General features: G+C 40.7%; 3 protein-coding genes across 7 annotated transcripts; 1 reads left to right on the top strand and 2 right to left on the bottom strand.

Annotated features, from left to right (window-relative positions):
- Positions 1–906: 906 nt before the first annotated feature.
- TMEM106A (transmembrane protein 106A) lies at positions 907–6,711 on the bottom strand. The gene is made up of 7 exons (XM_009947138.2): positions 6,498–6,711; positions 5,991–6,054; positions 5,431–5,590; positions 4,971–5,111; positions 4,363–4,406; positions 3,674–3,727; positions 907–1,751 (listed from the first exon to the last, which is right to left on the bottom strand). The coding sequence occupies exons 1-7, from the start codon at positions 6,709–6,711 to the stop codon at positions 1,631–1,633; spliced, it is 798 nt and encodes a 265-aa protein (XP_009945440.1). The 3' UTR covers positions 907–1,630.
- Positions 6,712–8,803: 2,092 nt separating this feature from the next.
- Positions 8,804–28,200, bottom strand: NBR1 (NBR1 autophagy cargo receptor). Of its 4 annotated transcripts, none has more exons than XM_086477845.1 (21): positions 28,073–28,200; positions 25,655–25,717; positions 24,470–24,488; positions 24,086–24,108; positions 23,024–23,242; positions 22,379–22,453; positions 21,028–21,245; positions 19,767–19,931; positions 19,080–19,286; positions 17,661–17,826; positions 16,891–17,178; positions 16,310–16,453; positions 15,767–15,842; positions 15,339–15,449; positions 14,677–14,865; positions 14,417–14,551; positions 13,441–13,804; positions 13,051–13,145; positions 12,423–12,501; positions 11,558–11,663; positions 8,804–11,168 (listed from the first exon to the last, which is right to left on the bottom strand). In XM_086477845.1, the coding sequence occupies exons 1-21, from the start codon at positions 28,172–28,174 to the stop codon at positions 10,992–10,994; spliced, it is 3,021 nt and encodes a 1,006-aa protein (XP_086333971.1). In that variant the 5' UTR covers positions 28,175–28,200; the 3' UTR covers positions 8,804–10,991. The 4 variants fall into 4 exon arrangements, with proteins under 4 accessions (XP_086333971.1, XP_086333972.1, XP_086333973.1 ...); XM_086477846.1 differs by having other exon boundaries at positions 8,804–11,165; XM_086477847.1 differs by lacking the exon at positions 14,417–14,551.
- A 1,178-nt stretch (positions 28,201–29,378) lies between these two features.
- BRCA1 (BRCA1 DNA repair associated) lies at positions 29,379–52,085 on the top strand. 2 transcript variants are annotated; one of them, XM_086477838.1, is made up of 21 exons: positions 29,379–29,458; positions 31,383–31,436; positions 31,751–31,831; positions 32,339–32,427; positions 33,258–33,403; positions 34,113–34,218; positions 35,170–35,215; positions 35,680–35,822; positions 36,330–39,674; positions 40,323–40,408; positions 42,031–42,202; positions 43,274–43,456; positions 43,924–44,249; positions 44,920–45,007; positions 46,532–46,609; positions 47,124–47,164; positions 48,487–48,570; positions 48,991–49,045; positions 50,237–50,310; positions 50,824–50,884; positions 51,982–52,085. In XM_086477838.1, exons 1-21 carry the CDS (start codon positions 29,379–29,381, stop codon positions 52,083–52,085), a joined length of 5,442 nt encoding a protein of 1,813 aa, XP_086333964.1. The 2 variants fall into 2 exon arrangements, with proteins under 2 accessions (XP_086333964.1, XP_086333965.1); XM_086477839.1 differs by lacking the exon at positions 43,274–43,456 and having other exon boundaries at positions 40,329–40,408.
- The last annotated feature ends 5,866 nt before the right edge of the window (positions 52,086–57,951 follow it).

Raw genomic sequence — 57,951 nt, 5'->3', positions numbered from 1 at the left:
GGCAAGCGCACGGCTGGGCCCGGCTGCGCGCCAGCCCCGGTGCCTTCCGGGAACGGCGGGCCCCGGCCCTGCGGCTTTCTCCCCCATAGCCGCCCGACGAGCTGCGGTAAGGCGGGAGCTGGACAGCGGCCGCAGGGAGGGCAGAGACCCGCCGGACCAAGCCCAGTCGCCCACGGCCCGCCCTTCTGAAGGGAGGGGAGCGGCACGACCAGGGAACAGCCGCACAGAGGCAGAGCTGGAACCGGGAGCAGGGAGGGAAGGGCGCAGCAGAATGAACAACGTGACAAATACAAAGAGGACCGTAGAGATTCCAGAATGGGACATGGAGCTTCTCCGTCCCTGCTTCAGGGAGGAAGCTGCCTCGTTATCCTTTCGTGGGATCGCAATGGATGATACAGTGAGGAGCGACACTCCGTACCAGGGGCTGGTTTAGGAAGCACATTTTGAGGACAGGCCAGAGACTTTCTCCAATAGTCTTTGACTCTTCTGATGCTTTAATTCTAACGTTCAGTGGGATAGATGCAGGAAGATACTGAACCTCTGAGTAAAAATTTTAGTCCAGCAACTCCCAGGCTCCTATTTTACCATCTAGAATGCAACAGCAGCATCTAAACTAGAACCTAAGGAACAATATTTTAACTCCACTGTTTTGGGGGATAAAACTGCCAGCCCTGGGAGGAGAGAAGGGTAGCAAGGTTGTCCCTCCCCATAAGTCTGTTAGGTAGTTTTTCAACTTAGATTAAAAAAAAAAAAAAAAAAAAATCACCCATCACACCCCAAAACCAGCTGTTTCCTGATACTTCTGCAAACTAAGCTTTTCCAGGCAGAGACGAACGAACTCCTGTCTGTTCAAGTTGAAAGCATTAAACACCAAAGCATGTAAGAAAACAATAAAACAAACAGCACTGGGGGGAAAGCAGCAATCTTTTTGGTTCATGATATGAAATACATCATCTTCTCACTGAAATGGATGCCGTTAAGAAAGAGACAGCAGATGAGCTTGTTTTAAAAATACATATACACAAAAACACGTCTTCTCACAAGCTATACTGAACAGCTTAAAAGGTGTCTCACAAGGTGTTTTGGCATGACATACAGTAGTTCTTCTTAACTCAGAGACATCAAGTCCTGTTTCTCACTCTTCTTGTGCAGGTTGTGCAAGTGTCATTAGATTCTATGATGCTCACAATCCAGCCAGGAAGTTCCAGTGTACTCCTCCTTTTTCAGGTTATGAAATACTTAAATTCAGGACAGAAGTGCAAAATTATGCAAGGAGGAAACAACTAGAGTTAGTCTGACTAATATGGCACTGCCTGCAAAGTAGCAGTGAAACACAGAAGGTGGCCCACTCTGATCATTCATACAAAGACACGCCATGCACTGGTCACTGCTGAAGTGTCAACCATGGCAAGGCACTGAAAAAAGCACGCTGCAATCCGAGGGCAGCAGAGTCCACATTCACAAGGCCAAGTACGTTACCATCTTTCCCTGAGAGATGAAGTCTTATCCAAGAAACACAGAGCCTCCCGTTTAAGGCATAGATTGAGAGAAGCCCCAGAAGTTTGTCTCCCTATGACTTGCCTTTGGGGTGGAATATGCTGCACCCAAAAGCTCTGCCACCCTGGCCCTGTCATGGCAAGCGGTGGTACAATGAGTGAGGTAGTGTGGCATTTCCCCGGCAGTCCACGTACTGGTAGTCTTCAAAAGCCAGCTGCTCTGAGTGACACATGTACGTGCAGGTCAGGGTACCCCTGCAAGGCAAAAGCAGACCAGAACTGCACTTGCAATTGTCCTAGGTGAGACTCCTCATAACATAAAGCTCTCACTCCATCCTGTTCCATTACATATTCACGGAACACAACAGTCAAAATAACCTCAGCTTAATTTCAGGTGTTTTCCCTCTCCAACACCTTTCAGACTGCATTAAAGAGAGCCTCTACAAGATCACTACCACCACAACAGATGCTTTGGCCATTCTAGAAGCCCATTAAGACTTCCTACCCCAGTATAATACTCCTGTGCCATTTCACCATTTACCTGCTCCTAAACTGCCAGTGCAAGTCACAGTGGATGACTGTTTTATAGTTTGCTGAACAAAAACATCTATCTTTCAATCACTATAATTCTGTGCCACCCCAAGAGCTGTTTGTACCATGTAGGTCCTCCTAACACTAGGCAATCCGTCTGTGGGTAATATCGGCAGGAGATGTGGTGGTGCAGAAAAGAGTAAAACCACCTGGAATCATCTTCAGCCTCTGGCTATTGGAGAGCTTGGAAGTAGAGAGAGCAAAGGTCCTGTCAGCCCATAGCATCAGCTAAGAGGGACAAAGTTGCCTTAACAGCCAGAGCCATTCTCCATGCTGTCCAAAATGCACCATTTTTACTGTGCTTCTGAGTAGCACAGCGCTTCTCTGTGTGTTTAAACTTCACATCACTCAGCACCGATTACAGTTAAAACCTGCATTAAGACCCATAAAACAAGAAACTTGACAATACAGCCCTTCAAATTGCAACAGAAAACCAAGATTTAAACACCTATGTTTTGGGAGACTGCCAGTGACATTTCTTTAGTGACTGGGGAGAATTCCAGCCTGACATGCCTCCAAGAGATTCAACACACTTTTGCCAATCAAATGCTTTTCCTAATATTCACAGTCCATTTCCAGCTACAGCACGTGAAGCCCTGGCTTTAGATTAGCATAAAAGACCATGACACAAAAGCAGTTCCTCCTCCCTGAAGAAATCATGGACTCAGTGACAGCAGTCTGCGGACGGTGACCCTAGAGGTCCACCTTCCAAGAGTGGGCTCCAACCTGGAGTCCATCACCACAGATGTGCAGGGAGATCCCTCCAGTGGACACAGGCTACACAAGCAGACAGTTTCTGCTGCAGTTTTTCAAAGTGGCTTAAACTCAGCTAATGAAGACTACTCTTCATAGAGGCGTTCTAGCACTGCTATACCTTGTAAGAGCTTCGCTGTCTCACACACCACGTTTAGCTCTACCTCAGACCAGAACAGCAGCAGCAATCTGTCCCAACAGGAGCTGTATTACAAAACTGTAGTTGTGCACCTTCCCCCCTGGCAGGGAGGAACAGCCAACCTGCATTTGCTTTCCCAGCAGGGCCTGTCATACTCTAAAACACAGACAAGCTGAGCATGGTCCTCTGGTCCATCCCCTGAACAGGAGCCACCTCAGGCAACAGAACTTGCAGAAAAAGCCTGCTTTGTCCTGCCTTGCTCTCAGCAGCTGCTGTCAGAACACTTGGAGGTAAATCACAAAGTTCAGGCTGGATGAGTCTGCCCCCAACACCAGGAGGCAAGCAGGCATAACCAAACCAGCCAGTACTTCTCTAGGGCTGGACCAAAGAATTACTTCCCAACACCTGCAGTCAGTATTCCAGAAGGAAGTTTTGCCAGGCCATCTTGCCTTAAGCAATGGTGATGGCTTGAGCTGTCAGTAAGCCTGAATCCAGGAGACTTCTCAGGGCAGCAATAGCTTTGGAGAATTATGTCCTCTTCAAGCCTCAGCACACCTATCTGGGTAACAGCACACTCACGCTGTAGGCAGCCCTAGTCTTGAAGAATAAGGACTGCAGACCTTCTTGAAGGGAGGTGAGAAACAATGTAGGTGACACGGATGTTATTTAAAGCTCTGAACCAGGCATCACTTACTGTATGTGCAGCAAAACATTGTGAACTTTGACTTTTGTCCAGGTGCAAATGTTACTACGAGAGAAAAGAGAGGGTTAACTTCACAGGAGCTGCCTGCACCGTGAGTCTCCTGTCCTCAGCTACTCCACTGCTTCTCTGAAAAGGTCTGTCTTTGCCTGAATAACTGTGGTCAGGATATTGCGAAGTTCTTAAAAGCACAGCAGTATCCATGTGAGTAAAACATGTTTTTCCTGTTGTAACTCCGTAACCGTGGATCTAGTAAGCAAGGGCCTCGCAAATAGGCAATGCACTACCGTGTCTGCACAGAAGCTTTGGTTGCTATGAACTTCACGTAGTTTGCTGGTCACTTGCGGTTTGTACAAGATACCTTTTGCTGCTCACAAATGGAGCATTTAAAGTTGACAAGGCAGACATCAAATTGATATCATCACGTGTTCATCAGAAGGTATGCAAAACAACATTGTTGAGCCCACGCTAAGCAGAGAATACCAATAAATAGAAGAAATAAGTTTAAAAATGGATGTGCCAGATTTATACCCAGATCAGCTCCAAGCATTAAACAGAAAAGGACTCACTCACTCAAGCTTTACTCTACAGACAGGACCAGCACAAGAAATCTAGTCATGAAAAGCCTATAAGCATTAATGTTAGTAAGTAATCAAGGGGAAAAATCTTCAAGAATCACTCACTAGGTGTTGTCGTCCAATATCCTGCTGGCCACCATGTAATAGATCTGCAGACATGAACAGAAGAGAAAGCAGGAAGTACACAAGAACTACAGTTACATTTGTAGACAATTCAGAGAGCTGAAGTAGGGAGAATTGGACTCTCATCAGGTACCTGAACCTGTATTTCAAGATCTAGCCTAACAATTGCTTTTCAGGTAAGAAAACAGAATCAGAAATTAGATCTAAAGAGACCTTAAGAAGGTCATCTAGGCCACACACCTGACCTTTACACCAAGAATGGATCAGCTGTGCTCAAACTGTCCCCACCAGGGTTTTGTCTAACCTGTCTTTCAGCTTGCCATCATTTTAAGGCAAGCACACAACCCAGGCCACTACCCGAAGAGCAGACAGATGTTCTTTGCCCAGGAATGTATTAGCTTCAAACTCAGCAACACGTAAACTCTTACAACACCCCTTCCCTACGTGCGATATGGGAAGCTGCATGCGGAAGGGCTTTGAGTATTTGGCAGGCAGACAACAAAGGAGTGGGTCGAGCATACAATAAGCAGCTCCCTGTCCAGGACATCCAGGTTAGTTTAGGAGAAAACGCAAGAAACAGCAGAGCTCACCTGGCTGCTCTGCAAAGGGCTCATATTCAGCAGGGTTCTCATCATGGACTTCCCTACTACTAGGGACTGGTGCAAAACCTCTATGTCTAGCTGCACAACAGTGACCACGTAGAAGTTGTTATTAGTTATGTTCAGGACATTCTAGGAAGAGAAACAAAGAAAAAACCCCAAACACAAATCACCTTGCAGCAGGACCATATGTTACTGTTGCAAAGCTACTTTAAATATATCCCTGCTACGACCTTCCAGCAACACGGGGCCACATTGTCCCTTTCAAATCCTCAGACAACGTCCATCCTGGCCACAAAGGCCTGTATGATGCAGTGTCTCCCATGACAGTCAAAGGGAATGGCAAGACTAACTTTAGACAGTGAACAGTCAGCCTGGAGTCACGTGGAGTGGCATGGAAGATAAGCAGGCAGCCCTTCAGATCCACTCTGACTGAGAACTGAGCACTTACTGTCATGTTGAGGTATATACTGGTGGTGGTGGCATTAAAGCCAATGGAGGAGGCATTCAGCCCTGCAGGCTGCACGGTAATGGAGCGAGGAAACAGGAAGAAAATACTGAGAGATGTTGTCAACAAGCAGATTGTCACAGCAAGACATACATAGAGTTTCCTGCAAAACAACACCAGGGTCACAGACATTCTCTTGGTTTGTCAGCTGCAAGCACCTGCAGTTCTGCCCCAGCTCAAAGGGAGGACACAATAAAAGCTTGGGTGCTAGAAAACTGGCATGGGTTTGTGCAGAACTATTTGCCAGTTACCAAATCACAGCAGAAGCAGGGTAGACTCCCCCACACTGACATGGTGCATTACGGTACAAATTGCTGGACATCCTCAACAACTGCACACAGAAAACTGTCTAACATCTGCTACTGCTGAAGACACAGCAAACACCAAACTTACTGCAAGACATATTACAAAGAGCAAAAAACCCAAAGGACTGAGGCCTTTGCCTTCACATGCAGAAGAAACATTCAACAGACAAGTAAAGGTGAAAATTTAACAGGACTTGCGTTCGTCTAGGCTTCAGCCTCTGGTCATCATAAGGAATCAGAGCCACCAGCTGCTCCTCTTGCCCTGGAAGAGATGGCAGCAGATCAGAGACCACACTAAGCACACAAGTAAATAAAGCAAATTGCATTGAAGGACACTGCACAGCAGCCTAGTGTCCATCGGCACTTGCTTTACAGGTGATGCTGTCCAATTAGAAGGCAAGTGTGATGCAACTCAGATTTCAGTTTCAGCATTCCCACCTCTAGGCAGAAACAACTCCCCTGGGGCTCCAGGGTGTGCTTTCAGTAATCGCCTAGAAACAGCACTACCTGCCTTCCCACCCCATCCTCCCTCAACAGAGGCAGCCCACAGAAGTCACAAGTGAGTTGAAGGTACCAAGACAGGACATTCCTAGACTAGATATAATAAAGACAAACTGGTTCAGCCAAAGTCTTTACACAGAGACACACGTACCAACCTTAGAAGGTTCAAAAAGCACCAACGCAGCACACAGAAGAATCACCTACCCCTGGGGATCCTTCCTGTTCCCTGACATGTTGGACAGGTGACATAGCTTCGATGTGCAATGCCCACACAGGGCCCACAGGATGTAGCAAGGTCATTGATACTAGCATAATTGGCGATTGCATCTTCAGCATCCAGTTGTCTGGGTAAGATCAGTTTGCCTTCACTCTCCTTTTGGTCAGATGTTTTCCAGAACAATGAAAACTTTCCACCCATGGTTGAAATTCTCACTAGGTACCCAACACAACAATGCATTAAGAAAATTGCCTCTGAAGCAACCTCCAAGAGCAGCACCATCAGCATTTGCAGTAGATCACAAGTATTCTAGCATTTAGCAAGTTTCTTAAAGCACAGCTCTGAAGTTGCTTTAAAAGCTGAGTTACTGTAAGCAACTCTTTCAAACATTCAATCTTCTACGCACACTGGTTGCAGGAAAAAGTGACTGAGAATGTCACCCTGCAGAATAGCATATCAGATTCTTATTTCATAGTATTTGGTAAGAGAGGGGAATGCTGACTCAGAGCTCCTCAAGTTTTCAAGATGACTACGTAGTCCAGAAGAACTGCCAAGTTCTTCACCGGTCATTTACTCATCTACATCCAACAGGGAACTTACCTGAACATCAAGGACTTGGCATTCCCAATCAAGCACAGCATTACTAACAGTTAACAGTAGCCAGACTAAAATCAAACAGTATGCAAACAGAATTTAAAAATAGCTAAATAATAGAATCTAAAGACAGTCCATTTTTAAAAGTTAAAAATACAGTTGAACTCACATTCCCAGGCTTCTGGCAACCCAAACCTTTTGCATCAGCTCCTAGTAATCCTCCCGAAAGCATTAATGATACCAAGCTGAGGAAAAGCAACGACTTTTTCATCACAAAGACATCAGTTGAATGCAGTTTCCTACCTGTGCCAGTCTTTCCTCTAGGCAGTCTTGTTTCAGCAACTGGGATATAGGTAGGACGTTTAGCTTTGATAATAGCAGCTTCTACGTTCACCCAGATGATTCGAAGGCTTTGCGTGAATAAGCCTTCAGGGCTCTCTTATAAAACACTGGGGATGAAAATCACCATCTGACAGTGGAGAACCGCTATGAGAGTTGCAGACCATAGGGCTCATTCCACAGCCCACAAACCTGTGTCACAACGGCAGAAAGTGCTGGATCCAGGGGCAGCTGCTGTTTTCCTTGCTGACAAGGGAAGAACCAGATCTCCATTAACTAGCAGAGGCAGACATGGCTGCAGCATGGTGCATTCAGTCCCAGAAGGCCACAGAGGGACCTTTCAACAGCTCTGTACCCCCGATTATGAAATTCTGCAAGACACTGCTTGGAAGCTCAAGGTAACTCACCCTCTTTGCAGCACGCAGGGGAAGGGAAGGACAAACATACCTTAAGAATATGGGCTTTCCTAACATGGGAAGGGCCTCATTATATTGTACTGCGAGTCCCTGTCTCTGCAGTGTCTTGAGGGCCCTAGGCAGTGAAGCTGCAGCTTTACCTACACCCTCAGTTAATGTTTACTAGCTTTTCAGGAACAAGCAGCGAGGAGTGGCAGCCTCTTCACAGAACTGGGACAAACTCCACAAAAGCTGGGAAAGTCACGAGTGGGTGCCAGAGACACCAAGCCAAAGGCACCGTGGGTGGAGAAGTTTCACCCCTCCATGTACTGCCCTGAGGCAGCCTTCCGGGGTCACCATAACCCCCACCACCTCCCCCTCACGCACCGGGGCGAGCCCCGAGGTCTCCAAGGGGAAGCAGAACGCAAGGGCAGTAACCACCGCGACCGTCGGGAAGGACCGGCGCCCCCCCGCCACGAAGCATGGGCACGGCAGGCGCCAGGGGCGCCACCAGTGGTCGCAGGCCCGGCTCGACGCCGCCGCTCGCCGGGACTTGCCCAGTCCCGCCGGTCCCGGCAGATCCCGCCCGCCCCGCACCCGCTTACCGGTTGCCCGCCGCGGGCAGCGGCCGAGCCCAGCGAAGCGGAACCGAAAGCGCTGCGGGGCGGCGGCCGAGGGCACGTGCTGCCGGCGGAAGCGGGGCGGCCCCGGCGGTGAAGAGCCGACCCGACACAGCCCGGGGGGGGACGACGACGACGAGCCGACCCGACACAGCCCGGGGGGGGACGACGACGACGAGCCGACCCGACACAGCCCGGGGACACACACACGACCCGACACAGCCCGGGGACGGGGGGGGGGGGAAATGATACACAACACAGCCCGTTTTATTAGACGGACGGAGGAAGAGCGGCCCCCCCGGCACTGTCGACTTTAAAGCGCTCGCCCTAAAAAAGATACAGCAGTCACATCGGCACTACTGAATATATTATAAATTACACCATGCATCCATTAACAAAATATACAAAGCCAACAGAAATATATCGATCTTAAGCCTGAGCACACATTACCTAAACCCTAGTGAAAAGTAACCGAAAGAAAACAGCATTTCACACTTCCCATTTCAGTCGGCAATGAAGTGTTCCTCCTCAAACCTCTTAGTGTTTTGTTAGGTTATAGGACACGTTGACACCAAGTATGAAGGTACACACAGAAAGAACACACGTCCTGCTGGGCATTCCAGATCAAAATAGATAACCACACTAAGCTTAGAAACTTCACCAGCTACTGCACTTCATCCCTGTCCCTTCCTCCTCCTCATGCTAGAGCAGGCATAAGCCAAAAGGTACTTAAAACAGCATGCATAAGTTAAGGTAGGAAAAAACCCAGGGGTTTCAAGTTACAGAAAGATCCTTATCTGGTCCACAGCAGGCAGTTGTACTGGTGTACACAGAGATGGGAAACACTGCAAAGTAGTTCTACTGTATTTCAAAATAAACATTCAAGAGTGTATCTTCCACAATCTATAAAAATAGGTTTAAAACAAAAATGGTATGATACACTTTTTTCTTCAATTATTTTAATGGTATCTTACCTCTAAGTGTATTATGTCTTTTAAAAAATTACTACTACTGATCACCTGGTCAGTCCCAACACTGACACAGCTTCAGCTACATTGTGACAATGCAGGAACTCCTTAGCTTGAAGCAGCAGTAGCAGAAAACATTTTAGGATCAATGGTCTCTTACCGCAGCAAGGAAAAACATTTGCTTGGAAATAAGAACGTAGTCAATACTGCTGCCACCTTCAGAGGGACTGGACTCTGAAAAGTTATCTATGGATGCACCACTGCACAGCAGTGGGCAATGCTCATTTCTTGTGATTCTTCAGAATCAAATCCCTCAGCACATTTAGAAGGGAATTCTTATATTTCCAAAGTAAATATGGGCATCTAAAGCTAGATCTTGTGAGAAAAATTAAGCCTACAGATGTGTCTATGGAAACACAGGAGCAGCTAGAAGCATCACAGGAGACTGTACACTTAAAACTGCTTAAGTTAAAGCATTTTTCAAACTATAAGGTAAGTCTCACAATCCCTACCTCAAGCACTCTTCCCATTCCTAAACACTACCAGAATTTGTACTCCAGTTCAGGTCTGGATTTCTACATAGTCTTGAATTCTTCTATGTGGTAGTAACAGAATAAGAGGTTTGCACTATACTAAAAAAAAAAAAAAAAAACAGACAGTCGTCAAATTTGTAACATTTCTACAAAGAGCCTGTAAAGATTCTTAGAAAGGCCTTTCCTACCCTCACACTCCATTTTTAACAAAATACTTCATGTAGGCTATATTCTTCTGTTAGAGATACATTTTGCACTATCATTACTAGAGCTGGTTCAATTGTCACTGGTAAATTCACTCTCCTGATTCATTCTGCTACAAGAAACAAATTTCCTGGTATTCATCAGTTTAACAATAGTTACACTTTCAGACTTTTCAGAAGTTGTTTGATGGTTCAAAATGGCTTTTTGTGTATGAGCAACCTTTTTCTTCCAAGAACCATTTGTAAGGTTTAAGCCTGTTACATTACTACCATGCATTGGACAAATCAATTACTGAATCAAATCAGAAGAAACAACTTGCTAGTTGTGGGCATCTCTCAAATTAGGCAAGACTGCATTTTACAGCAGCATTTTACATTGGTTCCTCAAGACTACACTTTACAGCAGCATTTCACATTGGTTCCTATTCCAAAGCTTGTTAAAAGTCAACAGAACAAGTTTCCAGCTGCCTAAAAAAAAAAAAAAAAAAAAATTGTTACACACAATAAAGGGGAAGTTCTTATCTGGGTGGAAGTTTAAGTAATTCTACAGGATTCCCTGATAAAAGGATTCAGTATGAAATTAGAGACTTAACGACTACTCATTTAACTATGAGGTCCAAATAACAGTTGAAATTCTGGTCTCCAATTCTAAGATGCTGTGACAAGCACTGTTTGACATTTCCATGAAAAAAGAAGTCAAAAGTTCAAAGAAAAGCCAAAGTTCTAGTCACACCTCCAAACAGAAAGCAGCTGAGGAGCAGCCTGCTACTGTTACAGTGTTTAACGAGCATTTACTCAATGAAGACGATTCCTCCTCCACCAGGAAGGTTCAGCATCTACTGCTGTACCAGTCACTGTTATTGATCTGAAGCAATTCAGTTACCACTTGAACCATATTATTGTTGTGTTTCTTCAGCAGTCGCAGGTTTAACTGCCTGTCACAGAATCCCATCTCACACAGACTGGATAAAAGAGTGGCAGTGTGCTCTTCTGTAGCTGCAGGCTGCTGAAAACAAAAGGTAGTAAGGTAAGTTATAAAAAGAAAAACTTATTTTTGCCATTTGAAGCAGTGGTCCTGCATTATACCAGAATATAATTAAGGCACAGAGGCCCTTTTGTCCACAATCAACCTGTTTATATTCCCTTTCACTGTTCACTTACAAAGGTGAATTACTACTCTGACTGGACACTATAGGACACACGCTTCTATCCCCATGGTATGAATTTCCCTATCTGCTGGTGGAGCAGCACACTTCAAAGGGATGCTATCAGGCTTAACGTTTTACTGTTGCATGAAGTCCTATACAGAGTATCGACACATTTATAAAACATACATCTGTAATTTTAAGGTTGGCATTCTGTGAAACTCATACAGCGTACAGGAAAGACATTTACCTGTTCTATAATGGGTGGTCCAGCAAATAATGCTTTGTAAGCAGAAGCAGCAACTGACAGAGCTCCTTTAACTAGTTCTCCTGCAATGCTGCTTCCTTGAGGGTATCTGCAGAGAAGTCAAGTATTATTTTAGGGTCAGTAAAGCCAACTGTTTGTTTCACGTGAAATGGAAGTCTCCCCTGTTGATGTGCCAACTGAGATTTAGTTCTTGTTGAAGAGAACAACCTGTGATCCAAAGCAATCATTGCTGTTTGGGAATGGAGCTATGCAGGAAGCTAATTCCTTCTTTCTTGATACCTTCTATTAATTGTGGTTTTACGCTGAAGTACATCAGTCTGCTTTCCATAACATGACCTTCTGTAAAGAACTAAGTAGTCTCACCCAGAAGAGTACAGCTATACATGAAGGCTGTACCCGGTGACACATCCATTCAGGTCAGAGTAACTTCCGTTTGTTTTCCATCAATTCTTATGTCACTTAATATTCTGCTCAATGTTTTGTCTTATTCCTACAGTCTCAGTATCTTAAGATGCTTAACTTTGCAGATAACTGAAAAAAAAAAAAATCCCTATTTTAAGAATCCTGATATTTTGCAGAAAACCACAGAATTTTAGAAGGATCCGGCTTGAGTTCTTCATACATTTTTGCTTGCCGATCCTGTATCCTTCATATTCCTGTCCAAGTAGAAATCAAGCTTATGAAAATATAGTATAATATAATTCAGCATGTTTCCTTTAAGAAGGGGTGCCTTTATTCAAAATATTAACTACATGAGATCTGTAAGATGTGCTTTTTCCTAGGTACCTAATTTAGCAGTTCTCGGTTTAAAGCAGCGTTTGTGAAGTCACAGCTTCAGTTTCATTACCTTGGGTATTCTGAGCACTTCTGTTTACTAGTTAGAAATCCAGAAGATCCTGGTCCATGACTGTCTTCGCCACTGGGTTCTGGAAAAGGAAGAAAAAACATCGTATCAACATGTCCAGCTAAATAGATGCTGAAGAGAAGCAACATGTACATAAATGGAGTGTGATTCACACCAAAATAAATACTTTTAAGTAAAACCAGACACAAACTAGGTATACAGGATTCTCACTGCAGCCAAAACAATCAAAAGAATTTCAGAAGTCATTTGGATGATCAGTCAGTGGGTGTTTACTTCAACATCAGATGAATTGCTGTCTGAGCTCCCAGTGACTGTAACAACAGCTTACGTGCATAGCTCATTAATTCCAGAGCAAGGCAATCTTCCAGATGTCTGCAAATACTTCCGAGTACCCTCCTACCATTTCTAATTAATAGATGCTCTTAAGTGATCCACAAAGACTATTATTTCTTTATTCAAATCTTCTAGATAGTAAAATTTCAACACCCAGAGGAAGAAAACATTACTTGGTAGATTTCTGCTCTCCTCAAGAATAAGTATCAAATCCAATACTAGGCATAAAGAATAGGCAATAGCAACAGATGTACCCTTCATTAACTACTGTCAGTACCTTCTCTTATTTGATTATGAGGAACAGAAGAGAGATTCTCTGAAGCAGATACAGTTGGTTCTTGGAAGATACAATTCTGAAGAGATGCAAGATTCCTGAGAACGTAATGCAATAAAGTTACTTTTACTACTTTCATTCTACACATACACATATAGGTAAGTCAAGATCAAGAGACAAAGCACACGCTCCATTCTTTCCCTTTCTTGCACTCATCTCATCAGCAAGTACAGGCTTTAAAAAAAGTTGCAGGATTTAGGACATTAACTCCAGCACATAACAAAACTTTTGTTGCAACAATTTCTGTTTGGACACGGAACTTAAAAGCACAACACCATGCAGACTCCACAGCAACAGTAACATAATCGTTCTGTTCTTGTCCAAGAAGCATACCTTTCTGTCTTGGGTAAGGTGTCCTCAATCTCTGGGGTTAGTGGTACTACAGCCAGCGTTTTTGAAGTTGTCAGAATATGAGTGACACTGTCAATCTGTGACTGGCTTCCCCCTTCCGGATTCTCTGCTTCTGTTTGAGGTTCTCCTGTCTTTTCCAAACTCGGCTGAGAAAGAGCTGAACTATACAGAGACTCCCCTAAAGGACGACTGGTGTCAAAGCACTCAGGGAGAATAATGATATAATCCTCCGACGAAGCAGAGGAGCCTTGACTTTGAACATCATCTTTATCACCATCTTCCTCCGCATCAGAATTGCCAGTATTACTACAGGGGCTTGCTCTCTCATCAGACAGTGGAAGGTCCCCTAACAGAAGGGGGGGGGGAAAAAAAGGATTGAAAATTGTCCATTTTGTATGGGTAACAGCAAAGACAGTGTTTTCCCAGATACGAGGCAAGTATTCAGAAACAACTGTAAACTTTTGCTGCCAGTATTAATGGTATAATTTTGTCTATTATGGACAGGGTGGGGGCGTAGTGTGAAACACTAACAGATCTTACTGTTAAGCCTATGCAGATACGCTGCCGATAGATAGATATATGCACGCCATGTAATAAAAACAGGAGTAAGAGGTACACAGAGAACTTAGTTTTCAGCTCCTAGATTACACGCATCAGGAACGGTTCAAAGCACTGACTTCAAGCTACATGTACAAAATATGGAAGCACCAGCCACGCTTAACATACGAGCACTTATTTGAATACCTGATTGGAACCTTTATGTCTCAATTTAACTCTGAACGAGCAGGTAGTATAACAGCTGTTTTAGAGTAGTGACACCAATTTTCTAATGTAATAACAATTTCTCTTGATCTAATGAGGATCAATTTCCTAGCACAGTGTCAGATCTTTTTACACCTGATTTTTTTTGGTAGCCCTTATTATAGCTTTTTCTTAAATTCAAACCTATTTTACTCACCACAGTCATTTTCTGTCACTGCCTCTGTCTGATGAATCTTTGCTTCCTTTTTGGAAGCAGAACTAGTTCTTATCCTAGGAGACTCTTCATTTAGCATATTGCAACTGAAGGCATCTTGCAATGTTTGTAAAGAATCTAATAAAACAATTGGTGAAAAACAATTAAAGCGGTATCAGCACCTGCAGTGCAGGGCAATTTGTGGCCAAGGTCTGACTGCAAAAAAAGTAAAGCCACAGAAGCCAGCTAAAGACAGTACTTACTCTGTAGGACTTTCTTTTTTTGGGGGGGCTTATGGTCAGGTGCAGCATCCAGCGTTAAAGAGCGAATCACAGTTTCACAGACAAACTGAGTCCCACTCATATCTTCCTCCCCTTCCTCCTGGTTCAACGGATGTTCAGTCTTCACTTTCACTACGCAAGTATCTGCAGGAAAGCAGGCTTCCGTCATTCCTTTGAAAGGGAAACGTAGCAGATTATTTTACCACCACCACAAGGAAATGGAAGCATAAGTACAACTTTCTAGGCTAGCCAAGGCTAACATCGACTCCATATGTTAATTCTTTTTAAAAATTGAAAGACTCTTGAATTCAGTTCAAGTTGAATGTGAAAGTGATTTATGGGGGCCACACTTGGAGTGTTTGAGTATAATCTAGTCTACAAAGGGCAAACTGTTAATTCTCCCAACTATTCTAGTGGTTGGACAAATCAAGAGAAGCATTTTTACTTCTGAATTCTACATGTATTATGCTCCAGCCTCTACAATCCGAAAGCAGCATCAGACTACAGGTTTGAACCAAACAACTGTTTGTTTTTCCACAGAAGAGAAAGACAGGAGTTAGAATTCCTCTTAGACATCAAGTCTGATGACCGCACAGAATATCCTCCCTCCCCTGACCCCCAAGCTCCCCATGACTACTGCTTACCAGGCACTGGTTTAAATCCACTCCCCTCGTTCTCCTCCTCTATCTGACCTAAACCAGGTTTCTCCAGCAAGGGGCTATCATGTGGCAAAGGGGACATGCATGGAGTCATGTCTGAAAAACAAAGGTAGCAAAGGTAATTGACACTAAGGGAGTAGGAACCTTCCTTCCTCAAGGAGGCAATCTTTTAAGAAGTTACCCTTTTTAAAGGGATATTCTTCCAAGACCGAAGAAATCCAGTTATCTTACAAGATAATTTGGCAAAATAAACAACTAGCTTTGCATTACACTGGCACTGGTCGAGCAAAGAAAATGGCAGTTTTCTTCAATGTCTGTAATCTTATGGTCCTGCTTAAAAGGAGCCAAGACTGTAAAATAAAAAAGGACAGCTGTCTGTGTTACAGACAGCACACAGAATACAAGAATCTTACCAACAGGAGTATTGTGTGGCACTCGCTCCAACTCCTGCACAATATTAATGTCCAACAGCTCAAACGACAGCAAATCCTACAGAAAGAACACCACAGTTTTCATCAGCAAACCCTGAAATGGAATCCTATGCTGTACTTCCCAGCATCAGATCCCATTAATTTATAAATGACTCTGTTAGTTACTCAGCATGATCTCAGAGAGGGAAGTTTTCCTGTAACATACATCCACATCATAGTGCATGGTACACAAATTAGGGCAGCAAGAGGCAAAGCTAAGTACTCCCTTGTTAGGAGCCAGAGAGAGACCCAGCTCTGTGACTTTTTTGAGAATCTTAGTCCCTCCTCACATACCTTCCACATAGTGACAATTCCTGATACCAATTCAAGAAAATAGTTCTGCTACACAAAATGCAATACATTCTTCCTGAAAATACAGTTGCTATTTTAGAGCTCAGAAGTTTTTTATTCTTATGGATGTCTATGTACCTAGACATCAAACCCAAGGTGGTTCATCTTATATCTACCTGAATTTTAGCACTTTACCTGTGCAGTGAGGAGATCAACAGACGGGATGTAAAATTCTCTCTCACTTGGCAGATTTTTGATCTTTAAAGGCACAGGTATTTCAGCCTGCTCCATGATTTCACCCATCAGTTGAGCATCTGCTTCTGTCTTTAAGGAAGCATCCTGCAAAAGCAAAAAAATAACATCCCAGAAGCCCCTTAGGTCAGGCAGCAAATAAACCAATTACACGAAATGTCAAGCCTGAATTTTGTGCATAACACAAGTAACTTGAAAGAGATTGAATTCAACTCATTTTAGAGCCAAAAGGACCTAACAGAGAAATCCTGCAGTGTTTCAGTTCAATCAAGGATAACTAGACAAACAGCTGCAACAGACTGATAACTAATCCCATGCCTGTCAAAACGATTGAATCATTTTAGAACTAATAAATGCAGTAAAAGTTGTGTTTCCTTTCTATTAAAAATAACAATTAGAAGCAAACTAAAAGAATCCCCTAGAAATCGATACAGTTAGGGACACTCCACCATTGCACCGAGTAATACAGTCCTCTTTCTATTATGCAATTCAGAACTGCCCCAAATACCAGATGAGTTACTTGCCTGTTTGGTGCTGGAAGCTTCACCCTTCTGACAGGAGTCAGAATCCTTCCAATTGCTTTCTGGATAGTCAGTTGCTGGAGAAGGATCCACAACAATACTGCACCAGATTCTGGGCCCAAACTGTTCCCCTCTGTGCGACAGTCTCCAGTGAGATGTGTAAGTTCCTTCTATATTAGGAGCTACAAACTCAACTGAAACAGTTCCTACATGTCCTGATGGAAGGGACGGCACTAACACATCTTTTTTTTCAGAAGATGCCAAGGTCAGATTTCCCCACATAAGTTTCAGCTGAAATATACAATAGAAAAAGCAAAAGTTAATTTCACAAGCTTCTCCGCAAACTGCAGGCAGTAAGGAGCACTTAAAAGTTCCTCTATTGAAAGGCCTCCTCCTGTAGGCATAGAGAAGAAAGGCTGCTAGTAAACATTCTCACATTAGCCACTGCCATCACAAAGACAGAAGATAATCCCATCTTTCAACATGAACACAGTCAGTCACAGGAGAAAAGCTTTTGCAACACACCTGCTGTACACGAGGTTGAACTGTAACATAGCAGCACTGGAAGACACGTTCAGTGACGTTAATCTTGACTGCTTTCCTCCTACAGGAGTACCTAGACAGCTAACTGCCCCAGAACTCCCAACTTGTAAATTAGAAGGCCAAATGAAATCCTAAATTGGTTCTGATAGAGAATTCACATTCCTAATGCATACAAATATTATCTTCCAGAACTATTTTAGTGTGTAAAACTAATAGCAAACGCAAGATACCTTTGTGTCTGAGCTCCATTCCACATTGCCAGTATTTTTCATTCGCCAGTGTTTGATAAACTTTGTTCCTGGTTGCAAGTGAGTCCCATCTGGCAAATTCTCATCCACAAATGCTGCACTTAGTGTTGGGACAATTGCTTCGAAGGGTTGACTAGGACTCCTGGGACTGGGGGGAAAAATACAAACAAATACACCAAAACCCACCAAAACTGAGCAAGTTGTTTGGCTGCTATTTTACTGGGTAAAAACAGAGGAGGCCATTTAGTTCGTTTTCTTCTTCCATTTCTACAAGTATTTCAAATTTCTAATGCTTTAGCTACTGTTTTCACCTGAAGTCTATACACCGCAAAGCAGTTTGCTTTTCTTTGCTTAAAGAAAAAAGAAACACGTCAAAACAAGATTTGCTTATTTGGAAGAATAATTACAGAACTCAGCTTTAACAGAGAAAAGTTCACTGTTTTTCAGATTTGATTTAGTCTGACAGCACTACAGGCTATGCTATTCTGCCAAGTCAATGAAGTCATTATAATGCTGAATCAAAAAGACTGTGCTATAGTCTAAGCACTAGCATCTTTTATTAGGCCTTACAAGTAACATTTTTCAGCAAGATACCACAGTTTTTGCCTGAAAGGGGCTCAGAAAATAGATTTAACCCAAAGCTTTACTGTTAATTTGGGTGCACTGAGAGGGGACTGGTGAAGCAGCTCATATGCTTGCCTAAAGATCTAAAAGGAAGAATTTGGACCTAAATTAACATTGGATTTGTTTCTGTAACATGCCTGTTCAGCAAAAAAGGAAGCAAAGATAGCTATTTCAAGCTCCCCACAAACGTAACCGATTAATGTTAACTGACTTTTGAATGTTCTAAATGGAAGGGATGGATTAAAAAAACTAGAAGTATACAAGTTTTACACCTGTACGTTCATAAAACCAAAGGGAATGGAAAACACAAAGCAGGTGCCTGCAAAAGCTGCTGTCCAGCGAGCCTCAGCCCCACATAAAAAGAAAAAGAGCACTGAACATAAGCACACAGAACACACTTGACTTTAAGCAGAGACACTCAATATAGCAGGAAGATACAGACTTTTTTTAAGACTGGCAGTAACATTAACTCGCAGTGTATGTGCACACATGCATATATATGTAATCCTAGGCAACCTGCTTCATCCTAAGTCTATATAAATCTGTAAGTTTCTGGTAATAACCATCAGTTTTTTTTTTTTTTTTTCTTCTACTCTCTTCTCAAGTAAGAGCACTCCACCTCACAAATTCCATTGAGACAAAATTCTCACAGGGTCCAATGACAAATGTTACTTTAAATGAGCAATTTCATAACCTTCCTCCTGTACTTTAACTTGGTCTCATCAGAAAAGGTCAGACAGCACAACTAAGATATGCTCAGCTAACAACATCTCTTACAGGAAGGTATTAGGTTGGAGATTCTCAGATTTCAGAGTAGGTGAGCCACTAGTTTCCAATACATGGACAGAGTTCCACAGATGAATTTTCCTGTGCAATTTTAGCTGCTTTTTGAGCTCTCGGACCTCTGCCTTCCGCTGCTTCTTCTCTGCTCGTAATCTTTGCTTTTCTGCCTTCAGAAATCTTTTGTCCATCTGTTTCTGGAGCCTGCAGAGAGAACATGCCACCTTGTTATAACCCATTAAATTAACTGGAATTCAGCTTTAGCCAACACAGTCTTAGTCTCAAAGGGAACTCTTCAGGAAAGTCTCATGCTTCTAGAGTTGGATGCGAGATGATTTTCAAAAAAAAACTTCATAATTGCTTGTGAAGACATTTTGAATGGCCTCAGTGAAAGAGCAAACTTAGCAAAAAGGCAGATTAGAGCACACTCAAAGAAAAAGCGAACTCTCAAACTCTACCCACCTTTGACACAAAGTCCGGCTTTGTTATTAAAAACACTGTAATATTTGTGACTTAGGCCATTTATAAGCATATCTTTAGCTACTCACAATGAAGTTTGAGTACCATTTCCATTTCTAGTTATTTCTAAATCTAAAATAAAAGCTGAACATCAACCCCAACAGAGCTGTTTCCACTTTGCTATCAGGATAATCCTGTCAGATACTGACAGGTGCCACCATTTACCTAACTTGCTCCAGAGTAGCAGGCAGGAGAGGTGAAAACTCTGCAAAGCTGTAATTCTCTGCAATACATAGCACAGGTCTTCGTAGCTTTAACAAGATGTGATTAGGATCATGCGCATATGTTCCTGCCTCACACTGCTCACAGATACTGTAGGCTGGACAAAGGCTGCAAAGTAGAAAAGGCAGATGGTTACCAAGGGTCAGACAAAGAATTAATGCACTAGGAAAGGACGCTGAAGGATAATTAATTCTTACATTTCTGCAGAGAAACAACTCTAGATCATATTACCATTGTAAGCAGTGCCTGAGTGAAACAGAAGCTGGTTCTCTCACTTACACAACAATACTTGGAGCCATCTGTAATATCTAGATCAATATTTCTCTTCCTGGCAAAACTGCAATACAGTTCCCACCTTCTTGAACACACACTGAAAAAACCCGATGCTTCTTTTAGCAGAAGTTACTAACAACTGTTGCTATAAAGGATAAAACATTACACTGAAATCCAATGCCAGAAACAGCATACTTCTGAAAATACAGACGATATGTCAACTGAAGTATTCAGGGATGCAAAGCAGATTGGTCCTGCAGGAATAGGACTGGTAAAAAACAGACTGTCATCTCCTGCCAGCAAGAACAATAAACATCCAAAGAAAAACCCCTGTTGGCATTCCATTCACTGCAGCCGCCTAGTCCTAAAATACTTACCTTTACGGCAACTGTCTCATTCAAATAAAAGCTTCACTTTTGACACCTCACTTAATACACTCATCGAAAACTATTTCATATTATTAAACTGACAACAGTGAGATCATTAAAAAAAAAAAGCATGACCTGCCTTAGTCTTGCTGACTGTCAGAACTAAATAAAGGACTATTAAAGACTGGTGGTTATAACTAAACAAAAAAGCAAAGCTTAACTGAACCAAATGAAACATTTTCCTCTACAATTATTCCACGTTACATGCAAAAACAGTAAAGAGTGTCTGAGAATACAGCAAGCGTTATAAATTCTCTCACTTTCTTTTAACAACGACATTTTCTCAAAATAGTATTAATCTTGCTCTGCTACAGATAAGGTCTAGTCACCACAGCAGAGAACATCAGCTGTTTGACAGACACATACTAGACATTCTGAAATGCACAGCACACTCTACAGATTAGAAATGTAGAAGTCTACAACACTAAGGTAAGTTTCTCAGACTCATTCACATGACCTATACATTAGGGTTTCCCACACTCCCATCTCTCATCATATCCTACCTGCACTGGTAGCGAACTCCAACAATTCGGGCCTGGCAGTTGCAGCAGGAGATCAGCCAGTCACACTGGTTGCCATTCCCCAATTGGCTCTCTGAATTTGTAGGTGCTGCTGTAATAGAGCTCTCAAAAAAATCTGGAGGCTGATTGTGACAAGCAAGCTTCTCGCACAGCTTCTGCTCCAGTTTCTCAACAGTTTCCTTCACTACTTGTTCCCTGAACTGGAAAAAAATCGTAGTAGTCATGGATGAGACACACCTACACAGCTTCAAAAGCTGGATGACATTGTCCCAAGTCTCCCAATCCATAACTCTTAAAGCATTTCAGAATCCACTTCCCAACCTCCCAGCATTTCAGATGAAATTTAACAAGTATCACATTCCTCCAAGAGGACTTGTATTCTAGAAAATACCAGTCCACAGCTTTTAACAAGGCAAACTAAAAGTCATATACTCGTGCTTAGAGTATCAAGGTTCTTCTTCCATAACCTTGCAGAAAGAGAAGGAAACTAATCTCTGAGCCAATTAACACAACTCCAAACAAACTCCTCTGGAGTCTCTATCATTAAGCCCTGATTTCGTCCACCAGGGATGTTTTAAATACAACCATTAAGTTCCTCCATCTTTAGTTTGTATAAAGAGGTGGCAAAGAAAGGGAGATGTCAAAAAAAATAAGCCTAAAGACAAGTGCATATACTATTAAACATCGTACCTTTTAGTTTCAAGAAGTCACTAACTAATTAATTCTTAGCCTTCGTATCTAATTGCTTCTCGGTGACGTTTATTAGCCGTTCAAAGCAAGTTAACACCCACATCTTGTTAACCTATAGGTTATACTCAATGGTCTCCTGAAAGTACTTTCTTAAACTGAGCAATCAAGAAAAGCAAGGTCATCAAACACTATGCTTCAAATCTCAGGAGACCTTAAGTATTACCCTACTGAAACTGGTCAAACAAAAGTCTCCAACAGCAACACCATATTTCACACTCTTTCTCATGATAAGCGCCCCAAAGTTCCTACGACTCTCAAGTACAAGACAGATTCTATCATGGGAGCTACTCAAACCAATCAAGTGTATAAACCAGACAATCCACTTTTCACAAAAAGTGACATGTATCAAATTTTTTTTTTCAGGTAACACCTACACTGTACAGTCAGTTAGACATCTAGTTTCCATTTACCACCACAAAAGCAAAGTGACTAGATGCCCAAATGCCCTTTAAGATCCTGGTCACAAGTACTGAGAGCAAGTGTGATCAGATGTACAGAGTCAGGCATCACAGGCGTCTTCTCCACCCACAGCCTGTTAAGTATTCCTTTAAGAATACTAAAATTCAGAAGAAAATACACTTACTGTTTCCAAGTAGCTAGTAAACCATTCCGGAGGATTTTCATTTGTTCTTCCTGTTCTACTGTGATTTAACTTTTTCTGGAGAAAAAAAGCCAAAACAAACAAACAAAAAAATCACACCACAAAAATAAGTCACAGACCTCAAGTATGCAAAGCTGCAAAAAAACTCAATACAGCAAGTTAACCACTTTGAAATAGCTCTCCTCTCAAGTGTCTTTACAAAAAAAAAAAAAAAATCAAGTTCTTCAGAAAACAGCAGAAAAGCAACACAAGGAAGCCACTGACATTTTCCCAAAAGATTTCTGCCTTATTAGCATTTGAGTGTAATTACACATCAAAGTCAAAGACATCAAGTCAACGAGAAGTTACTACGTGGCCATCAGGGCTTCAGGAGACCAATTGTTTTGTTTATCAACATACTTTAAAATGGTCAACACAAAAGAATCTGTACTTCTAAATGCAGCACCAAAATATCTCCTTGAAGAGATTCAAACAATTTCACAACCTCCAATGGGTGCAGGTAGTTGAAGACCAACTTCTGAACTCGGGGGTTTTATGTATGGGTAAAGATGATGACCAGTCTATGAAGTGAATTACTCTTATGAATTCTTTGTTTTAATGAAGATACAATCCAGCTCTGCATCCTACCTGCATTGTCAGCTCCTTTTCATTTTTCAAGTCTTCCTCTAACCCCTGAGCTAGCATGGAATAGCACAAAACAGGTTTCTTCTCATCTTTATGAAGTGCCAACTTTTCTGTCACAGGTTTTTCATGTGGTTGCAAAGAACAAGAATATGAAGTTTCTTTCAGAAAAGAGTTTTCTTCATACACATTCATCTGAAGTTCATTTCCTTGTTTAACTGCAATCTGAATAAACAGTACATACATACACCGCATTTACTCCACTTACAACCAACATAAAAAATCCTGTAAAAATATGCACTACACTACACTGGAGGGGCTGGGGAAAGACTAACACACAGAAAAAGAAAAACTAAGTCAAATGCCAAGGTAGGGTCAGCTGATATTCTATTCTGTCTTTCTTAAAGGTTAAGAAAATGCTTATTAAAAAATTTTATTATAAGCAGAAGGATAATTATGCGGATATTCCGCAGGAATTTTTCAATCTACAATAAAGCTATTCATATGAGCCAGTAAACAATAGAGATTCTGTTCAGGAACTTACGGTAAATTTTAATTTATCATTATTTTCAAATTATTATGAGATTTGAAATTCAGATCATGAGCAAAAAGTTCCAAAAGCATTAATATTGTACAACTGAAATTTAACAGAATACAATTCTTATTTTGCCTAAATAAAACAAACTACTTATGAAGTAACTAAGCGTTGATACCAATTGAAGTTTTAATGTTGTACTCTCCAGCAACAGAGTCTATGTGGCAAGATTTTAAAAGGGACCCCACTAGAGCCCAGTATCTCCAAACACAGGATTACTGTTTAAGTGTTTGAGAAAGCCAGTAATTTAACCAACGAATTGTCTGCTCGGGGCCCTGAATCACAACTAGCTATCCAACTAATTTATACAAATCGAGATTAGCCCACATGGAAAAAAAATTGTAGCAAAACATTCAAGCTAGTGCCCAAAGCTAGAAAACCGAGCTATTCTGATTTCCACAGGCCAGGTAATGCTGGGTTTTTTTGCTCAGCTACACCAATTTTAATTGAAAAAAGTCAAAGAGAACATTTACCTTCAGAGCTTCTTCATATTCCTCTAAAGAAAAAGGGAAAGAAATGTGAATTTTCCCTGTCGCAAATAGATGTAAGTTTAGCACACAATACTTAGGGACCCTTACATCAAGGGGTGTCTCCCATACCTTCTGTAAATTCTTTTAAAATAAGTGCTACTGAAAAAAGTTGTATATACAGCAACACACAGCCTAGAGACTTAACACTCCATTAATTTAGCCATTTCCAATTTGTTCCTATGGATCAAAACCTCCTTCCTTTGGGAAGAATTTGATGTCAAATCATACATAAAATCAAAAAGCAAGCACTCTCAACCGCTTCTCCAAAAACATGGACAACAATTGGGGTTTGTTTACTGATTTTACTTCAGTAAAGTAGCAGCTCACCTTTGCTATTCACAGAGACCTGCAAAGAGAAATAATAGTGAGTAATAGCCACTGACATTTTTTGTGATTCTCTTAAAATTAACAAGCTTTCAGAATAAATGTACTTTAAAACTCCAAACTACCACTCCTTCAGGTAATTGTTTCTGCTGCCATGTTTAATCATTAATCAACATTGTGGTATTCTGGAGTAGACCATGTTCTTTATTGGATTTGCACAATAATCAAGGTCTCTGGCACGTACTAGCATCCATGAGTGCAGCCTCATCTACTGGAAATAAGCTGGTGCCAGTACCACTGGGTTCGCCAATAGTCAATAATGCAAGAAGCTTATTTAATCACTACAGCACTGCACGAGTCTGAACAATGTTTACTCTATTAGTATTTGAAAAAGATCTTTTAACAGATATGTCTATATATTTATATAGACACAGGCTGGCAAAGAAGGGGATAGTCTTTCCCTGAAATGTTGCTGGAAGCATCATGACATTTCCCTTATCAGAAAAAAAAATAAAAACAAAGAGCCCCAGCTCTGCAATCTAGCAGAGCTACAAACCAAGTAGTGGGACACAGAGTTTGCAAAACTTAAGTTCTGAGAGCTACATTCTACTCTAAATCTCTAGATAAACAGAAAGAATGTGAGTGGCTGAGGTTATGCCAAGCAGGAAGTTACTCAACAAGGACAACTAGAAGTGACAGATTTGTTTTCTGAGTCAGTAATCTGCTTGGAGATTATAGCATTTGCATAAAACAAGCAGAGGATTTGAGTACACCAGATCACTGAAGTAAACATATGTTAATGACAGAGGACCTACATTTTTCAGAGGAAGGAGTGTAGATTGAAGAGACAGGGCTTTACCATGGCTGCAAACACAAATAATTACAAGTACCTTATTCTCATAAAATGAAAAATAAGAGTCCCTCGAGAGCACACAGAACCACTCCCTGTTTCTACAGGGCGGGGAAAAGAAAGGCAGTAGCTTCTAAAAAAGTATTTTTAAATAAGTATGCTACATTAAAAGTGAAACCACAAGTCTAACATATTTTCTTATCAAAGGGGCCAAAAAAAAAAAAAAAAAAAATCACCTCTGATCTGCATAACAGATACTCCTGAAGCACCCACTACAAGGTTCACACCAGTCATACTTTAGTAGACCTGCTGGGAGAGTGGGGTGGCAGGTACTTTACCTCATCATTATCCTCATCAATGTATTTGATCTGAATGTTGTCCAGGTCAAATGAAACTTTAACCTGTAAGGAAAGTAGACCACAAAACCACAATGAGACAGGACTACAGATGTTTCCAGTTAATCATTATTATTAATCACAAAAAATGTTTTAACCCTTCCACCCCTCACTTCCATTTTAGTTGAAAAACACACTGTTTTACAAAATCCATTCCTCTGGAGTTGAGCAACTCTCCCAAGTGCTTGGCTTCAACTTCACTAACTTTCTACAGTGAAAAGAAAAAAAAAAATTTCTTTCACATTTCACCTTCCCTAGTTAATGCTTACCCCAAAACAAATACTAACAACCTTTCCATTGTAAGAGGACTAGCTCAGGGTTAATGAACTCAATCATGGTAAACACTGCAACATAGAAAAGCTGGAGCCAACAATCACTGAATGCTAACTTTTACATTAAAAAGCACAAGGAAGACAGCTCACACAGGCAATCAGCCTTTCTTCCACAAGCCTATTTGTGTTTTGAGAAACTAGGATTAATTTAAAAAAAAAGTGAAGTATCACATTCTACTACTCACTGGCTGATGTACTGTACATCTGAACATACAAATCCACCAGATCTATACAAATAGACCAGAATTAGGAGAATAAAGCTGAGCAGCTATTTCGCATTTAGCATTAACAGGGCAGAACAAACAGCATCAAATGAACCATAAATGAAGACAGTTGTTTCCCTGCGTTGAGTAACAGTCTTTGAGGTTCACGTGCATTTGTTACTACGCAAGCTGCAATTCTCTCAACAGAAACCCTCTGAAAAACTGATGTATCCAAGGCACATTCTACTAGCCTGGACCTAATAGAAAAACACTATCAGCCTTAGCAGACAGCAGATGGTTGGGACTTACATAGCACCACAAGCGCACAATGACGTAGCTACATACGCACATTTTGCAATGAATGTGCTACAGGCAGGTTCTTCCAGTGATAGGTTCCAAATTAATTTTGGGAGGGCAGCAAGAGAACCAACTCAGCTTGTCGAGAAAAAGAACAGGTCTGTATTTACATTGTCTAGTACCACAGACTGTTCCCCTAAAACTCAAGCTAGAATCAGAGATCCGAGTTATCCCTTATAAACACCAGATGTTTAATAATAACATTAAAACATAGAAAAGACACAGTTTGATTAAAACTAAAACTACCTTGAAACAGCAACTCACACAAGATAGGGCAGAGACACCCAGTGGTGCTACCTTAGATAGAGAAGCATTATTGTAATAGAAGACCACACTTTGAACAAACACACCTTCACTCTCAGACTACTTAATCTTAAAGGCAACCCCACGCTAACATAGCAATCTGCTTCCAGCTTTGATTCCAAACAGTTCAGACATTCCTGCAGGGTCTACTCGCTACCAAATATTTTAAGCCTGAACTAGCACCTCTTCTAGAAAAGCGAAATACAATGAGTGAAGAAGACGCAGTTTAAACTTTAAATCTGAGTAATTAGCAATACAAGAACCTCCTACCAGGTACACTGGAACGTGTTAGTGAAAAAGGGAATCAAAAGAGAGAAAATAAAATACTGGCAAGACCTCTTCAGATGCAACTTTGAGAGTAAGCTAAAAAAAAAAACCCTAACAATTGCTACAGAATTTAAAAAAAAAAAAAAAAAATCACTGCAGCTTCATCATGATCAAGGGAATCCTTACAACACAATTTCAAGCTTGGCCAATACAGTAATTTTCACTGAACAGCACTGGAAATAAGCACCCAAACAAGAACTCTTCAACATACCAAGTGCACGATACAGACCTTCACAAGCAACAGTCTATACATGCACGGCCCACTAATGAAAACGGTTATATCCAAAGCAGCATACATAAGGCACCAGAAAGCAATAAACCAAAAACGTATTAGTGACTTAATACCCCAGACAGCAAAGACAACTCTTCAGGAAAATGTACTACAGGCAACAGAAGAGTTATTACCTCACCGTGTCTACTTCAGTGAGTAACCGAAGGGAAATAAGAGGAACAGACTGTACTTTATAGGTATGCAGTGCCAAAACCAAGTAACTCTAACTGTGGGAAAGAGCAGAACACACTCTGCTCACAGAGAAAATCAAGCGTCCTGTAAGCAGCTTTATCCAAAACAGCCTTTTCCCACCACTCGAGGTACATAACAGCAGTAAAAGTTACTGTTAACGCGGAAAGAAAAGCTAGGACGGCAGCAGAGTAAAACACCAGCTCTAACAGCCTGTGAGAGGAGGGATACGTCTCAGGAAGGCGCAAGGGAAGATGCTGAGCCCCCGGAGAGGCGCCTACATCCCCGGCGCCTCACCCGGACGGCTGCCCGCAGCCGCGCCGCCCGCGGCGGGCCCTCCGCTCGGCCTCTCACGGCGAGGCGGGACGGCGGCGCTCACCATGGCCTCCACGTCCGCCCACGTCGTGTGCGCCGAGTCTGACACCAGGAAACTTTGGGTCTCCCCACGGCAGGTGACGCGGAGGTTCACCTGCGGCTCCATACCGCGCTCTCACGGAAGCAAGGCGAGCCCTGTCCAGCGGCCCGACGATCCTAACATGGCGGACGGAACGCGGCCAGCCCCGCGCCCTCCGCGCGACACTATTGGTGGCCATGCCTGCCACTCATCGTCCTCACCACCCTGGTTGGCTGGCGGGGGCGGAGCCAGGCACTGTGGAACCACAACAACAAACAGAGCCGGGGAGCGCGCCAGCGCGGGGAGCAGATGGGGGTGGTGTGCGGCGCGCTGCCAGCAGACACGCACTTCCGAGGCTGCGCCGCAGCTCCCATAATGCGCCGCGCCGGTGGCTGTGTATTTCCATAAAGCACGTGTGTCGGGGTCACGCGGTAGTGCCAATCAGCTGTACCCTTCCCTGCAACGCCCTGCCGCGGTAGGGGCGGGAGTGTCACGCGGCGGGAAGGAGTTAGTAAGAGGACGCTTCTCGGCCCATGTGCTGTGGCCGGGTGCAGTGATTGGCTGTTCGCGTGCGCGGTGCCCCGGGGTGGTGGAAGGCGCGAAATGCGATGCTCCTGAGGGCGGGTGAGTGGCGCGGGGCTGGGCGGCCGCGACTTGCCTCGGCCGCGTCCCGGTGGGCCGCACCAGCGCCGGGCGGACCTGCTTGCAGCAGCCGGGTAGCGGCGGCCGGAGCGTGATGGGCTGGGCCCTGGGCCGCTTCGCTTCGCTTCGCTCCGCTCTGGCCTGCTGATCGGCCTCCCTGCGGGGCGCGTCCCTGCTCCCGAGCTGCCGCTGCGTGAAGGTCAAGCGGTTTCTCTTTGCTTTTGGGATTTGCGGTACTTGCTGCAGGGTCTTACCTGGTTGGTTCGTGTAGGCAGTTCCCAGGTCCTTTGCGTAACCTTGTCTGCTGTCCCCTTCACAACTTTTTCCACGTAGAAAGCTCTTTTTTTTTCGTTTTTATTCTTGCCTGTGCCTTTGCTGAGTTTCTGCTGAATGCTGTTTCTGTAAATCTTTTCAGTTTGCCCCTTTGATTGCAAGAGACTTGACCGGTTTTAACTGTAAACATTCAGAGTAAGCCTTCCACCAATGCAGTAAAGCCTCACTCAAGAAATAGCAGCAAAGTACTCAATACTGTTCAGCATGTTATAGAAAAGCTGTACAGGAGAAAACATGGTCACAGGATGCAACAGACCAGAAACAAAGAGCATTACTCCTTTTTCTTTTTTCCGTAGAGTATTTTTGGGTGTGAAGGATGGACTTCTCGGTGATTGCTATTGGAGATGTACAAAATGTGCTCTCAGCTATGCAGAAGAACTTGGAGTGCCCAATATGGTATGCCAGCAGAATAATTTGAACCCTATATTAATATAGTTAATGAGCCTTTTTGGTTTTCTCTCTTTTCCTTTCAAATGCTTTGTCAGTTCTATGGGTTATCAGAAAGGAAAAATAATTGCATTTTAAGGCTAAGTATACTGATGTTTTGTAAGGCTCAAGTGAGAAAGACCACCTGTATTTTATTCTTATGTTCTAGTAAATTATGCTTTTCTGTAACAGCATAAATGTGTTAGTCCTCTATCCAGTTAGGCAAAAAATGTAGCTGATTGGGTTAGAGTGTTGTTTGCAAAGCAGCCTGGGTCTTTGTCCTTTGTCTCTGAAAGGTAAGTGAAGTCTGTAGTTCTTTAATGCAAACACATGCTGAGATGGCGTAGGTTCTAGTTAAAGCCTAGCTGACTAGAATATCTGATAAGCTTTTGAAAGACTCTTGCTTTCATTGAACGACACTGCTGAAGTTTATTCTGTCTGTGGTGGTGAATGTCTTTAAATCCTTACATTTTAAATCTCTTTGGAAAGGTTTTACTTTGGTGCCATTGGAAAACCAAACTAATTTATGTGTTGGTAATAACATCTATTACAAAGGCAAAGAGCAGAAAGCATAGAATGTCTGTAGCGCTACACAGGAAAAAACTTGCACCCAAACTTTTTTGAAGCAGTAGCATGCTTTTTGCTGAGGTATCGCCATTGAATGGTTGACGTGGTTATTCATTGACTTATCAAACCATGTTACAAGAGCCAGAATAGAAACTGTTCCCCACATCTGCTGCTTATTGCATGTGGAATTTGATGGAATAACAAAATATCTCAGAAAGTGATTTTGCACTGTCTGGTACTGCTGATTGTCGGGAGGAAGCTGACTTCACTGTGGAATGGGGGTTTTCAATATCTGCTTTTTCTATATTTGTGCAATAAAGATCATGGAACTGTGTACTGTTTAGCTTAAATAGGGAGAGACATTGTGAATGGCAGTTCATAACCAGTATTTTAATGTGCCTACCAGTGTTGTTGGTATTTATTAACTGGACAGAGGGCTGTGAATATGGTGAGGTTGGGCCTGTCTCACTTCATTTCCATATGTGACATTAAGGCTAAAAGGTATAATTTTTTTCTATTAGGGCAAATAAAAATACTAAAACATCCCAAAATATGAACAACTGAGATTGAGAAATGAATAATGCGTGCAAAAGCAATGCTGAGGGTGCTTTTGGCTCTTGGTGTATATTTTGCTATAGGCCCTGCTACAGGCTGTTCTGCAATCATGGGGTTATATTTGTTTTGTCTGTTTTCGTCCAAGGTATATTGTTGTGGCTGTTTAATTGGAATCATTTAGTATGAACTTTTTTACATACTACTAGGTTGGAGACAGAACAAGTTGGAAGGAGGCTTCCATACGTACATACACGGTCCATGAAACTCATGAAACCTTTCTTGTGTAACAGGGGTTTGTAATACAATGTATGCTGAATTAGAAGGAATACCTTAAACATTTATTTGTGTTGACACATCTGTGTGTTTGGTTTATACAAACATAGTAAAAGAGTCCAGTGGGCTCCTGAACCCAACAGAACTACGTTGTCCTTTACTCTTGTTATGGGAGGTCAGTGTTGAAAAGTTGACATTAGTGATCTAACACCAAATTTCCTGCCCTGCTGAACTGGCATTTCCAGAAAATGCTGTCTTTTTGCCAGAGGCAAACAAAGACTGAAGAACTAGTAGATGTGTATATATCATATAATGACAGCATTTGTTACTGTACATTGTTCTCAAATGAAAAATTGTCAAATGTGTCCTACTTCTTTTCCCCACCAAGTTTTCTTCTTTTATGTTCAGAAAAGTGACTGTGTTTCTGAATCTTACTTTGTTGCTCCTATTTTATATGTAACTTCTGTGTTCTTATTTTTCTCCATTTTTCTTTTTGCAGCTTGGATGTGTTAGAAGAGCCAGTTTCAACAAGATGTGATCATGTATTCTGCAGGTAGGTATGAAAACTGGGGGTTGCAATGCTTAGTCAATCTGTTATTATTCTACAGATAAGCTTTTTTAGTGCTAAGGGTGTATGCTATGTTTTGATAACTTAACATATAGCTATTTTAGGGGAAAAATCAATTCTGAATAAGAAACAACTGCAGTTTCACAGGGGATTGATTAAGTCATTGTAACATTGGAACACGAATACAGGCATTGAACTTGATAATGAAGGATTTCTACGAAGTGGTGCGCACCTAGGCTCAGTTTTAAAGCAAATAAGTCTTCCCTTTTGTTACCATTGTGATTATTCTGTTTTGCTAGGTTCTGCATGCTCAAACTCTTCAGCAAAAAGAAAAAAGCTGTGATACAGTGTCCTCTGTGTAAGGCTGAAGTTACCAAGAGGTAATGCATCTTTGCAAGTGGGCCTGAGGATGAGAAGTTTGAACTCTAAGGAAAAGTTAATCGTTACCTTAAAAATATTTTAGCAGAAGACTGAAATTAAAGAGAAGCGGTGGTTATGAAGTAAGCTGTCAGTTCTAAAGGAGTAACTCTTTAGTGCCTTATCTCAATATAAACTTTTTTGAGTGATCGCAGGTGAAGGCACCGTTCTTAGCAAACATTTGTGCTATCAAGTCTAGACTGTGTCATTGCTCAAGTGTTACAACTCGTTTCTCTGTGCTAAACCTACGTGAGGAAAAATATGAAATTTTCACTTTGTGACAGGTTTAGTTCCTGTAGTAATGGTTGTTTGGGGGAATCATGGTGTTGTTCCTTGGCAGCAATTTCTCATTGTCTCATCTTCCGCTTTGGCGTTTTACTCCTTTTTGTTCAACCAAAATTCTAGGAGAATTATTAATAGTTGACCCATACGTTTGTCTTAAAACAACTCATGTGGTGATGTTATTTCAGAAGTCTGAAAGAAAATTCCAGATTTAAGCAACTAATTGAGGGATTGTTGGAAACTATCCATGCGTTTGAGCTTGACACTGGAGTAAAGTGTAAGTGTCGTGAGTGTATACGCCCAACTTTTTTTTAAATACTATTTTGACATTTGTATCAATTATTTGCAGAGTATCCCATTTACTGTGCAGTACTTAATATGGGAAGAATTATCAAAAGTTTTTTCCTGCATGTAGAAGCATAAGTTCCATTAAGTTCCCAAGATTCTCCTATGATAACCTTTTGAACAGTCTTAAGGGCTTTTACTGTGCATTTGATGACTCCAACCAATGTTATTTTCTGTTCCTGAAATATGGCTGAGCATGTATCAAAAAGTCTTTTATCTATAACTGTGTCGCAAAGTCTGGCTCTTGGATATGCTCGGCCTTGCAGCTTTAGCTTGTTAAATAGTCTTAGAGCCTGAATTAGCAAGTGCTATAACAGTGTACGTTAACTTGTCCATTCAGATATACCCTTTTGGAATTCAAATTTATCCTTTCTAGTACTCAGTGCCTTGTAAAGGGTGTTGGCCATTCAGACACATGGTTGTTTATATTTTGGGAAACTACTGTTGTTGGGGCAGGTGGTGGTTTGTGAGGTTTGGGTTTTTCTTTCCTTAGTATATGGTGCTATAAAAACTAGAATTCCTTTTCAAATTCTTTTCAACTTGTTCAGTCATTCTAAAATCACTACTACTAGATCCTGTTCGTGCTAGATTATCCATATAAACAAAATTGGTTGGGAAAATTAGTTGGCAAGATCAAGATTTTACTTAATACTTGAAGAGTACTCATAAAGAACAATCAGACTAATAATTCAATATATAATACCTGTTGTGCTCAGTGTAAGAAAATATTTTTGCTTTTTTTTTCCTTTTGACATTTTTCAGTTTTAAACAGTCATTGCCTTCCTAAAACATCCACAGAAGCCACTGCTGCTGAGTTCCTGTGTAAAGAAAGTTCTGTCATCCAAAGTAAGGGCTTCCGAAACAGGGAAAAAAGTGCTAAAGAAAATGGACAAGAAAACTACACCTCGGTATTTCCTGTCCCCCACCCCCAGTTTATTTTTGTGGATTGCTTAGTGTTTTACTTGGAATGTGTATACATGTATATACATAAATGAATGGAATACGAGATTTTGGGGTTGCTTTCAGATCACTGTTTGACTTGAATATTGTTCTAGATGAGGACATCTAAATATTTTTGTCTTTGTAACCTATTTTAAAAAGTTGTTTGTATAAAATTACCTTAACTTAAAGATAATATTGCCATAATATATTCTCTTCCTGAAACCGGGATTGAAAGCTTTTTATACTGCTTGTTTAATGATGCTGTCTATCTACTGGTAGACTTTTTACTTTTTTAGTCGTAAGATGATGAAGATGTCTTAAGAATTCTTAACACATTACCCAACTTAGGGTGGTTGCTGCATGTATGAGTTTGTTCATGGTATGCTGTTTCTTATCTCATCTGCTCTGTGCTGAACAGAATGTTAAGATAAAACTGTTAATGATTTGAGCTGTTAAATGCGTAATTGTTTCTATTAACATATTCCATTACTGATACCACTGTGATAAATTACCTGTACTGGATTTTTGTGTAGAGGCTACCAATTTAAATACTTAGTTCATATGTGTCAGCTTCCCTGCTGTAGTTTGAATAAGTATAATTACTTCTTTTTTTTTTTTTTTTAAAAATAGCCTACTGTTGTAAATAACTATTCCTTTCTATTTTCCTGTCAACAGGAAGCTGATGTGGATACACAGCTTACAGATACCAGGGTCAAAAGGTGTTCCCAAAGAAACAAAACCCAGAAACGTGACTCTGAAAAAGGGATTTATATAGAGTTCGGTAAGACCTGTTGTACCTCCATACTAGTTGAGCTTATGTATAATACTTGCAAAGTAATGAAAGGTGATGAAGTTCAAACTCTTTATAAACACTAGTTTCTCCTTACCACTCAAAATGAGAACACAAGGACAAATGATGGACAATTCCAAGTTGGTAAATCAAAGGGGTTTGTTGGGGTTTTTTTACATAACTTATTGTATTGTAGGAAATAGTGCTGCTGTAGTGAACATTTAAGGCTCAGTGTGCAAGATTCAAAGAAAAAATGCTTACAGATGTGAAAAAAGTTATAGCTGTTATAACTAATGATAACTTCTGTTTTCTAAAGAATATTAAGCCTTGTCACCAGTATTTGAGGCTCTAATTAGTAACCAGAGATAAGAATGAAATCTAATGGAGAAAAGAATATTTCATTTCTGTCTATCCAAGCTTTTCAGAATTTCCTTTTTATCTGGTGCTGACTTCTGCAAGAAACAAGATAAATGCTGGACATAGTTCATTTTCTCCCTGTCCCTTCAAGGAAGGTTTAACAGATAGTATTTGTTGCCTTTTGTATTTTCCTTGTTGCTTCTGCAAAGATCAATGAAAGGATCTGAGACAGATATTCGAATATATTGCTCTGACTTCCAGTTCTAAATTCTAAATACTAGCAGCTGTTTCACGTATAAATTTAGAAATTAGGAACTATTAGCTAATTTACTCTTGGTAGCTCTTTGTTAGCAGTTGCTGTATTTAAACAGAATTTTATGGTGGAGCCTTGTAGATATTTATACATAGAAATGACAATAAGGTAAAATGTTGCACAATTGAACTTGATTTCATCTGATAAAAGTTGAAAGCATCTACCAGTAGAAAGAACTAAGCATACATGCTTCTGTGATAATAAACACTGAATCTGGCAAGTCATCTTTCTCTGAATCATTTCAACCATGGTAACAGCTGATTTGTTTTTAGGCTCAGATTCATCTGAAGAGCTTTTTAAACAGGCAAGCCATAGCAGGTAAGCAAAGGTGATGAAGGAATTAATATTTTCTAAAGACAATAGCTCCGTATTCTCATTCCTATGTTTTAGTTTCTTAGCATAGGACTGACAGAATTCTTCAAGCTAATGAGTGATTGTCAACTTTGAGGGCCTCAGAGTAGAATGGGTAGCTGGCTCCCATCAGTTTGTCATATAGTATGCTTTAGAGCTATTTTCTAAATGTTTTGTTACTTACACAGGCATTAGATCTTCAAGAGAAAAGCATGTACTATGCTTTAGAATGTAAATGTTAAATTCAGAAATGTGGGAGGGGATCTTTTAAAGAAATGGCCTGAAACTCTGAAAGGATCTAGTTGTGGCAAGTGTGAATCATGCAGCCTCACTTCTCCAAAAACTACTTCAGAAAGCAAAAAGGGGAAAACTAAGTATCGTATTTTATTGTGGCTTTCTCTGTATCAAAAGTAGATTTCCCTCCCCAACAGGTCAGAAGACAAAGAAGCGCTTCAGATTTCATCTCAAGAAAAGCTAGAAGAACTTAAGAGTGCTGAGAAGGGGAATGAATATTCTTGCAATGCACAGCCTGACAAGCTGAGTGCTAAAGGAATAATTCTACCAAACGTCATAGGTGTGTTTGTTTGGTGACAAACAATGATTAAGCTTGAAAGACCACAAGTTAACACTTTGATTTCACGTGATTAGATATGTATACTTGCAGTCCTCTATGTTGTAGTTTTGTTGATGCCTACAGCTGATGACTATGTAATACAATACGATACCTGTAGACTAGATACTTAAAATGTGGATATTCTGTGCACGGGAACACAAGGGAAAAAAGTAACTTAATCAAAGTGCAAAACTTACTCTATTCTCCATAAGCCATATTATCCCTTGTAACATGAGTAGAGAGCACTGTCTGGTAGTTCATGTAAGAAGCTGGATGAACATGTCATATGTAATTTGATTTTTTTTTTTTTTTTTTCCCTTTCTCTAGAGGGAGATTTGTGTGGTGTAATATTCATTTTGGGTGGGAAGTAAGAACAGTTCTTTTAAAACAAAATAGTCATTAAGCTTGTAATTGTTCTCATGCATGTTAAAAAAGGCTTAGTAATTTATAATACCTGTAAATCTTCAGGTGAAAGTGATTTCTTGAAGGAAGGCTTGAGCAAGAAAAGCACTCAGAGCATCACTGAACACGCCAAACCTGGCCAAGTGAATATGACTGAAAACGAGAGTTCTCCTTTAAATGTTCTTGCTGTAGACCTACTCACAGAGCAGTGTGACAGAATAGGTAACGACAGTTCCTTAAGGAATGAGGACACATCTTTCTTGAACACAGGAGAAATGGATGCAGAGCGGTGTCAGTGCAATAGTAAAAGCAAAGAGTTTCACTTAAAAGGTAGCTCAGAGAGCAAGTTGGATAAAAGCAAGGAAACAGATATTGCTGTACAAAGTGTGGAAGCTGTGGAAATGTATGAACCTGAGAATGATTCTTTCCATGAAAAAGAACTTCCTCTGGAGAAACTACTTCAGCCAGAGACACCTCACTGTGCTACCCTGAATCAAGTCTCTAGGAAGAGACTGAAGCGAAGCATTCAGAAAGTCAATGAATGGTTTTCAAAAAGCAACGAGATTCTGTCTTCTAACTCTTCCCAGGATTCTGCTGGAGCAACTGATGTTTCAGATGGAGATGTATGTTTATCAGATAAAGATTCTTGTATTTCAGAAAAGACTGACCCTATGGTACATTCCATGGAAATTGCAGTGATTGAGGAAAACAAGAAATGGTCAAAACAAACAGCAGATAGCATCAAAGACAAAATATTTGGGAAAACGTACAAGAGAGAGAGAAAGTCAAATACTCCTATTAATTTGAGAGGTGTTATACCCGCTACAAAAAACGAAGATGTGGCTGCTGATCAGAAGTGCTTGAATAATTCCAGCAAAGACAGACTAAAACGAAAAAGGAAGACTGCTCGCGTCCTGCAACCTGAGGATTTCATCAAGAAAAAAGATGAAGAGGCAGGTGAGTGCCCTCCAAGTGTTAAACAGTGCCTTGGAGATGCTGAAAAGAGAAGATGTGATGAAAGTTCTGCTGTAAATGAGAATCACCTCTCTGAGAACAGAGAGGATAATACACTAGCAGAACTTGGAGTAGGAGCAGGATCCATATGGAAAAAAGATACTGAAAAGATGACTAGCAAGCACTGTGATGGGGAGCTAGAACTGAATAAATGTGATGAGAAAAGCACCAAAAAAAAAAGTTCTACAGCAAAACAATGCAGGCGTTCCACTAGAACCATGTGTGCTCTACAGCTAGTGGTGGATAGAAATGCTCTTTCCCCTGATCCAACCGAGCCACAGATTGATAGCTATCCAAGCAGTGAAGAACCAAGGAAAGTTGATTCTGAGCAAAGGCAAGTCAGACGCAGCAGGAGGCTTCAGTTAGTTTCTGACAAAACTACAAGAGAGACAGGAAAAGGAGTAGTAATTAAGGGAGCGAGAACATATGACAATGATCATGAAGGGGCTTTGTTTGGAGTCCAAAGGAATGTGTTAGTTCACACTTCTGAATGCAAAGACCGCTGTGAGCCGCAGGGTACCTTGCATTTCAAGCCACTCTCTAATCTGAAGGGTAGTGATCTGGAAGCAAATGAAACACAGATTGGTCTAAAGAATTCACTTGACACTGCAGAAACTGGAATAAGTCTCTTCAATCCTACATCTTCACATCAGTGTTCAAATTTTAGTTCCTTTGCACCTGATGCAGGTTTTCAAGAAGGTGAAATACTAGGTAGCCCTTTCCTCCTACAGTCTCCTTCAATGACTGTTTTGCAAACTGCTTCCCACCCACCTGAAGACATAACTGAATCATGTACTGCTTTTCCCCAGGACAGTGGACATGATACACAAAATGTTCCAGGGGACTTAATAACTGAAAAGTTGCCAGTGGCTAAAAATGTTTTGGATTTGACCAAGGAGGCTGAAGATAGTGAGTTAGACACACAGTACCTACGAAATATATTTAGGCATTCAAAACGCCTGTCATTTAGCCTTTATCCTGCTCCTATGAAGGCGTGTGCAGTAGAGGATGCTGCTTCTGAAACTTTAAAGATACCATGTGCTGATCAGGTAGAAAATAAGTGTAGCAAATACTTAAAAACAGAAAACTTGCAAGAAGAGAAAACAACTGCTGAAAGCTTGAACAGTGTTTGTGAGAAAGAGAAGCTTAAGACCTGTGAATCTGCTTGTGTTAGTACTGTGACTTGCTTTGTTGGCAATGCTGAATGTATGCACACAGGGGAACATGAAGATGTTTCACAGGTTGCAAATCAAAGGACTCTGACACCAGTAAGAATGCGTAGTGCTGGGACTGAAGACAAGAACAAATCACAAAAAGGGGAGCAGGGAAGTGAAAAGACAGTGTCAAATGACGTAGGGATAGAAAGTGAGTTGAGACAGAATCCAATCGAAAGTAATAGAAGCCAAAGCGATCAGAGTAATATAGAAGAGCGCATATTCGAAAGAACCGATTTAGACACAGTCAATGAAATATGTTTCAGTTCAGAAAGCAATCAAGCAGGAAAGACCAAAGTTGTGGACAGCAAAGGAACTATGCTACGCCTTCAGTCCAGATCAATGATTTGTCCTGCAATTTGTCAGCAAAGGCCTGCTGTATTCAGCTGTGAAGTCATTGGGAAAAAAAGTAGCAAAAGAGAAAGAAAACAAGTGAAGGGGAATGAAGAACAAGCAACCCAAACTGGTAGCACAGGGATGCCTGAGTGTTTGGTTGCAGAAGAACCTCTTAAAGCAAATAATGATTTTACAGGTTGGTCTGAAACCCCTGATGGTTTACTGTGCTCTGATGATGCTATTGAAGAGAACACTAGCTTTTCTGAAACTGATAGGAGAGAAAGATCTGCCGTGTTTGTAAAAGGAAGTGACAATGCCCTGGTTAAAGAGCTACGCAGTAGAAATGTAAGTTCTAAGCCACGATCTCGAAGAAAAGCACAGAAACTGCGATCTTCAGATGAAGAATCTAGCGAGGATGAAGATTTTCCATGTTTTCAGACATTACTATTTGGCAAATCAGTAAGCACACCTTTGCAGATCAATAAACAAGTGACATCTGAGGCAGAGTCTTCAGTAAGTCCTATCACATTGCCTCACAATGGGAGTCAAGATGACAGTAATAGGCAGAAAATGCCTGAAGCTGCCCTAAGTAATGGGTGTGTTTCACCAAGCCAGGAGTCGGAATGCTCTATCAACTTATTTTCTTCCCAGTCCCACATGTCTGAAGAATCAGTTGATGGAGCACAAGAGCTGAAGAAACCTTTAATACAAGTTCATACATCCAAACAAGTGAGCAGTGTGAATGAGAGTAAAGAAACTTTTCAGAGTCATGTTGGAGGGCTGAAGAGAAGCAAAACTAACTTCAAAGATGAACGCAAAGAAGATCCAAACATGGGAGCAAACCTAGGTACAAACCAAGATTTTTATCTCTGCAGCTGTGTTTGTAATTTCATTGCACCTAGGTTTTTGGTGTTTGCATGGGAACTTCTGTTCTGTATTTATGTGGTTCTTGTATCAGCCCTAAACAATCAAAAAACCTCTCAGTGCTTTATTTCCTGAAAATTAAGCTATTCCAATATTCTTCAGAGCAAAAATGAGTAGGCTGGGCACTAGGGGCTGGACTGAGTCTGTCTGCATATTAACTTTTGAGTGAAATGCAAACTTTCTTACTGCAATGTGATACTTGCATCTATCAGCAAAATTTCATAAAGCTTGCCTAAGCCGTTTCCCCAGATGAAGTGTTTGTTGAAATTGGCTGTAGAATTCTGTAGTGCTTACTTTCACCTTTTTATGGCTTTCATAAATATTTAGGACTCTTTCATTACCACTGAAACAGTTTAAGTTCTGTTTAATTTGCCAGATGTGTGACTTGGTATTCTTTGAAATGTTCACTTAAAGTCGATCTGAGCATCTAATGTAAGTGTTTTCAAAACTTGTCACTTTATTGTAGTTAACCGTTGGCTGAAAGGTCTGTGTGGTAAGAGATTATGGATAGTGTTTGTCGGGTTTGGGTTGTTTTTTTCTTTAACTCAGCTTTTCTTCCACCTTCTTCAAGGTGAAGCATCTGGGTATGACAGTGAAACGAGTAATGCAGAAGATACATGTGGACCATTCTCTCAGGGTGAAATCCTTACTACACAGGTAAGCGAGTTTATGCACTGACCTCTAAAAGCAGTTTGCATTCTAGCACATAAGCAAGCACATGAAAGCTGTGAAGTCAGTGTAGTGGGAAACTGCTGTCATCATAACTTCTTGTGTTGCTAGAGTACTTCCAAGAGCATAATTAATGAAGAATTGTAGAACTGCTTCCATGATGTTACTTGTCCAACTTTGCCTTCCATGGTAACATTACATTCTAATGGCTGTAACTTATGTGGTATTGATGGCAGTGCTTAATTGTGGGAGATGCTAGTTAATGAATCTCCACACTTGACTGATGTTGGAAGCCTCAGCTTCCTGTGTTTAAAAACTCTGTTGACAGGAATTTATAAAGGTTGGTGATAAGAACTGGATTTGCTGCATTATGATATTTAGAAGCATGGAGACTTGCCTGCCAAGGGTGAAGATCAAATCATTCCATATTAGAGTATTATAGATATAAGACCCAACAGGCAGTGTCCAATGAAAGGTGTGTCTAGCACAGTACATTTTCTCTACTATTAATTTCATGATTACTGCTTGCTGGCCTGACTTTGTGTTGGGTGATTGGTGTGGGGATTTTTCAGTTGTGGGTTTTTGGGGGTTTTGGTGTGGTTTGTGTTTTGTTTTATTTGGTGGGGGTTTTTGTGGTTTTTTGTGTCAGGTTTTTTTTTTTTTGTCCTCTGTAACTTCAAGGTAGGTCTTATGCCCAATCTCTCGTCAGCATTGACAGACCTACGGGTTTTAATATATGTGACAGAAGACTGAATTTCGTTTTTGTGCTTTATGGGTGGTTCTTCTGTTTACTGCGTCAGTGCAAGAATGTTCAACTGGCAGGACATTGCTCCCTGATGTAGCTTCATTGATAAGAGTCTCTAGGATATGCTTGGGTTGAATGGAATAGTGGCAGTATGGATTGGTGGGGAGTTTTTTTGTTTGTGTAGTGGTGGTTTTCTGGTTTGTTATGGGTTTCTTATTGTTTCAGTAACAAGGAAGTTCCACACGGTGCCAGTAATAGAGCTACAAATGTAGTATCCAGTGCTGTAGAAACTGCTTTATCCTGCATGGTGAAGGTTTTAGGTTTTTGAAGGAATCCTTTGAGCTCTTCTTACGAGGAGGTGTATGTGGCATGTTTTAGTAGAGGATATGGTAATTTTTGAGAGAGAATGTAAGGAAGAGTAGGATGAAATATTTTATTCCTTTTAAACAGTCTTTGGGGCTTTCAGTAATGGTGGAAAGCGCAGAGGCTCAATACTTGATGTTCATTATTAAATTTTAAGTGGCTAATGCAAACTAATGCAGTTGGGACAAAACGACTTTCAAAGAAATCTGTGCAGAAGTTTTGTTTTGTTTTTCCTGACTGATTAAACTCTGCTGAGCCATCTGAACTGAATTAATTTGAATAGCAAAATCACTTGCATGGTTGTTAGGGGTTTTTTATTTTGACATAGTGTGTGTGCATTATTTGTCACAGTAAAAGCACCACAGTCTCCTTTTGAACATGTGGTAAAAACTAATTCAAAATAATTTTGCTGTTTCTAATTTTCAAGCTTTTGTTAAAGAAATTAACCTTACTGTTTAAAACTGAATTTACTGATGTTGGCATAATTGTGTATCCTTTGCAGCAGAAGAATGCTATGCAAAATAACCTAAAAAAACTTCAGCAAGAAATGGCTGTACTTGAAGCAGTGCTAAAGCAGCATGGAAGTCAGGACTGTGAATTTTTACCTATCCATAAGGAACTTCCACATTCCAATACTGAAGGAACACTTGGAATGGAACAAATGAGACAAAGAGGTAAATAGCAATGAAAACCTTTCCCAACTTTCTTACGAACAGCTGTATGACTATTACTAGTTCCCTCTACCACAAATTACAGTGTTAATTTAAGATTGATACGTTAGCAGAAGTTTACCCAAATTCAGCTGTTCAGCAAGACATACATGTTTTGTTTGCAACTTGGCTACTACACTTAGTCTAAAAAAAACTCCTGTTACAGATCTGTGTGGAATTACAGGTGTGGTTGTATACATGGTGTGAGTAGGCCTTGTGCCTTGGCTGTACTAATCCATGTCGCTGTTCTGTCAGTTCTAGTTGTATTCTTTGTTTTCTTTCACTGGAACGGGTAAGGGATTGGAAGAGTGGCTGATCACCCAAAAGGACTTGGCTTCTATTGCTGTGGTAGAAATTGTCCTTTAGCATATCAAGGAACAAGACAGAAATTAGGTTAGGCATCTGTTGGCTGTTAAAAGTAATACAGTGCAGATAGGCTGCTGATGGGCAAAGAAGAGGATACCTACAGCGGTGTGCAAGTCCCCTGAACAGGACATGAACACAGACTTCCTAGCTCACATCTTAGTTTTGTAGATTATTTAGTATTCGAAATAAAATGTAGTTGTTAGCTGTGCTTCAAGTGGCTTAGTATTCTCTTTTGGGACCCTTACTTCTCTAAAGTGTATCTGGATTGAGATTTTAGAGAATGCTTGACTTCTTACCTGAAGGAACAATTAAGAACAGTTGCTTTTATTTTGCTTAAGAACTATTTTTCTTTTTTAAAGGCGCAGAGTCAACCTCGGAAGGGAATTTTGAAAATCATAACCGCAGCAGTTCAAAGGGATTTTCAGCCAATGATTTCTGTGTTATGTCAAGTGATTCTCTCAGCAGTAAAATCAAAGAGTTAGAAAAAGAAAGGTAAATGGTTTTGGTTGGGGTTTTTTGGTGGGTTTTTTTACTTTTCATTCTAAAATTGTATTTTAAATAAAAAGGGCGGAGAGGATAAAATCTTGACATAAATACCTCTCAGCTTTTAAGCAATTACAACAGCTTAGCTGTTGCTACATGATTCTGATACTTAGAAGAGTAAAAAAGGTATGTCCCTCTCAAGGTCTCCAGAATTGTTGCTTTCATCTTCTAAATACTCTATGTCAAAGAGACCAGATTTGGAGGAAGGCCTTCAGTGTGACAGTGTTCTGAAGAACAAAGCTCCTTCTGATAAGACAAAACCTGTGCAAGAAGCAGTGCAAGAATGTAGTCAGTCTCAGCTTGAAGCAGGTAACGTTTAAGAGGGATCCAGCACATTTTGATTTCTGCCTTTTTTTTTTTTTTCCATGGTTTTCATCAGCAAGATACAACTTGTAAATCAAGGATTTTAATTTGTATGTTCCTGATCAATTTAAAAAGATGTTATCACTTATTTGGTTGGTTTTGTTTCATAGCCCAACCGTATAGCTGCCTATCAGGGTGGGGTTCAACAACAGGTTGTAATGGGAGTTATCATCTGTCTCACATATAAATCAATATTTCTTGACAGTACCTGTGCTACTGAAAGTTTCACAGGTCTTCTAGTGTCTCAGGTATAGATCAGGAAAAAGTAATGATAGAGGCAAAGGTGAAGTAATAAACAAATAAGGAGAGGAAGTGACTGCAACATTTGACCTTGAAAGGTAGAGCAACAACCTTCCACCATGACTACAAGAAGGATGAAATTGTTTCAAGGAGTAATTTCTCTTTTCCTTCAGAAAACATAGATGAGCAGAAACCTGGGACCAGGCTAAACAGTGCATCTGTCTTATCAAATCTTTCTGGAAATAAGACCAGGAGTCCAAATAACTCTTCCTCCTCTGTAAGGCTTCTTAACCCGCAAACTGCAGAAGCAACAAATAGTTCCATGGTAGCTCAGAAATCTAATAAAAGCTGCACTCAAGAATGTAAATCAAAGAGAAGTGTGTGTTTTCCTATATCTGTTCTGCGCAATGCCTCTGGGAAAGAAAATGCTACAAGTCCAGTTGTGACTAACAGGAAAGAAATGTCGATTGTGGCATCAGGTCTGAATCAAAGTGAACATGTAAGTACATTTCAGAAGTTTTAGACATCCCTTGTTAATTGTTCGTGATTACCACTATTGTCCTCGATATAGAGAGATCTGAGTATATTGGAAACTAATCTTACAGGAATTGCAGGTTAGTCATACAGCAACTCAAGTCAAACTTTTTCACTACTGAAAATAGGAAGCATGCTGCCTGTAAACAGCAGTATTGAGCTTAGTGAAGTTTGAACTTTAAATGACTGCCTGCTGTCTGGGGTAGAAACCCCTTGTTCCAAAGCAAGAGGACTTTATTTCTGGAAAGCCTTGGGGCTTGGAGGGGACTGGGTTGTTTTGTTGGTTGGTTCCCTTAATGTTCTCAGATGCTACTGCTTTACCCAAATTCTGAGCCATAGTGAGGATTTCTGTAATTAATCAATACTGAGTTGCTAATAAACCTGTTTCTATGATCCATTTCCAGGAGGATATGTCTTTTGGTTTATAAACTACTGGCCAAGAGCTCTTCTTTACTTTAGCCTGTTGAATGGTGCCAGAATTACTGACTTTTAAGGAAGTGCACATTCTGTGTGCCAACAGAAATAAAACCATTACTTTAAATAAACTATCATATTATGTTATACTCCTATAAACTGGAGTTGTTGGGTTTTTTAATCTGTTTTGCTAGCTATTAATTTTCTAAACTGCTTTTCAGTTGGTGGTCCAGAAGTTTGCAAGAAAAACTCAGAGCGCTTTATCTAATCGCATTACTGAAGGAACAACCCATGTCATAATGAAAACAGGTTTGTTGGGAGCTATATCAACACATCCTATATTTACGTGCCATATAGAATTTTAACTCTAGGCTAACCATCAAGCAAACAGTTCAGCAATAAATTTGAATAAGTTTGAGGAGAAGGTATTAATTGTTCTCTATCATAATTTTTTTTGTTTAAACTTAATCTTTCTTATTCTGTTTCACAGAATCAGAGTTGAGGGTATGTTTTGCTTCCTTTTGTGATTGGAAGTTAATGTTACTTAATTTTTTCTTTCCTCCAGCTGTTTGGTCACAATTTTCAGGTGTTTACAGCATGCTAACATGAAGCAGTTCAGAACCAACCAAAAAGAAAGCAAAGTAGTTCCTAAAGAAATGAGATACAGACATTCTGGAAATAGGATGCTATTTTGGTTTCCTAATCCCTTGCAGTAATTGTAAATGCTGTTTCATTCTAAATTTTTGAAAGAAACTTATATTGAATAGGAAACTGGAAGCAGGACTTAACTGTATGTATAACTGATGGTGGTTGATTGTGAAGGCATGCTTCCATAGGAACAAAGCAACACTACCATTTCATCATAACTATTATTTGTGTGCTTAATTAAGGTACTTAGATTAGGTTTTGCTCTTTGGTAAGACTCAAGAATCCCACTATTAAAAGCTTGAAGGAACTTTTTAGGAACTTCAGTACGATACTACAGTTTCAAATTTGACAAATGTATTCTGAAACAGCATTATATTGACTTCAGAAAAGCATAACATTCATCAGTAAAATTTAGTTACTGTATTGCTGCATCTAGACATAGGTTCTATTTAAGCGCTCTACTGATCGTATCACCTAGCTTTTAACCAACATTTTCTCAAACAGCAAAAATTTGAGCCAAATCTGGGTGTGGGTATGCTATATACTGTGTTTACATTTTGCTTCATAGAAGCACTTCTGGCTGGCTTGTATTTGGATACAATCCATCACATAAGCTTTTCTTGCTTTTGAAAACCACCATAGAAAAGGAGCCAGAAAATCCTGTTACTCAAATCTATGGACTCAATTTTTGCCTTTCTTCAGGAAATATATCATAGACACCATGACTGTACACTTTTAGAGAGGTACACTGTTCTGTCTTCATACAAATACAGATAGGATAAACTGCCTTCTGCAGTCATGCCTGTTCTGGTGGAGTAGAAGATGATCGTAAATGGCTAGTCATATAAAAGTTTGTGCCAACACTAAGCACTGAATCCTACTGTTTGTGTCCTCTGTCTTGACTAGTATTCATGCTTTTTGTTGCCTCTTATCTCTACTGAATAACTAAAAAAGGTTCAGAAGTTGTACATGTTATTAGTTTCTGTTCCATTCCTTCAGTTTAGTAGAACTAGGACACTAGAATTTCAGAACCTTTCTATAGATGGTCTTGGTATTTTGCTGCTACACTTGGCAAAAAAACGTCTGCTTTAAGGTACAAATAACCTGAACTGGTTTTGTTTGTTGATTTGGTTTTTTCCACTAATGGCAAAACTGAGTGAGATCTTATTCTCATTTGTTCTGCAGATAAGGAGCTGGTGTGTGAACGGACACTGAAGTACTTTCTGGGTATTGCAGGAAGAAAATGGGTAGTTAGTTACCAGTGTAAGTATAACTTGTTTTGGAGCTACATGGTCTCTGCCCTTCTGCCACAAATGTACACTTCAATTGTTCTGGTTAAAAAAAAAAAAAAAAAAATCCTTGTCTTGGCATCTGATGTTTTGCAGAGTTTCTTCTAAATACTTTAAAATAAATAATTAAAATAAAAAACCCCACACCCAACAACAGAACAACAACCAACCAAACAGCAATATCAAGCTGCTGCTGCTTCTGAATACTTTTCCTGCTTTCAAATAACTACATTGGATTGCTCCACACGCTGACAGAAGCCTTTCCTCCCTCTTTATTTAAATCTTTGAGATGCATGGCATCAGTTATTGAAAAATTAATATTATTTATAAAAGGTAAAAAAATTCTTTAAGTTCTTTCAGGCATCATATTGTATTCAGTTTCCCATAGTACAAATATCTTCAATTTAATATAGCAATGAAGTCAAGACTGTTGGCAGTAGAATTTGGCTGGATAAAATGACTTGTCCTGTTCTGATCTTTCTATTTAGGGGTAATTCAGTCTTTTAAAGAAGGAAGGATACTGGATGAGGTAGGTCTTTTATCTTGAGTGAAATGTCAGATGCATAAGCAATGCTGTTAGACCTATTAGTAACCTCAGATATTGTCTAAATATTTAATATATGGAAATTCAGCTCTAAAAAGTGGGACTCTAGTTTTACCAGATGCTAGGACCAAAAGCTACACTTAGCCTACATGTATTAATTGTTATTGAAGACATAGTGGGTCCCCATTGTTTTTTGGAATGGGTTATAGGCATATTTTTTTATAAGTGTTCCTACTGATATTGATGGATTACAGCATAGAGGAAAAGATCTATTGTTTGCTGAAGGAAACAATGTTGGAACATAGCTATATACATAGTTTTGGGGGTTTTTTAACTTTTAGAATAGCCAACTACTGAAAACTTGTTCCAGCAGTTACTACCCTTCCTGGTAGAAATGGCTTACTTGGTATGACCTGGATTTTTGTTTTCCTGGGTAGTATTTGGATTTTCATTCTCTAGTGCAGATTTTTGAATAATGTCACATTAGTGACACTGTATAGATTTCCTATATCTAATGAGCAGAAATGCCCGCTTTCTGGTACGAAATCCATATGTCCTTTTGTCAAGCCAAGGGTGAAGAAGAAAATTCTTAGCCCCAAAAAGGCCCTAGGAAGGGATATTAAAGGTCCTCCATTGCTTGGAGCGAGAGGGGGATGTTGCTACAGAATTGACAGGGAATGCTAGAACGTGGGACGGCTGTTAACATGGTCATACACTCTCACATTGCTTTAAGCAAGGAGAAGAGCCTCCAATTGTAATGAAAACCAAAATTTTCTCAAGTACACTGAAAATATACAGCTGTTCTTCGTACTCTTGTAGCAGGTTAGACTGCATGGAAGTTTTGGAGAAGTTTGAAGAAAGTATCCGAGAAATAGGACTCTGAGTCAGATGTAGGCCTGACATTATCAATGCAGCACTGTATTTGTTATTAATCTATATACTAAGTGAATGCCTTGAAATAAAGTAGATGTTGAAGATCTAGAGGTTGTACTGATTAATTTCTATCAAATGAGACTTTATTGACAAGTTAATTATAGTCTTGGAGTGTGTCCCTTTTACAGTGTGCTAGACTACTATACAGTTTGACTATAATTTGTTTATTTAAACATGGTCTGATGCTGCAGGGATTTCATTACTGCTCTCCATCATTTTTCTTGAAAAGCCTTTTAATTAATTTTCTGCACACACTTAGTTGTAAGGTTTCCAGTTCTGATATCTGGCAACTTCTTCCTTTTCCGATCAGAACTCTGACCAGGAAAGTGTTCTCAGTCTCTAACTTCGGATTGCTTCTTTATGTTATGTTCCAGGAGAACTTTGAAGTTAGAGGAGATGTAATCAACGGGAGAAACCACCAAGGACCTAAGAGGGCTAGACAGTCACTGACTGAAAAGGTCTGAGCACATCAGGGATGAAAATCCTGTCCTGCTGTGGCTGTTTCAGCCATGTGGCTATGCTAGCTGACTATCTGGAACTTGTTCCAATTTCTCTGCTGTTCTGTACATACAGAGTTATACAAATTAAGCATTTCTGTCAATGAAAGGTGAGGTCTGTTAGCAGCAGAGCAGATATGCTCAAGTGACTCACTGTGCTGAGAGTGAATGCTATCTTTTTATACCATCAGTATAGGATAGCACAGGGTTGGGGGGTTTTGAATGATGTTTTGTTTTGTAGGTCACAAAGAGCTTCAGATATACTTTGTGAAACAGCGATCACTTGATAACCAGTCCTAGAAGTGCAATGAAACCAGCATGTTGGATATTGTCCTTTAAAGATACCAGATGTGCTCTGTTAACATGTTCCTTGTTTTTCAGATCTTTAAAGGCTTTGAGATCTGTTGCTGTGGACCTTTCACTGATATGACTACAGGTGTGTCATTTTAGTGGAATTAAATGAACTCTTAGCTTAAAAAATATTTAGAGGGGGATTGTGTGCGTCCAGCAGAATTTTACACTTGACCTCTTCTTGGATACTCTTGTACCTCTTTTGCTCTGAAACTTTCAAAACACCCATGTGAGGTATAGTATAGGTAGAGGACTTGATTCGGTTCTATCTCCAGATAGAATGAAAATGCTGTTCTCTTCTGTTTGGATGTCTCAGAGAACCAGCAATTTTGCTGTATTTCAAAACAAGCCTTTTATCTAGTTTATCTCTGATTCTCTAGCAATGAAGGAAAAGCATTAATATCATGCTAGCTGGTAATTGAGATGCTGTTGAATACTTGCATTTGAGCAATTTTTCTTCTGTCTTAGTAAACAGTTCCGAAGTATCTTTTTTCCAGCAGTTGACACATCGTCAGTGTAATCTTCGCTCTCTAGCAGCAGATGTTAAAAGTGAAACACACAACAAAGCCATGAGTTTATATATAAAGAAAAAGCTGAGCAGGATAGCTTGGGTTTGTTACTTTAAAATTGAATAAAGTATAGTAGATGTTTTGAAAATTTAAAATAGAATTTTTCTACTTAAAATATTTGTACCCCTCTTCCCATTTTTGTGGCTTATACAGCAGGTGCTTTCTGATTTGTCCAATATAACCTTATTTTTGACTGGGCGAAATATCCTCACATCTCTTGACATTTACAATAATTACTACAGGATGCAGTGCTTTTACCTGCTGCAGTGATCACCACTTGTGACTTATACTCAAGAGACTTGCTTGTCGTCTTCGCTATCAATTCAAACAATTCAGTTCTCATTGTTAATGAGAGATAATCACAGTTTTAACTTCTGATTTTTAATTTTAGTTTCATGTCTTACATCCTTATGATAGCAAGAAATAAATTGTTAGTGACTTTCTCTTTGTTTTGGGCATGTGGTGTTTTGCCTTTTCAGGGTGTTTTTGTTTTGTTTAGTCCTGACTAGAGGGTGAGGGAAGAGTGTGAATTGATGTTCCTCAGCAGGCCAGAAAGTGAAAGGACTTACTCTCTACTAAGGCTTACATTTCTTTCAAATCGTGGTAGTTTATATCTCGGAACAAACACATGGGGGCTTAAGGAATGGTATCAGTTTCAATGTGATATAAAGCATAGAAGTAATAGACTGTTTATCTGATTTCTTCAGAACATCTAGAATGGATGGTGGAGCTTTGTGGTGCCTCTGTTGTGAAGCAACTTCATCTGTTCACACACAGAACAGTGAGTGTTAATGAACATTACACTTAACATGGGTACGTAATGCACATGTTGAAAGATTACATGGCCTTCATGGGCTTGTCAAAGACTGGTGCATACAGGTATGTTAGAGAGGACTGTCTGCACGGCAATGGTGCCAAACCGCATGGCAAAGTTCTTGTGTTCTAGGCTCTGGCCACTCTGTAGTACAAGACAGGCTAACTTGTAGTGGAAAGCCGATCAGAGTACTCTGTTTAGGCCAGATAGTGCCGATTTCAAGAGAGGTTAGTTGAGCCCCACTCTGCACTACAAAAAGCCATTGATGCCTTAACTTAGTCACAGCATTCCTGGAGAGAAGTCACAGAAAAATCTTAGGAACTCATGTCTTTCTCCCTCTACTACCACTTCTTAAAGTCCTCTCTGAAGTGATGCACTGAAGCAGAGTTAGCCTAGTTATCGCTCTCAGCAGATAGGTGTGAGAGTGATTTAATGACAGGCAGATAACAGTAGTATTTATACTTTTTCTTGAAATCCTAGAGTTCTACTGCTGTCGTGGTTGTGCAGCCAGATGCTTGGATGGAAAACACAGATTATAGAGGTAAAATAACTTGCTGTCATGGACTGTTTTATGGTACACATCTAGTGTCTTTATCACCGCAGTCTTTTTAGTAGTTAAATATCAGAGAGGTTTGTAGAGGAATTGAAATAAAAATCCTACTGCATCTGGAGATGGAGGTATATCTTGGAAGAAAAGTCTGGAAGGGTGAGGTGTATTTCTCAAGAATCAGCAATGGAGTTTTAAAAGGTAGTCTGGTGGGCAAATACTGTTCTTGGCTCAGTTGTCCTGTGTATCATCAGCTTTACAGAAACTTTTCTGACTGAAGATAGTTTCTAAAAGGTGGGGAAGCGTGCTAGTCCTTGGGGGACTAGTAAGGTCAGGGAGAAAGCCTCAGATAGGACAAGATTTTCTTGGTCTGGAAAGAATATCTAGCTACAAAGTGTTAACTGATACAGCTTTGCCTTCCCCCCACCCCACCCCACCCCACCCCATTTTTTTTTTTTTTTTTTTTTCTAAAATCAAAATACTCCAGAGACACCATGAGACCTTGAAAGTGCAGGTGTTCCAGACTAACTTACTTTTAAATGAGATGGAGTTATGAAATGAATGGGAGCCAGTTGGGCTACAGTGGAGTTCAACAAAAAAATGGAGCAGGAGGATGATATAAAAACAACAGCTGTTTCCATGGCACTGGGAAAATGAGAAAATACAAAGATCCTGAAACAGTGAAGAACAGTCTGGGAGCACTTCAGTAATTTTCTATTGCTTCTCTTTTAATGACTTAATGTCACGTACTTAGCATGACTGAGCAGACAGGAACTGAGGTTCTGTCACTGAAGTCCTAAATTAAAATCCAAGGACTGCACTCTTCCTTTTTTGTGTTTATTCTGTGGTGTTCAGAACTTACTGCCTGACTGTTTGCCAAACAGCTATGTATTTTTTTTTTTTGAGCAGCAATATTACCTGCATTGTTAAAAGGAGTGCCACATCAGTGTTTTTAGACTTAATTTTTATCAAGGCCTTTAAAATATCAAAGATAAAGCAAATAGCTTAATCTGAAAGACGTCAGTAAGCTCACCTTAAGCTTGCTTTGACTCATTGATAACGGTTTTATCGTTTGTGTCTTTGTTTTCCAGCAATCCAGCTAAAGAATGATGTTGCCATGGTGACTCGAGAGTGGGTATTAGACAGTGTGGCTTGCTATGAGCGCCAGGAGTTCGGTGCTTACCTTGTGTCCTAAGGGTGATCTGCAGTTCTTTTTCCATTGCTCAGAAATTCTTACTCGTGCTGGTAGTTTGGTAATCATTTTAAGGACTGAGAATTTTTAAGTCACTTATGCAGAGATGATGTGTGTGTGGTGGTGGTGTTCAGAGTAAAAAAAATCCTACACTTTTATTAACAATAAAGTTACTTAAACAACATTACCATGTAAAGATGGAATTACCCAGTGTTCTTTAAAGATTAACGTTTCTAATTTCAAACTAGTCCTTTAATGTAAAACAAATTTTTAAAGTTAGAAAATGTAGAACACAGCCTTCTCAGAGAAATGATGAGGTATTATTTACCATTGCAGCCAGAGTCTGCTTATATACTTAGGGACATTTTGGAGACAATCATTTAAAAGAGTAATATTGGGCTCAGGGCTTGAAGTATAATGTACTTGCACTTCCGAGTAACTTCCATATATTCATTTTGCGTAAATACATACCCTGAATAAGGGTGTATACCAATGTAATGCAATATTATTTTGTCATTACTGATGCATCAGCCTGGTTAATCATAGGCCATAGATTATAGTTGTGTTGAAACCTATACAAACATCTTTCCCATTGTATATAAAAGTGCCAACTTGCCCTAACCAGGAAAATTATTCACAAGTACAGCCCCTAAAAAGCCAACACTTGATTCTCAACATAAACCGATCCTTAAAGCGACGAGTCTATACCAGTGTGGCACCGATGAAGAGGTAACACGCGCTTTAGTATCCCAGTGACCTATAATAAGCCCTATAAGAATCTGCTTCTATAATAGTCCCTGCCTGCAAAATGAGACCGCAAGAAAATAAACTGCTTTTTATGGAAGAAAATATGTTGCTTGTGTCTGTTGCCAAGCAATTCAACTTCATAAATAATATTCTACTTTCAGAGCAGAAAGAACCTGCTTTCATAAATTTGTTTAAAAAAAATGTAGCTGAGTTCAGAGAATTGTTCAGTGCTCAGCTGCTGCTAGGTTGTCTTGGAAAGTATAGAAAGTATGTTTGTAAATACTGGAATGATCAAAAGAAATAAAATTATTTTGACAAGTATTTTACTTAATTGTTTAGCTGCTGTGATGTGAATCAGTCACTCAGTCACTACATTGAGCCGTATGAGAGAAAATATCTGAAGTCCAGCCTCCTGGAATGGGGGAAGGGAGCGGAGACTTACTGGAGGAGGTCAAAAATGTAAATTAGGATTTCGGAGCTGGAATCAGAATCGTAATTTCCATCAGCCCGAGAAGCAAATGTGTTATCAAGTGTCTTGCAGTTGCCAAGTGGAGGCAAAAGGCATTGCTATTGGTAGTGTGAGTGTTGGAAGCATTTGTTCATTGATGTACATTACTGTTTTCTTCTATGTGACGGTATTTCATAACTATTGAGGCTGTTCAATACAGCCTCAACTTCAGACTGATGCTACTCTTATCTATAGAGCCTCCATTGGTGGTCATGGTGGGTGGGGTTTTTTTTTTATAATCTACGATTCGAAAGATAGCTGGGGAGACGACAACCTGCCTATTAGCCATTGTGAAATCGTTCCTCAGATCTTGACATGAAGGTTGTCCTTCCTAGCAGGTAAGGTACTAGCTCCAGCTAGACCATTGTAGGAAGGACACTTGTGATATTGCCCCCCTTCTTCTGTGGAGGTGACTAGACTAGATCTGTGGAAACTCTGTTTCTAATTAAGTATCATCTGTGAACTTTTGTAGTAATCTGACTCTCATTTAAGATTTGAATGAAGCGAAACAGTTTGCCTGATAGCTAGATAAAGGAGAGATATGCTTCCAGAGAAGTAGACAGTTTAAAGGGGAGCCAATGTGACCTCCCTCATGGAATCCATATTGACTTCTCTAGTCTGACTTCCAGCTTCAGTAATAAAGCCCCAGCACTTGGAGCTTCACACCCACTATGTGGGTTGGAAATGCCGTTTTATACGTGAGGATCAGGCTGCATTTCCTCCCTGTTTGCTCCCATGCAAGAGCAGCTTCCTTCATGACACTTCCCAGGGTAGGAAGCCTCTGAGGTGAATGCATTTTTGAGACATGGCTAGGTCATGCTGTGCCTTTTACAGTAATTACCTGAGGGTAATGAGTAGCAGGATCAAACATCCTTAAAGAAAGAGACATCTAGTTAAAGGGGCTGCACACAAACTGTCTTAGTAAGCAGCATGTGCCTTTTATGCTATTCACTAGAGTAAGGGAGGAAACAAGGGAAAGGCTGGTGCTTGCTGTAGGATTGCCTGAGGCTTTGCCATAAGGCAAGTACTATATTCGTAATTAAAACGGCTCTGCTTTTGTAACTTAACAGGAGCTTTTCTCCGTGCAGCTGCATCAGTTTCCAAGAAACCTGCGCTCTGCTGCCGTTCAATGTGCACACCCCTCCCGTGGTCCCAGCGGCAGGAGGAGTCTATCGGATACAGAGCTTTGACCCAGTCTGTCTGGTCAGTACTTTCCTGACGTCGTGTTCAGGCTGTGCTTGCCCTGAATCGGTAGGAGCCGGTGCACCAGGCTAATGCTCTAATGCGTGGAAGTTTTCAAAGCTACAGAGGGAGTGGGGCAATTGAATTATTTCCTTCCCCTTTTCTCTAGGCTGTTAAACTCTTAACTTTCTAATGCAAAGCAGAGGAATTTACTGCTTTTGGGGAGCAAAGTTACCTGCTGTGCTAACGACAGCTAACCTTGCACTGGGGCAGTAGCAGGCTAGCTTTGTCTTGCAGCCACTGCACCAGCATTGTTGCAGCGTGTCGTCCCTTTTTTCCCCTGAAGATGCAGTTGAGAGTGTTTAGCATCTGATTCTGGGTAATACATTTTGCCTGATGCCTGGCAGTGCCAGGTGTGGTTTCTATTGTTCTTTACTTCACCAAGCCTTCAGCTATGTAGAGTGGGAATCACAGCTGTAGCACCAGGCAGGCTCATCAAAAAGATTTAGCCTGGATCTTGTCTAGTGTAGTATCTGAGATCAGGCACAGCCCAAAGCCTCGGGCCTTGCAGAGGTGTTCTGGGACTCCATTCCTGCCTTTTCAGCAGCCCAGATGAGTTGAAGTATTTCTGTGATGCTGCCTTATCTTACCACAGAAACCTTTAACGAGCCAGGGGGGTGGGGTGTAGAAGCTGTCTGGGGCTTATTTTCTAATATGAGGGAATGGATTCCTGGTTAAAATTCATGTATGTTAATTAAGTCTAGCTTTGTCTTGGGTCCTTATCAGCCATGTAAGCAGCCTGTTACCAGTTCAGACTGTCCTTTACATTTTGCTGCTAGGCAGCATGGAGTTATGCATTGACAGAGCCCACTCAGGTTACGTTAATGTTGCTGGAATAAATGTGTAATTACTGTTTGCTTCATAGCTATTGTGGAGGCTGCAGACTGAAGCAAAAGGGAGAGGTTTGTGGACTGTAGGGGGTAATTAAGAGTCAAAGTAAAAATATTACTCAATAGTTAAGAAGCCCGTTGCTTTTGGCAATATTGAATTTTGACGTAGGATTCTACTGCTGCTCAAAAGGAGTTTCTGGTCCTTAAGAGAACAAACGAGCAGACTTTCTACTGGAACATGGTGCAGCACATTTGTATCTAAAATGTGTGTGCAGTGCCTCTGGTGCCTTTCTCCTTGCTATAGCAGATGCTTCCCACATAAGGGGGTGAGACTGAACCATATTGTCGCTCTTCTTTTCCCCTCCTTGGTCCAGTTCCTTGCTCAGAGCTCCTCACCACGCAGCCACAGGTGCTGATGATGATAGTGGAAACACCTGCATGGCATGCTTGTTGAGGACTGATGCTCTGAGGAGTCCACATGCTAGAAATTCCAGCTGGGTTTGTTTAGCCTGGAGAAGGCTAAAGCAGTGGGGGGCAGGGGAGGGGAGGGGTATAACTAAGAATCCCCTTTAATACAGCTGCCAAATTATGTCAGTTTTTACTACAACTTGAACATGCAGGATGGTGCCAAAGCACTGCTTTTTTCCACCTCTGACTGCCTGCTGATTTGTAGACTCATCAGTACACACGGTAATTGGCGGTGGCGGCAGCAGCAGTGGCTGTTTGCTGGGTATAACACCCTTTACATTCCTGATAGGTTATGGGTGGCAGCTTCTGCTCAAAAAGGAGGTGAAGGGGGGCTCTGCTATAACATAGAGATTTTAAATGCATCTACTAGCAGAGCTTTGTTATGCATTGTAAATGAGCTTCTTTGTGATTTGCTCTGAAAAAATATTAAAGTGGCAAATCCATTTAACATATGTAGCAGGCAAAGGAAGGAGAAGACAGCAGCTGGGATTCCCACAGTGGGCTCAGTTCTGATTGGGCTGTACAGAGATCGCCCTCATTCTTTCCTGCTTGGGGTTTTTTGGGCAGGGAGGAGCTCTTCAGCCTGCACTCCCTGCCTTGTCACTTCATTTTGTCATTATTGTTTGGAAAGGGACTTTATTGCAAAAGTGCATCTTTAATTTATTGGAACTCCAACTTGCCTACCTCCTTCCATTGAAGGAGGGTAGCTCCCTGCTTACGGGACTTATGGCAGAATTGGGTGTGTGTTACTGTGGCACAGGGCTTACAGAAGGGAAAATTGGATTCCAGCGGGCTGCAGCGTTGTCTGGCTAGGGTCTTTCTCTACACAGCCCTGCAGCTGAGCAAAGATTCATGAGACTTCACTGATTTATAGAGAGTGCCTGGGCTTTTTCTCCACTGGGAGAGGTGGAAGCTGGCTAAAGGACTGTGAGCTCTGGCAAGCATGCTGTGCTGGCACTGCCTAGATTACAAAGGTCAGTTATACAGCAATTGCGTTAAATGGTGGATCTCAAAACGCTTCACAGATATCATTGATCCTTCTTGCCTGTTCGCCTTCTGCTTGAGGCTGGATATTACTGCCCCTACTTTAGGAGTTGTTTCTGGTCTTAGGTAGATCAGCATTTTTGTGTACAGGAATCCTAGCCCTAGACAGCGTCTGTTTGCCAGACCAACTGCTCCTTCCCTGTGAAAGGAGACTTTCACAGGAAAGGGGCTTGATTGCACCTTGGGATTGTAGGGATCTGTTCAACAAAGGTATCTTGTGCAGCAGTTTTATTCTTCTGGCTTTTCTGTGGGTGCCTTAAATTTGAAATAGTGTTCTCTTGAATTCTGTAAAGTTGTACGTATTTTGGTACCTGACCTACTAATATTGCTGATGAACAGCAATGACTACATGTATAGCTTTTTGCTGAAGTAGTTTACTCTTTAAAATCCTCCCTCTGCATTTGGATCCACACACAAAGAGTTATTTCCTTGCAGATCTGAAGCCATTTATGAGAGAGCAGCTTATTCATGGATGCAATTAGAACACTTGTCTGACTCATTACTAGAGTTAATGGTAAATCAAAGAAATATTCAATACATTCCTATAATTATTCTTGATGATTTGGTGGATTGTTTTCATCTTGGGTCTGGTGTCCGTTTTATTTTGCTGATACTATGAATAAAAGCCTTATGCATGGTCTATAATGATCCGTCTTGGTAGAAAATGCCTATGAATTCACCTGGTTTACAGAACAGATGATGCGAGCTGAGGCTAAGCAGTGAAGGTAGAGGCTTTGTCCTCCTCTTCCTACGTTGTTCTGGGTGTTTGCTGGCTCTCCTTTAGAGTCCTAACTATGATCCTGAGACTGCAAAAAAACTGTTCAGACTCAGCAAGTTTTGTGCAGGGATTCTTTAGCACAAGTTGCACTACATGCCTTTCCTGGCTGAAGATATATGTTAGGTGTTTGGCTTGTATCAAAGTGGAGTCTGCTGTAGAAGATAAATTTGATATAATGTTAATTGTTAGCAGCTTCTCTGCAACAGGCCGTAAGAACAGACACCTTCCCAGAAAAGAGGGCTTTTCTGACAG

This window comes from Leptosomus discolor, chromosome 25 (assembly GCF_034619465.1).
Source record: "Leptosomus discolor isolate bLepDis1 chromosome 25, bLepDis1.hap2, whole genome shotgun sequence".
NCBI classification, from domain to species: Eukaryota; Metazoa; Chordata; class Aves; order Leptosomiformes; family Leptosomidae; genus Leptosomus; species Leptosomus discolor.
This window is presented reverse-complemented; position numbering and strand designations above follow the sequence as displayed.

Excerpts from the sequence above, each read along its gene's own strand:
- TMEM106A (XM_009947138.2), bottom strand. The coding sequence starts at position 6,711 with ATGGGTGGAAAGTTTTCATTGTTCTGGAAAACATCTGACCAAAAGGAG. Across the intron at positions 6,055-6,497 it reads AACAGGAAGGATCCCCAGGG|GGCAAGAGGAGCAGCTGGTG; the intron begins GTAGGTGATTCT and ends CATCTCTTCCAG. Across the intron at positions 5,591-5,990 it reads AGGCTGAAGCCTAGACGAAC|GAAACTCTATGTATGTCTTG; the intron begins GCAAGTCCTGTT and ends GTTGTTTTGCAG.
- NBR1 (XM_086477845.1), bottom strand. The coding sequence starts at position 28,174 with ATGGAGCCGCAGGTGAACCTCCGCGTCACCTGCCGTGGGGAGACCCAA. Across the intron at positions 17,827-19,079 it reads CTCCAACCTAATACCTTCCT|TCCCAGGAGTCCTAGTCAAC; the intron begins GTAAGAGATGTT and ends TTTTCCCCCCAG. Across the intron at positions 17,179-17,660 it reads AATGGAGCTCAGACACAAAG|CTGAAACTTATGTGGGGAAA; the intron begins GTATCTTGCGTT and ends TGTATATTTCAG.
- BRCA1 (XM_086477838.1), top strand. The coding sequence starts at position 29,379 with ATGGACTTCTCGGTGATTGCTATTGGAGATGTACAAAATGTGCTCTCA. Across the intron at positions 31,437-31,750 it reads TGTGATCATGTATTCTGCAG|GTTCTGCATGCTCAAACTCT; the intron begins GTAGGTATGAAA and ends CTGTTTTGCTAG. Across the intron at positions 45,008-46,531 it reads CCATGTCATAATGAAAACAG|ATAAGGAGCTGGTGTGTGAA; the intron begins GTTTGTTGGGAG and ends TTTGTTCTGCAG.